Source organism: Colossoma macropomum, unplaced genomic scaffold (genome assembly GCF_904425465.1).
Source record: "Colossoma macropomum unplaced genomic scaffold, Colossoma_macropomum, whole genome shotgun sequence".
NCBI classification, from domain to species: domain Eukaryota; kingdom Metazoa; phylum Chordata; class Actinopteri; order Characiformes; family Serrasalmidae; genus Colossoma; species Colossoma macropomum.
This window is the reverse complement of record NW_023494792.1, coordinates 32,242,771-32,314,859: the sequence shown is the minus strand read 5'-3', so window position 1 is coordinate 32,314,859 and position 72,089 is coordinate 32,242,771. Positions and strand designations below refer to the sequence as shown.

The 72,089-nt window shown below is 40.3% G+C and overlaps 1 protein-coding gene and 1 non-coding gene across 2 annotated transcripts; both read right to left on the bottom strand.

Annotated features, from left to right (window-relative positions):
* Positions 1 to 12,126: 12,126 nt before the first annotated feature.
* tspan17 (tetraspanin 17) lies at positions 12,127 to 62,081 on the bottom strand. The gene is made up of 8 exons (XM_036576922.1): positions 61,545 to 62,081; positions 38,401 to 38,451; positions 28,710 to 28,856; positions 25,915 to 26,085; positions 23,733 to 23,858; positions 19,820 to 19,867; positions 14,037 to 14,153; positions 12,127 to 12,449 (listed from the first exon to the last, which is right to left on the bottom strand). The coding sequence occupies exons 1-8, from the start codon at positions 61,629 to 61,631 to the stop codon at positions 12,384 to 12,386; spliced, it is 813 nt and encodes a 270-aa protein (XP_036432815.1). The 5' UTR covers positions 61,632 to 62,081; the 3' UTR covers positions 12,127 to 12,383.
* On the bottom strand, positions 58,921 to 59,083 carry LOC118812837. Its single transcript, XR_005007580.1, has one exon. It is a non-coding gene; the product is annotated as a U1 spliceosomal RNA (small nuclear RNA).
* Positions 62,082 to 72,089: the final 10,008 nt, after the last annotated feature.

Sequence of the window (72,089 nt, the reverse complement as noted above, 5' to 3'; positions counted from 1 at the left end):
TCAGCAAGACAATGTCAAACCACATTCTGCATGTATTACAACAGAATTGCTGTCCGGATGCTAAGATACGCCAAAGATGAAACTGATAACAAAACTTCTGGTGCAATTTTGGTACACTCATATTACGTTGAATTCTATATGATTGATTTAAGAACCAATATTGTTAAACTGATGACTTAAGAAGGTGTAATTGTTAAAATAACATTGTTTTATTTTGAAATATAAGTAAATTGTAACCCTAGCATGTTTTTCAAGTGTAATATATCTGTAATTGCTAAGGACACAAAAATGGACTTTTCCATAGAATGACTCAAAAATATTTTTTAAACTATTTAACTATCTAGTAAAAACTATTTGACTAGATTTCATTGTCGTGATTAGCATATATCATGGGCACCAAAATGACTGTGCGCTTTATCCGGCTTCAGATACAAAAAGAAGCGGTGCAGAAATGAATCTTGGTCATTTAACGGTGTGGGATGCCACTCTAAAGCTACAGCGGCTCTCATATACCAGCAAGCTGGAGTGACAGGCACAGTAGGACGGCCATCAGGGACAGCAGGTTGAAGCACGGCAGGGAACTGCAGAGCACAGCAGAATGAAAGAGCTCGGAAATGCCCTGCAAAAGAGATGGACAGCAAAGAGAGAAACAGGGAGGCAAAGGCTACAGTGTAAAGGCTCAACTACAAAGCGGCCTTCAGTGGCTAAATGGCTCAAAAGGTGCAAAAGTACGCCCAGTAAATAAACCAGCAACAGCAGCCATCACTGAGTCTAAACTTTGTCCATTTTTAAAGATTACCAGGGCTGGATTAATGCACTGCATGACCATGGACTGGACTGGGAGTGGCAGTGGAGTAAACGACAGATGAATTATTTATGTTGTTTATGAGATTAATAACCGATCATCACATTGGTTTATCAGTCTACTCAGGCTTTAGCAGAGCTCAGTAACACTGAGATTAATAACTGATCATCACATTGGTTTATCAGTCTACTCAGGCTTTAGCAGAGCTCAGTAACACTGAGATTAATAACTGATCATCACATTGATTTATCAGTCTACTCAGGCTTTAGCAGGAACTTGACAGAGGTCCACTTTAGCAGTCATCTAACAGGCATGTTTCCTACATGCCATAGTTAATAAACAAGCATTTATGTTGTTTCTTTTGAAGATTGTAAGTTTTTTGTATTTAGTGGGTTAAATGTTCTAAAAGTATTCACCTAAAAAATATAAAAAGGAAATGTATTGTGAATGTTGCCTTTACAACATGTAACTTGGACTGAATATAAATACTTCATTTCTGTATTCTGGATAAGCATTCCCAATACTCGTACTCTCTTACATCCCAACCCTCGTGATGGATGGAAGCCCCCTTTGAGATTTATAGCCCCAGGCAGGGCCTACAGATAACAGTATGTCATACAGTGTCAGAAACAACATAAGCAAGTCCATTTGAGATCACTTAACATATAGACATGGTTTGAGGCATGTGTGCAATGATTTACACAATGCTGACTGGTGGCTATAGGCTTCCACTACTTAGAATCTTCATTAGCCACATTAAAAAAGAAAAGAAGCCAACGTCAGACACCAAATGTGTCCCATCTTTGGGGTGGGGGGGGATTTTTTTTGTGAAAATATTCTTTTAAACCCCTCAACGACTGAATCTGAAGAAACTTTGCTCAGTACAACTCGGCTTTACCTTTACCTCAGCCCAGTTTTGCGCCTGTAACTAGCGAACTTTAATGTGGCTTATTTTGGGCCTTCATAATGTTGATGCAGTGCGGCATGAATGGATCCGAATTATAGAAAACTTCCACAGACATAATTTTAATACAACAAAACAAGACATATTGAACAAGCACAATAAAACAGAGAGGTCGCACTACATCAATGCTGTGTGTAAACAGCAGAGTGTGACTACACAAATCTGTCATTTGCTTTTTCCCCAGATTCTGGAAAAGGTCATTACTCATCCAGGAGTTCATTTTGATATCCAGCGTTTGTCTGTGTTATTGATGTATGCAGGCTGGGTGTGCTCACATCAGTCAATCTGCATGTGATTCATCTGGAAAATAAATATATAAATAAATAAAACAAACTGTGACAGAAGCTGGAGGGACGCTTGATGGCTTGTGGGATGTGGATTTGCTGCCATCTGGTGGAGAGTTTGAGGAATCGCAGTCAACAAGTCTGGCACAGAATCCCAATCAGCTAATGATTCTTACCAAAACAATCAATGCAAATTGATATACGCTGTATATTTTTCTTCTTGTGAGCCTCATAATAACATATAAACTTATATTACCTTTAAATATGGTGGGTTGACAGCTTTTCAATCAGTCGTCTGAAGACCTCCAACAAATCAGTTATTACAGTCATGGAGGGCAAATTATTACTGCTTTGTCCCTTTTTAATCAGGAGAAAGAAAGTACTGCTGTCTTCCTCCATGTACAAAACAACTGCAGGACACATCTGACACCACTAGGAGGCTGAGGTTACAGCAGTGATGATCTACAGAGGGTTGACAAAGGAAAACCCAACATAAAGTGTCTTGGTAAGGTGTTGAGGTGTGAGAACAGCTTCAGTGCTCATTGTCACAGATTCTACACATCTCTGGATCTGGAGGGCTGGAGCACCACTCTTCCATTCTTCCTAAAGAAATTCTCTCAACTGGCATTTTGATGATGGTGGTGGTGAGGAGTATCGTCTGTCCGAAATCTCCCACAGTAGGTTGACACCTGAAGGTCACAGCATATGATTTACCTAATGTTCATACTCATTAAACCATTTAGTGACCCCTAGATGGGATCACTGCCATCCTATAAGAGACCACTTCCATGAGGCTAGAAAGGTTTCATCATATGATAAAGGTGAGCATTTAGGCCTGTACAGTTCTCTTGGCCCCATCCTGTTTCACCCCTTGGCCCTACCACTTAGCCCCTAGCTAGATAGAGGGGTAGGGCGAAGTGTTAGGGCTACATGGCCCTCCAAATGGAGATTTTTCAGAGGCTCCTCTAAACGGAGTGTTATGAACAAGCAACCAGAGAAACACAAATGTGAGTATTATCACTTTTTAAAATTACAATAACCATCGTATTACCTTGGTTTACTGTCGTTTTAACGTATTATGGCAGTTTTCTTCATGACAAGCATAAAAAAATTAGGTCCCGGTGGCTAGCTAGCTACATTTCCTGTTCCACCTTAAATGGAACCCCCATTTAAGGTGGAACAAGAAAATTCGAAGAGGAAACTAGTGAACAGTTGACTTCAGCTTCATATTACTGAAGAATGAGGGGTAGGAAATAATAAATAATTGTCCGTGGAATATGATGCACACCACCAGCCAGGTTGCTGAACTTTACCCTCCTCTGCTGTCACTGCAGACGGGCAGGGTCGCCTACAGAGCAGCGCTGGTAGCTGTTAATGAAGTAATGCTCTTTTTATTTGAGGGTCCCATTTCATAGGGGAGATTTCAACCACTACCTCGTATAACTCAGTTCCAAGATGCAAGGAGACACTCGAAAACAAGGGGAAGGGGTAAAAATAAGAAATTGGATTGGGCCTTTTACACCGTACCAAAATATCACAATGAACAGGTTTCTCCAGTGAAGTCACTTTTTAGAGATGCAAAGTTTTGTTCAGACTGTCATAACAGTCAAAATCAAAGTCTTGTACAAACAAAACCACAGCTCCAACGATCTCAGTGCTCCTGTGGATAACAGATATGTAAGCCTGCAGAGATTACTGTGTACATAAATCACAGGTTGGTTTAAACGTGAATTCACAAGAGCAGGCAAACAGCGCACTACATTTAAATCCCTGTTATCATCTTGCATGACCAAGGCGTTAATTCATGACTGTGCTCCGATATCAGAGCTGTAGCACCAAACAAGCAAGCGAGATCACTAAAGCAGGGTGCAAATCCACACAAAGCAATAAAAAAGATTCTGTGAGTATCAGTTAAAAAGGACAACTACTTGCTGTAACAGAAAAGTGCTGCAACAGTGAAAAACCTCCAAGGTCATAAATCTTTTTTATTTTAATATGAAAAAGAAGCATATTTTATAACATATTATACAGTGTAACAGACCATGTCCCACAATCAAGTCATGTTGAGAATGTCAATAAACAGATGCTTTTTAAAATTATAATAACAATTTTAAAAACAAGAGTTACGAATAAGACCTCATCTGAAAGCAGAGGCATCAATAGGATCAATTCAACAACAATTTCAATTCATACTCTTATTTATTAATCGAGAGAGAGAGAGAGAGATTGAGAGAGAGAGAGCGAGAGAGAGAGAGAGAGAGAGAGAGAGAGCGCGAGGAGAGAGAGAGAGAGAGAGATTCCCTCATAAATTTCCAAAAGGCATGACTACATTGGATTAGTACAATCACAGATAGGGAGGTAAACGCTCTAAGTTTAAGGGCTCTACTATGAAGCAGACTTCAGCTATATGGTTCAAATGAAGCTCATCTATAGCTCAATCTAAAAACTCTGAGTAGCTCAACTCACCTCGCGTCACCTTGAGTTTGAGCCCAAGTTTAGCTCATTTAGCTAACTGATTAACCCTAATGTGGCGCTGCAGTGTGCTAGTCTCGCTAATTATATCTTGGCCTACGCTGACGTATATGAATTTGAACAAAAATGGTACCAAGTTGCCATCTTCCTCAGTTTGAGTGGTCATCTGACCAAAATATCACTAAAATCTGGGCCTTGCGATAGGAAATCTGCCCGAATAAAGATAATACACTATCAAAATATGTTGTATAAAAACTGTCGCTAACACTGCTAACTTGTCAAACTGACGTCTGTATTTCTTTCTCGTGAAATGGCTTAAATGTAATGAGCTGTTATGATGAATTAATAAAGGACATAAAACACCATTCGTGTCTCTGCTGAATAATCTAACATCTGATTGCCTTTTCAATCAGAAAATGCTGCTGCTAAACACTGAACGTTGAGAGACGAGGGGAATGTAACACTCAGAAATGAGAGAGCGAGATTGCTGCACGATGAGGTAGACTCCAAAGCCTTCTATCAGGACACTTCTGAATGAATCAAAAAAAGGGGAATGTAAAAAAAGAGCAGTTCGATCAAACCAAATATGGCTAATGACCAATTAGCATCATGGCGATTAACATCGTTTGCATAATGCTAATAGGTAGCAATTAGGCTTAATTGCTCATTAGCGTCATTAGCGATGATGTTTGAACTGTCCGTGTAATAACTAACACGGGGGGAGATGTAAACAAACATTTTAAAGGCTTCCAACTTTCTCATTCAAACCGCTGGAAAGTGACAAGTGTTGCGGCAGGCGAACATTCAGGAGGACGTTTTTGAGAATCACCTCCAAAACGCTCCTGATGTGCATTTATCAGGTATTAAAAAAAGAAAAACCATCCATAATAATGTAGATCTTTTTGCAGGTCAGTGTTGTTCATACACTCTCAAAAACAAAAGGTGCAAGAAAGGGTTCTCAGGAGAGATTCCACGGAAAACTACTTGTGGTTTTCTTAAAAGAACCTTTGAATTGAGTTCTTCAAAGAATCAGTGGTTTATCTATGGCATCACGTCAAAGAACCTTTTTTGGCACCTTTTCATAAAAGCCTTTTCACACCAATTACAGTTTTAATGGAATATAAGGTTGTTCTAAAATGAAAATATATATTTTAAAGCTGTCTTCCACATCGAGTTTGAAGGTGATGGACTTACAGCTTAATTTTCTGTGTTAAAAATCAGGCTGATGGAGCTCGAGTGGCGCAACCTTCTAAGCTACCATCAGGAGATCGACAGTTCGATCCCTGATGATGCTACAGACATCCATGGCCGGGAGTCCAAGAGAGCACAATTGGCTTCGCTCTCCGGGTGGGTCGGATGGCCCGCCTTCTCCCCCATCACTCAATGTGATGCTAGTCAGTGCAGTCGTCCCTTCCTCCGAACGCATTCAGCTGTCCAATGACGCTACGTTAGCGGCAGTTCAAAAAGAACTTGCGCTTCACTGGCCTCGGAGGAAGCCCTCCTAGCGCTGGTGGTATCGTGCGATTGGGGGGAGTCCTAACCGATCAGGCTGACTAATCAGGCATGTCATGGTTGCAGTCCAAACAAATGTGCATTAGAACAGCTCTTGTGGTAGAGCAGAAAACCTTAAACGACAAACAACATTCTCAAAACCACGGAGGTCAAAGTGGCATTTTGGCCTAAAGCTAGCATTCACTATGTTATCAGTCATGTTTCGTGGATGCAGTGTTGAGCCTCATTGGTTTGACAGTTTTGCATTTCTGTCCATCAGTGTTCTCTCACTACAATACTCAGCATGCACTGCACAAATACGGCATGCAACCGTTGGGAACTCCCCCACTGGGGTGAAGAAAACCACTGATGAAGAGGCTAATAAATACAGATGTGAATGGGACTATTGTGGCACCACTATAGAAGGCGAGTGGGCTTGTTTTCAACAGATGTAGCCATGGTTACATTTTTCACTTTGGCCCAAGAGCCCCTTTAAATAAAATATATGGTAGACCGCAGCCGAAAAGTTAGGCGAACACCTTAGCGCAACATAACGGCTGCTTATACTGTAGCTGAGTTTGTTTATCCACATGCATCCTAGTCCAGTCATGCTCAGGAAGAATCGCAAACGATTGGCTTCCCTCGCTTAATAAAATGCTAGAGTCTTTATGCTTTGAGGATAAAAAAAATCTTGACACATCGAAAACAGAAGAGAAATAAAAGAAAAAAGAATTGGACTTGATGTGAAGGTTTCACCGCGTTAAAACTTACATCTGTTTCTTTTTCCATCTGAATAACCGTGTACTTGGTGTGAACAGGCATTAAGAGTGTGGACGTGCTTTAAAAATCCACAGATGTTTCCTAAAAAGGCTCACTGAGAAGCCAAAGGCTTGACGGTTTTAACATCAATAAGCCGAGGACTTTTCTGATCAAGCGGCCGAAGAGCTTCCGACCCAGAAAACACAATGCACTTCAATAAAAACCAAAAGTAAACACATTCGCATGGAACGCCTAACATCTCACACAAGCGCAGACTTATGAAACGTTTGATCTGTCACTCCTACAAAAGACAACAAAGGTGATCTTATTCACATGAACTCACTTTCCGATGAATTGTGCATGCTTTGGATGGCGAGTCACCTCCACGTCGGACGTGACTTCTTCGCAGACGGGCTGTACATTCAGGATACGCACGTTTTTCCACGAGGGAATGATAAAACGACAGAGAAAAAAGAGAAAGAGAACAAGGCCACTGCAGTATGAGAGGGAGCAGAGAAAGAAAACATGATAAAGCAGTCAACACGACTGCATAAAAAAGCAAAAATAATACAAAAGAGGAATAAACATAGCCTCTGAATAAGCATGTAATCTGTCTTTTTTGTCTGCATAAAAAGCCCCGGCCTCTTCTATAGACAGGCCGAGTGTTAGAACCACTACTGACGCTACGGTGCAAGAGTTTCCAATGTTAAAAGCTTTCAGCACAAACAAAAGCCTTTAAATCTCTATCTACATTCTCCTTCAGGAGCAGAGCGGTTTAACTCGGGGAGTGCGATCCACATTGGCTGACATTAATGCCTTATAATTGGTGATTTTGGCTGAACTGTGTGGACATTTCATGACATAAATAAGGTGAAGCACTCTGAGCTGATTCACATTATTTATGTGAATCAGAAACAGCACTCAGAGCTGAATCACATAAATAATGTGAATCAGCTCACAATGCTGTTGCTATGCTTTGCCAAAAAAGTCAGTTGGCTGAAAATATTTCACTGTGGGAAGAGCCTGTGTGTTCAGTTAGCCCGCAAAATAGCTTTGTTTGTTTGCTCTTTACCCAACGTTATCGTCTTCGGGCGTTTTGCCACTGCACGTTCAAAAACAAGAACTGGACCAAACAAGAACCAAGAAAACCTAGGAGCCACCTTAGCCCACCTGCTAGCGAGACAACTGGAATGGTCTTTGATGAGTTTCAAAGGGGCCAGTAAATATTAATAGCATTAGCTTCCTAACTACACTCCTAAAAAGATAGTTCTTCAAGGGTTATTTAGTAAACAAAACGGTTCTACATAGAACCATGAACACTTAAAGAACCATTTGCATGATTAACGGGTTCTTTGCATCATGAAAGCGTTCTTCAGATTGATGGAGAATGTGCACAGATGTGCTGTAGATGGTTCTATATATAAAAAACTTTTTTGAAAAGGGTTCTACATAGCACCCAAAAGGGTTCTTTAGATTGACGGAGAATGTGCTGTATGGTTCTGAACAGAATCGTGTTGAAAAGGGTTCTATACAGCACCCAAAAGTGTTCCTCTACTGTTACAAGCTTGACAGCGTAACAATACAAGAACCATTTTGGGAGCTATATAGAACATTTTTCAAAAAGGTTCTATATAGAACCATATAAAAAACACTGTCTATCAATCTGAGGAACCCTTTCATGATGCAAAGAACCCCTTAATCATGCAAAGGTTTCTTTGAGCATGCATGGCTCTATATAGAAACATTTTCTTTACTAAAGAACCCTTGAAGAACCACCTGTTTTAAGAGTGTAGCTTTGCAAACTTCACATCCACATACCAGTATAGTTTGGTGTCTGATGCCCTTACTGGTCCCATTCTGTTGAAACGTTTTGAAAATAGCAGCATTCTTAACCAGTCAGAAATGAACAGTGAGGCTAGCCCCACCCTCAAGTACGTCCTGTTGCTAGCGATCATGAGTGGATACCACTAATCATAAACCTGGAACCTTCTTTACTGAACTAATGGCCAAAAAAGCACAGTTCCAGTTTCTGGTTCCAAATGTTTCAGCACATTGTGCAGTGGAAAACAGCCCGTAGTTGCCTGTCTCTGTTAAGAAAGAAAGAAAAACAGATTTTTATCACTGTCATAAATCAGAATCGTTCAATAACAATTCAAGAGTGATGCACCCCCAGTTTTAACAGGTCAAACAGAAGAAGCTTCACATGCATAAGGTTCATCTCGCTCACGCAGAGTGGCGACATGCAGCCACGTTAATAAGACTCTCTACATAAACACGTTCTACGTCCACAACGTCAATCTTTTATCAGCATTACGTCCACCATGGCTCTATAGAGAAACCCTGCAAAATAATCCTGAGAATATATACACACAGGCCCTTTATCGCAGCTAGGAGGAACTCGCGACAGGACGGACACGTGCATACATACATCAAAAATGCAGGAACACCTTGCCCTCTCCTCACGCTGTTTTCAGATTTTTCACTGATACTTTCAGTTAGAAAAGAAACAACACCTGTAAAGCTTCAAGCGTCTTCCTAGTAGGTTTAAAATAAGGACTTTACAGTTTTCTTTTCAAAACCACATATTGAAATGCTTTCGGCCCAAAGGTCCAAAGTTTTAAGTACTCACATCATGATAAGGGGGCACAATGTAGCCTCTAGCATTATTCCCAATGCAGGGCTTCAAGCAGATGTTCCTTCAGGTCTTAAAGTGGAAAGTGCTAAACAGATTTCTATTTAATCTGTTAGGTTATTAAAAACATGGTCGTTTATTAAAGGCCTGCTGGAAAACTGGGTGTCCCCAAACTTTTGATGGGCAGTGCACTCCCACAGGCACACGTCGAAGAGTGTGTGTGCGCAGGGGTCCCAGTGGTCCTAAAGCTCCGAGCTTTTTTTCCCCCACTCGCTAGCGTGCAGGACTGCTGCGTGATGGCTGTTAAGTGGCCGATTCCCCTGCAGGATTTGTGTGGAGGAACAGAATTTGCCTGATTTATGCACTCAGTATGGGGACCGAGCCAAAGCCCGTGATTATTAAATGTCACAGTGAAGCCCAGTTCATACTCATCCGGCGAGATGAGATGGTTTTAGCCTGTATTTGAGGCAGTGTCATCAGTGTGAAGTCTAGTTTTTAGATGACCGTGGCTGGAGTTTTATAGCCAGAGCGCAGTGACCAGACATTCTGTGACACCAACATTCTGATGGTTTGTAACTGTCTTTAGATTGTCCAGAAAAAATACTAACTAACCTGATTCTGTTCACTATAACAGTACTCTACAAAGTGCTCCAGATTTTCCAACGTAGGCCGTAGTGCAGGGATCGGCAACACATGGCTCTTTTACTGTCCTGTTGTGGCTCCACAGCAGAATTAGATTTGTATGTAAAAATAAAATAATCCTTTTTGCAGTAAAATAAAGCTCTGCTGATCATTCTAACACAGTTTTAGCAATAAATGGTCTGACGCTGGAGTTAATGTAGCCTATATCTGCTAATTCAGCCTTTAACCCCAAAGGTTGGTGCGCAGACTGTTAGTCCCCATAGCAACGCAGACAGCAATCTCCACTATCTAGTAGCTTAATCAAACGGCAAAGAGAAAGATTTGAGACGAACATCGATAATTTGGAGACAAATGGACTTGCATTTGCATTTATAGTCAGTCCAGCTGGTTTCCTGATACGTTTAATCTGCAACGAGAAACTGTCAAACACTAAAAAGTTGTGAAAAGCTGAAGTCAGCTTTGCATTGAAATGTTTCTGTTCCACCTTAAATGGTACCTGTTACATTCTGGCCCCATTTAAGGTGGAACGGGAACATCAGAACAAGAAGCTGGTGAATGAGAAGCGACTTCAGCCTCGTGAAGAGTCAAACGTTGAGGGACATTTTACAAGAAGCTTTTCTACTTTTGAGGAAAAGTTTCCTGCTGGAGATGTGAGAAAAGCAGTAATAGCTGAGCTAAAGCTTAAAGCAGAGCAAGTAAGTCTCTGTTTCCGTTTATATTATGTCTTTTATCCTACACTAGTATAGTACATTAGCACATATTAAGACATATTTTCAGCTAAGATGATTAATCGATTCATCAATTTGCATGAAGATAAATTACTTCTCACATTCTACATGTCTGTTTTACAGCAACAGAGACTATGGCATTTCTATGCCATGGTATGTGCATTTCTTGACACACAGGATGCCTCTTTAAAGTATTTTAGAACGATCTGGTTTCATCGGATGAGTGTGAACTGGGCTTAAGGATCGGTTTTATGATCAGCTTCTTACTCCGATCTCAGGTGTGCGTGTGTTCATGTAAGCGTCTATGCATGCGTGAATGTGCATGTGTATAAGCAGGGCAGGCAGCAGTAATCATGAACATGAAGTGGCTCATGTGTCAGTGGACTCTCGGTTTAGGTTCTATGTCAGTTTCTCTGGGTTAGTGTAGCAGTCTATAAATCTTAAGAGTTAAAAGCAGCATCGTTCATATCGTAACAGGATTCGTTTAATGTTTTCTAATGAAGTTATAGCATATCACTATTATATTTCTAGCCAAACAATCAAGAAAAAAAAAAGATATTACATACAAAAACTCATGGCAGATGATAATTGAGAAAAATCTCTCCTTGCTGCAGAGGATCGGACTGCAAAAAATATATATATAATAAAAATAAATCGAGAAAAAACACAGCTGTACAAATGCACAAACTTCCTCCATTAACCCAAGTGTAGTGGTAGAACTCTCAAAAATAAATGTGTCATCGTGTCAGTTTTCAAGTACAAAGTCTCCAGCCGGACGGCTCTGTGCAACAGAAGCCCGGTCAGGGTCAACGGTCGAAGGTCCACCTGTCAGTCAACTTGACTGACAGCCAGAAGGACAGGTAAATGCTGGAAAAAAGAAATCCCCCTCCCGATGACGTGCATTGCAGTAAGGCCTGATATAGCTCCATTCTTTCTCACCCTTTGAGCTTTAAAAGTCTTGAGTGAGCTTTAATAGTCAGTCTTCTGCAGGTGCATAGGACCAGGACGGCTTTCCACAGGTTGATGGAAGGAGGATAAGTGGTCGTTTCTGAGTTTTTGAGTGTGCAGAGTGGTTAATATAGATGATATAGAGGCTCCACCTCCGCTGCCTTTTATTTCCATAGGGGAGCTCTTTGTAAGAGCTTGCATAAAACAAAAAAAAGAAAAACAACAAATGTGGTGGAGGGGAGGGAGGGAGAGAGAGAGAAGAGAGAGAGAGAGAGAGAGAGAGAGAGAGAGAGAGAGAGAGAGGGAGAGGGAGAGGGAGAGGGAGAGGGAGAGAGAGAGAGCGAGAGAGAGAGAGCGAGAGCGAGAGGGAGAGGGAGAGAGAGAGAGAGAGAGAGAGAGAGAGAGAGAGAGAGCGAGAGCGAGAGCGAGAGAGCGAGAGCGAGAGCGAGAGCGAGAGAGAGAGAGCGAGAGAGAGAGAGAGAGAGAGAGTGTGTCACTTTTTTGTAACACCAGCTTACATAAAGCTCCAGAGAACAGCTGGGAGAGGGGTCTCCACTCTGTGGGCATGTAAACAGTGCTCTTTTGCAACCAACACGACACGAGGGGTCACGAAGGTTGCCCGCAGAGGTTAACGTCACCTCTCCATGTCAGCCAAGGGTCACCAGTTGGCTTTGACCGCTTTGATGTCACTCACAAGGTTCTGGGCCAGACAGATGCCAAAGATCTGTGCAGAAAAGGAAAGTAATGCACTCAGAAATGTGTCCAACCTGCATGTATCTACACTCACTGAGTACTTTATTAGGAACACCTCCTTGAACTGACGCTCACTGTCCATTTTCTCAGCTCCACTGACCATACAGGAGCACTTTGTAGTTCTACAGTTACAGACTGTAGTCCATCCGTTTCTGCATACTCTGTTCTTCAAAGGCCAGGACCCCCACAGGACCACTAAAGAGCAGGGTGGTGGATCATTCTCAGCACTGCAGTAACACTGACGTGGTGGTGGTGTGTTAGTGAGTGTTGTGCTGGTACGAGTGGATCAGACACAGCAGTGCTGCTGGAGTTTTTAAACACTGTGTCCACTCACTGTCCACTCTATTAGACACTCCTACCTTGTCAGTCCACCTTGTAGATGTAAAGTCAGAGACGATAGCTCATCTGCTGCTGCACAGTTTGTGTTGGTCATCTTCTAGTCCTTCATCACTTCACCTTCATCCACTCAGACCAGCACAACACACACTAACACACCTCCACCACGTCAGTGTTACTGCAGTGCTGAGAATGATCCACCACCCAAATAGTACCTGCTCTGTGAGGGTTTATGGGGGTCCTGACCACTGAAGAACAGTAAAAGGGGGCTAACAAAGTATGCAGAGAAACAGATGGACTACAGTCTGTAACTGTAGAACTACAAAGTGCACCTATATAGTAAGTGGAGCTGATAAAATGAACAATGAGCGTAGAAACAAGGAGGTGGTCATAATAAACATAGACTCAATATTTCTTCTGAAGTATTAATTGGGAGTCTGTTGCTCCTTTGTGGCAGTATTAGCCTCTACTCTTCTGGTAAGGCTTACACTACATGTTGGAACATTGCTGTGAGGAGCTGATTGCATTCAGCCACAAGAGTATCAGTAAGGTCAGGTACTGATGTTGGGTGGTCAGTTCTGGATCGCACCAACTCATCCCAAAGGTACTGGACGAAGCTAAAAATGACCAGTGAACATACACGTGTCTAGGTTTTTGTTTATGTCATGATGATGATAAAATAATTGTAAATTTGGACAGAAAAAAATCTTTGGCTACTATTTCTGCTTTGGTCACCATACATGTACTTGAACGTATTTAAAAAACAAAAGCCCTAAAAGATTCTCAAAATAACTGTAAAACAATGCATCAAGCAACATATCTGTATGATTTTATGTAATAATTCTCTGTGATGTAGCTTTTAAAGGCATTAAACTCTTCAGACGTCTGGTTCCTATCACCACCACTGTGAACAATTCTGACTCTGTTAGCTTCACTAAAACAGAGCATTTCACTCTGAAGGACTTTATTTACATTTCAACAGTTTATCTATGCATTTAATTTAAAACCAACAGCAGAAATCCGCTATAAATCCTGGAAGATAGTTGACGACCATTTATATTGCTTTTTATCTTGGTGTCCATTCAGTTATCTTACCAGCAGGTGGCACTCTGAGAAACTTCCAAGGCAACAAGACGGCTTTCTACAACTTTACAAAATAACTATCATAGCACATCAGCCCAGATCTTTCATCTGAATCTGTGTTACATTCACAAACCATTACCTGTAATAGTGCAATACCAACGAAGATGCCGGCAACGACAATCAAATTCTCCTGAAGCCACTTCTCAAACTGCCCCACGCATCCTTTTGTGTGAATGAACTCCTGTTGAGCCAGTTCCTAAAAAGAAAAACACAATAAAATACACACAAATATATTACGTAAAAACAAAGGTCTGACAAGTCAGAATTCAGCCAAGCCTGAAAAAGCAGGGAAAGTGAAAGTGTGTGGGTGTTCTCTCTGCTCTTTGGCTGGACACTGAGCAGAAACAGCACGTAGGCCTCCACCTGGCCGAGTCTTGCTGGTAAATCTGTGCAAGAACAAACAGCTTCCCTGGCACAGTGAGAGCACTGAGTCCTCGCCAGCTAGACAAGATGATTACAGGTTTAACACAACCGCCAAGGGCACTCACTGTTACTGTGGCAGGGAAACGCTTTCTACTTCACTGCTCGGCATGAAGCTCCTATAGAGGCAGAAATGCTCATTTCACTGCTGCACATACAGCACATTTACACAAGCACCGATATATAGTACTGATGTATATATTCAGCTTAATACTGAGCAGAGCTGCTGATCCAGTGCCTTTACAAAAGATAACTCGTGTAAGATCAGTAGATAGTAAAGATCATTTTTAACGTTTTTTTTTTTTTCTTCATGAATGTTTTATTTGTTTTACTTAGTTTTTTTTATGTAACTTTATTTCTTCTGCTTTTTAAACATGCCTAATTTTGGAATATTTATTTTTTTCAATGTAAATATGTAACTTAAATGTAAAAATGTAATATTGTAATTTTAAATAAATAAGGAATCTATTTTTTGTAATCTTTTTACTTTTTAAATATACATATGCCTAATGTTTGAACGCAGTTTTTTTATTGTAAATTTAATTTCTTTAATTTTTACTTTATTTTTAAAGGTAAATATGACTATTGTTTTTAATGTTTATTTTTGTAAAATTCTTATTTATTTAGTTTTTTTTTTCCATGTGTAAAGTAATTTATTAATGGAATATTTTTCTTCTTCTCCTTTATTTAAAAGTTCTAAAAAGTATTTTTATTTTATTTTATTATTTTCTTTTTTTTTTACATTTTTTAATATTAACATGACATTTTTTGTTTTTTTGTCTTTATACATTTCTTTACAAATTTTTTAACTGTTTAATTTTAATGTTTACAGTTGCATTTTATACTTTTTGAGTAGTTTGAGTTTTTGAGTAGTTTGAGTAAACAAGTCCAGCTAGACAGTACATTTGTCTGATCTGGACAATAATACTGACCGATCACTATAGGTGATACAGTGCTTAGGATTCTTAACTGAGGTTAATTATTAACAGTAATTAGTATAGCTGAGGACACAGGTTCTTCAGCACTGTCTTCAGATTTATCCAGCTGCCTGAACATCTGTCTTTTTCCACATTTTTCACGGAACAAAACATAAATTTACACTATTTAAAAAACGCCAGCTGCTGTTTACACTGTGTGAACATTTCATGATGAATGGACTAATAAAAATGGTCTGAAATAAAAACTCACATTACCATACTAGTTAGGAATACTTTTTTTCTGACTTTGACAAAATGAAAAACATGGCCTTCATCTTTCCATCATTCGGTCCAAAGCCTGACACCATGATTTAGATGAAAGTAGGATTAACTGCAGAGTGCAGTGATGTTGAAAGAAGAAGAGGATAAAAACCTGCACATATTTCAGCCTCAGTCGCCCTACAGAGCTGCCGCCCAGCTCAACCTTTTGTCTCTATGCTGGTAGATGACACAAAAGACCTGCAGAGTCGACCTCTGGGCCAATAGGAAGCCAGGAGTATACGGAGGGGAGCCAGTGAAAAGAGAGGGAAGTGGCTGTTTTGACGGTGAACGTCCCTTTGGGGCCTAATTTGACTCAGGTCTCTCTTTGTTGCTCTTTTTTTCCGCTTCTGTCTCCAACTTCCTCTCCACACCCTTCCTGCACTTCAGCCACTCTGATACTGCTCTCTGCACAGCGCTGCAGAGAAAGGCTTTCTGGGAAACTACAATAAGCACTAAAATCACTGGATACAAAAGGTTCAAAGGGCTACTTCTTCTAAGATGCTTTCCAAGAACACAAAAAACCCCAGACTGAAGGTGTACATACAGTTGCATGCAAAAGTTTGAACACCCCTGGTCTTATGGCAGGTTTTGTTGATTTTCTAAGTGAAAATAAGTGAACGCACCCTCTACAGAGAACACAGATAAGTGTAGGGCACATTTTCCATTTATTTGCTGAATTTAACATATTGGGAAAAAAGAAAACATAAAATATAAAACGTGCCATATCTTTTGTACAGACCACATTTTATGTATTTTTCCCCAATATGCTAAGTTCAGCAAATTCAGCTAAATTCAGTTGCTCTACAGTAAACAGACTCAAATATGGCATTTTTCTTGTGAATTGTAGCAAATTTCAGCGCATACAGTCCATTTATTGGAATAGAGTTTATTGGAAAAATGTAAAAAATAAAAAGTGCCTTTATTTTTGCACAGGCCACATTTTATGTTTAATTTTTTTCCAATATGATAAATCCAGCAAATAAACAGTAACTGTGCATTTAAATGTGCAGAAGTGTGTTCACTGTAGAGGATGTGTAACTTACTTTCACTTAGAAAACTGACAAAACATTGAATTTGACTGGGGGTGCCCAAACTTTTGCAGTAAATATGGGAAACTGTTACAAATCAAAAATTTGATGTTTTTTTCTTTTAAATGAACATACTTAAGTACAAAACCGTTGGTTTTAAGGGTAGTACTGAGCCTGTAAAATGCTGTTTAGTCCAGACATACAATAATAAACAAAAACACGATGCTTATTTTTGCTTTACTGCTGCTTCCAAGCTTTTGTCCTGTAGTGTAACTACTTCACATAAACATCCCTACCAAAAAGGCTTTCCCAATTCACTCCCATGAAAATGAAGAAGCGGATTCTGAGCGGCTCGCCGTACGGTCCACTCCTAAAGCACACATGCACACTGTGTCCATGGTAACCGGACTGGCACGGTGCCCTTGCTGTTCCCCTGGAGTGGCAGTGTGTTACCACACCCACGCCGGGAGCGAAGAACGGGGCCTGGCGTAACCCGCTGACTCCCCAATTACAGCTCCGCGCTTTCCCCGGCTAAAACGGGACGCTAATTAGCACTGTTAAAAGCTCAAACTGTTATTAGAGGCCTGCGCGCCACCAGCTGAAACACTCAATTATTGCACTTAACCCTTCCAGGCTCTCCGAGGGTGGGGTCAACACGCTCTTTCACTCTGCATGTGTGCCTTTTTCTATATGAGCTTTTACAAAAGAAGTCCATTTTAAACATATCTCTATGCGCCGACTCCCACACACATGCTATTATCCTACAACATACTGCTGCTGTCACTTTAAAACCTCTTCCTTTTCCCCCCCAACATTTAGAAAGACAGCAGTTTTTATACTGTGTGAACATTTCATGACAAAAAGACCAACGGAAATGGTCTCAAATTACATTCATTAATAAAATTAATGTACAATAAGGTTAAAGAGTCTAGTAACACTGAATTTTTCTTTAATAAAAGTGTTTTAAATCAATGACTGTTTAAGTTTTAAAATATACCATTTACTTTTTTTAATAGAAAATAAACTGCAAAAACAGCCCAACACTTTTACACAAACCCATTGCTGCCTACAAGTCTTCCCAGAAGTTCCTATTTACGACTTCAGAGGTCGTAAGTACGACTTGTGTTGAAGTGGTTTTGGTTGGAAATAAGATAGACACACTGGACATAATGCTTTAAGTCTGCAACAAACTGAAGAGCAGAAGATGTTTCTGAGAAGATTAATGTTTTTTTTGCAGTTAGATGTATCATATAACGAGCTTACATCTGCATTTCCATGTGTAGATGGTTTTAGCCGCAGTGTCTGTGTTTACATGCAAAGATTCGTGTCAATCTGATTAAATACAGTCAGTTCATAGATTAAGACTGAGGTGTTTTTATACTCACTCTACTCAACGATCTGATGGAAAACTCTGTTTACATGCACACTATAAGTAATCTGATCCAAAACGACGCGCACTGCGCGGAGAACCACTTAGTGCAGACGTTACCATGACAACCAGCATCACGTGAGTCCAGTCAGAGTGAGATGAGCAGCAGTGAGCAGTGCTTGTGTTTTCCAATGCTTTAAAATGATGTCAGACTCAGGAAAACGTCCTTCACATGTACTAAATTATATTCCGAATGGCCTCAATCGGACTAGTCTATTCTGACTGAGGTGTTTACATGGACATATTCTATTCCGATCAAGCTATTAGTCGGATTATTAACAGATTATTAGACTGCATGTAATTGTGGTTAATGTTAATGTTGTGGCTGATTAATAACTGAAATACATTCAGTTTATCAGTGGCTATTACTGCTTTTTCCCCCACTAGTAAATACAACGTTGCAGTGGCATTCATGTGCATTCGTCTCATAAATCTGATATTTCTGACACGACTTGAAAGCAGCACAGCTATTCAGCCTACAACAGTTTAACTCCACGTATTTACACTGAAGTTATAAGGAATGTTCCCACCTGAGCTGCTTCTTGAATGAGCCACGATCAGAACAGAGCTCACTTACATTTGAGTCTTAAAGGCATAGTAACAAAAACAGCCTGTTTAGTTTTAAGAGATAAAGACAGTTTGAAATGATCCTGTAAAAACGAGTTATAACCGTGTGGTTTTATGTATCAAAAACACACGTGGATCTTTTCATTCTACAGAAACGTCCACTTTTTATCTAACCACAGGAGTCACTGGTGTTACTGATCGTCATTGGTGTTACACATAAGAAAGGGTAACACCAGTGACATTTTTAATGCTACAGAGCATCAAACCACATGTTGTCAATCATGGAATATCCACTAAAATATGTAATTTAATCCATTTGTATTCTATTTGTTCACAGTTACCTAAGAATAAAGAAGGTCACACCAGTGACTTCAGCTAAAAGCTTCATATGAAATCATGAGCTAAATGAGAAAATCTCTGATAATTGAAAAGACACAGTGGACTCACCATGTGCTTTTCTTCACAGATCCTCAGGAAATAGGTAAAAAGAAGTCAAGCGATGTCATCAGTGTGATTTTTATTTCAAAATTAGAGATTTTTTGTTGCACAGTAACACCAGTGACACTCCTGGGGAACTTTCATTATATATTTTATAAAATTTATTTGGCATTTGTTTTTCTTTATGTCATTTAAATCATATATCTCACAGTTATGTGTAGACTATTGCAGTTAAAATCTCAAAATCTGAAACTCACCCTTCACACATGACTGTGGGGATGAGCATGTCTGTGGTAGAATTCTATATAATTGATTTAAAGACCAGCATTGCTAAATTGAGGCTCAAGAAGGTGTAATTGTTAAAATAATTAAATACATTTATTTTAAATTATAAATAAATTGTAACCCTAACATGTTTTTCAAGTGTAATAAAAGCTAAGGACACAAAAATGGACGTTTCTGTAGAATGACCCATCTCAGTGAAGAAAAAAAAAAAGAAATACAAAGAAAAATGCAGAATATGAACCCTTTAATAAGTCTTTTTCCTTCACCTGCACATTTTGAAAATGTGAGGTTTTGTTATGACAACAACAGTCTTTCACTATAACAATCATAGCTGAATCTGAAGATAATGGTTTCACTGTGTTTAGGAAACACTTATGTACACTTTTAGGATTTTAGGATATTCTTCATGCCAGAGAGATTTTGTAAACTCAGAAATGATGATATGTGAAGTACTCACTCCTTGAAGCCGCACGTCATAGCCACACTGGGTGTTCAGGACGTCCCCCTGGAGAAGAGAGGGGAAAAAAAAACACTTAAACATGGTCACTTCTCACATACAATCATGTGACAGCTTTCTAAAAAGGAAGTCTTCATCAAATCTCTGAATATCTGAACATGGTCCACAAAACTATCAGAGGGTCAGATCATTTAATGTCGCTACCCAAAAAAAACAAAAAAACAAAAAACAAAACAGTTTAGCAGAGAAAGTAACAGATCAACAGTGTCTGTAAACCTGACTCATTCTTACTGAATAATAGCATCCAAAAAGAAGCACTACAAAAATAATATACTGCTGCCGTCAGATCAAAACCTTGCATCTCCAAAATGGTAACTTTACAGGAGAAGGAAAAAAAACATACTTTACTTTTAATGTAAGTCAATGGAACCAGAATCTTTTCCAGGTAATTTTGGGTAATTTCTGTTTGTCCATTCATCATGAAATTTAAACACAACGTATAGGACCACAGGTATTTTCAAATTATGTCAAAAACTGAAAAATGACAAAGAGAGATAACTGGGGGGGGGTTGTTCCGACAACAGTGATATACTTAATATATCTAAGGTTGTTCACTATGAGATTACTGTAATATTAAATCAAGCCCTTACACAGACATTCTTCGTATTAAATCAGATTATTTTACTGAACTGACAGATTATTTAGTTTCTTTCAGGAAAAAATGTTCTTTGGGGGAGAAAAAAAAAGTGATAAGGTGGGATTCTTTTCTATTTGTTTATGATTTTCAAGCTGTGTTAAATGGCTCGTATATGTACTAAAAACCTGCTTTCTTCTGAGACAACAACGAATGAACAACAACCAGCCAACAGGCGAAAAATGGACAGACAATCAGACAAACGAACGGACAAACACACAACTGGACAAGCAGATGGAAGCAAAAAGTCAGACAAAGCGTTGAACAAACGGACAAACCCATAGCTGGACAATCAGACAAACAATCAGATGAACTTCTGGATGAACAAAAAGATGATCAAACAAATAAATGGACAAAACAAAAAAGCAGAAAAAGATGAAAAAATTGACAAACTGACAGACAACTGGACATACAAACAGATAACCAAACAAACAGACTGAAAAACAAACAGACAACTGGAAGAGATGAACAAACAGCCTGACAAACGGACCAACAATCAGACGCATGAGGTTAGACTGAGAAGTACAGAGAAAGAGAGATTATGTAAAAAAGTAAAACTGAGAGTCTCCAACAACCACCATGAAACTTTTCTAGTTTTCACTTCATCCCCTCAGGTTTCCAGTCACTATACAGATAATGAAGCTGCGATAATCTGGGGAGCCCATCGTTTATTTCCAGTTAACTGCTGGTATGGTTTTCCTTTGCAAATGGTACATTTAACTACTCAAATCTCTCATTACTACATCAAAACAAACATTCATCAAGTCCCTGTCATCATTAAGAAACTCATCTGGCTACGCTGACTGCGCTCTGTTTCAACCTTGCCCACTGCTGTTTGAATCATTAACCATTAGAGGTCTAAGTAATCATCGTTCTGCCATTCATTCAATTTAATTTACCTTACATCCAAATATAACTGCACACATAGTTAATTATGTAATGAACTCCATTTCCATCTGATTTACATTCTGAATCTACAGGTTCCAGTCTGCACTTCTGAGGTCATTCTGTTTGATTCAATGTCAAACAATTACAAACGTAAAGGATGTTTTTCTTTCTGCAAAACAAAACTGTATGCACAACTTTTATTACACAACTTTTGATCAATTTCAAGTAACACTGAAATATCTCTCTACTACTTACAAACGCAAATAAGGTACTGAAAGTTTAGAGTCTCCACTTTGAATTACACAAAAATGAAGCATTTAACGCTTTACACACCATGAAGGGACACAGGAGAACATGACCACTGAGAAAAGCGCTTTCATAGCAATTCGACCAGTTACAGTCATAGGCAAAGGTTTGGGCACCCATGGTTTAAGATATGTGACACACATTCTCTACAGAGAACAGACTTCTGCACATTTTAATGCCCAATTACTGTTTATTTAACATGTAAATAGGTTAAACACAGCAAGTAAACTGAAATTGTGTACTAAGATGTGCAGAAAATGCCATGTTTAAGTTTACAGAGGACGTGTTTACTTATTTTCACTTTAAACAAAACATGATTCGCCCGGCGGTGTTCAAACTTTTCCATACAACTGTGTATTTGTTTCCACAGCAGCGCTCACTATAAACAGACTCTGGCCATTGTCTGGTATGTGTAAAAAGTGAACAGAGGAAAGCAGTCATTATGGTGGAGATGCCTGACCGAGAGTGAGAAAAACAGAGTGAAAGCTCAGGAGTTTCAGGCTGGCTGGTACTGGAACACAGAAAGACGTGAACTGGTACCAGACGATACGGGTGATACAGTGATGGGTAGAAACACTAAGGCTAATCATACACTAGAGGACTTTAAAAAGACTCTGAAAAGACTTTGAAAAGACTGACGTTTGACACCCTCCCACATCTAAAGACAACACCACAGAGGTTTTAGTCACTATGACTAGACTACGATTTTGCGAAGACTGGGGATCTTGCAGCGTCACTATTTGCAAGACTGCGACTAGATTTTTGAGATTATTTCCCATCATGCACATGGTGGAAATTTAAAAGAAGATAAACCCTTTTCGTTCCTCACTCTACAGTAGTACAAATGTACTATTAGAAATAAAGGTTCTGTGCAGGTACATTTTTGTTTATCAAGCTACAAACAATGTAAATGTTCCCTCAAAGATCGAACAGTGGTTTTAAGGTCTGATTGTGAACCTTAAGTAAGTTTTTCCAGGTAAAAAGTACAGATTTGTACATTTTCCTAACCGAATGTTTTAAAACAGAACAATAAAATAAAAGCCTGGAGACGAGACGGGGTGTGTGGAGTCAGTACACCTCACAAAATATCATTTCAGTGGATTATGGTACAGTTATGATCCCTGACTAAAGGTACTGAGATGTACCCTTGAGAGAAGCCCCCCCCAGTGACAGTTTAAAACCTTTATTTCTGAGAGTGTGGAAAGACACGCTGGCTGGGAATGCTCAGCCTAGTTCACTGTAGAATTGTATATTCTGGTGTATCATCACCCAGTATGTTTTTTTTAATTAAGCTGCAAAATGTTTTTCATATAAAGATTTACGCATCAACAAAACATGCAGCGATTCAGCATTGTTGATTGGTGTTATGAACTAAAGCATAAAAAAAACAAACAAAATAAGAAACCGCTGTACAGACAGTAAAAAAATATATATTTCTTTAATTATGCCATTCTTAAAGGTCCTCTGCACTGTTACACTCAGTGAACTGTAAATACTAAAGCATCTAGTTTATATTTTTAAGTTAATGATTGTTTTAAAATGGAGCAGATTTGCTTTTACAGAGCTTTCAGGCACTCGTATGCATTTTCTTCCTTGCGCTCGTTTGTCGTAGACGAGAAAAAGACTTAAGACGGCCATCCTGACCAACTTACACTAAACGATCGAGGTGACGCGAACTCAACGCAACTCTAGCAAGACTGTCATGATTTTATTCAGATATTGGAAATCTGTCTGTGACGGTGAAATCGCTTGAAAAGTCAGCATAAGTTAACTGTGATCTACATCATTTGCTGGACGCTTCAGACTGTTTTAAAAGAACATAAATAGTGTTTTCACTTTATCTTCTGTCTGATTAATGTTTATAACACTATGTAAGGTTCCCTGTTTACTCATCGGATAATAAATATCATCTAATATCTTGATAATGTGATGTAACTGGAATACAAAGCATGTGAAACTGAATTTTATCAGTTCAGCCCAGCACTAGCACTAATGTGAAGCTTCTTTCTGAGTGTTTTTCCTCACAGCAGGGTCTTTGATGCAGCAGGAGAAAGGCACTCCGCAGCGCTCCCGGCTGGGATTCAGCTCTGTGCAGTTGAAGTAAATGTTCTGGTTCCAGTCGTTCGGTCCATGAGCACCGCAGCACAGCCACTGAAACACAAAGAACACAGATAAATCACTATTATCACCATTACCATTGCAATCATCCTCAATCACTACGCCAGTTAGTTAAGCTTTTAGGACCGGCTTCTGTTCTGGATCTTTTGCTGTGTAGATAACACATTTAAGCAGGTTACTCTTTATTCCATGTACCTGTACTGTTATATGTTTACACCAGCAACACCTTTAAGCCCTAAAACTGCTGGCTTACTATTCAACTATGAACATTAGGAACTAATATGTAAGTTAAATATGGGTCGTTACAGCTTAAGGGCTTAATGTAGCCCCACAAAACCACCCAAGTAAATGCATACATAAACACACAGATCTAACACATCACTCAGTTGTCAGTGAAAGCAGGGTTTTGCCTAAAAATGCAAGACTTTATTTAGTAGCAAGCAGAAGCTCATGTGTTAAGGAGCTGCCAGAGCACTGGCATGACTGTGTGGCGTGATGTTGAAGTGCTAGACAGGCAGTGGGTGAAAGACAGTATTTTGGACAACAATATTATGTTACTGTAATATAACACACAATCTCCCATCTATAGAGAATATTATTATTTCACATTTTAAAAACCCCTCAAGGTTAATAAGTAATGCTCCACTGCCGAAAACCTCCTTGAGACACGGCTTGCAGATAAAAAGGGTTCGGTTTATGTTTGCCACTTGTAATGAGGACTCTACTCTAGCCTGATTGGCTGAAAGCAAGACATATTTGCGTACAACAGAAGTCTTTACAATAGGCATTCACTATACAGATCCAGCAGAGCTCTCCATTGAAACAAACAGGACAATGCGTGACGAAGTTGTAATTGGACGTAATGTAAACTGTCCATTTCCATCCATTTTATCAGAACACTACTGGCACACAATAGCCACGTTTACATACAGCCTAACAATCCAATAATTATCCGACTAATAGCTCAATCGGAATAGAATATGCCCATGTATATGCCTAGACTAGTCCGATTGAGGCCATTTGGAATGCATTTTCTATCCGATTGATCGGGTAATCCTGTAAATAATCTGTTAAATAGAAGAATAATAACCATGTAAACGCCTGTATCTGATTACATCCCAATCGGAGAGTTTAAGTACGTTCTGATCATGTGCGTTACGTCATAGTGAAAGTTTATAACGGTCAACATGGCGGAGCAGAAACTGGTCTGCAGAGGAGACGAAGTTTATGCTCTGATCTTTAAAAGACGGCGGTGGGACGGACGTCCAGGTTATGTGGCTCAGAACACGACGTCTTCCTCTCGGCCTTCTTTAATAAGGACATGTGAAGGACGTTTTCCTGAGTCTGACATCATTTTAAAGTGATTAGAAACACAAGCGCTGCTCACTGCTGCTCATCTCACTCTGACTGGACCTGATGCTCGCTGTCATGGTAACGTCTACACTAAGTGGTTCTCTATTCATGTGTGTAATTGTGTATCGGATTACTCGTAGTGTGCAGGTAAACTGAGATTTTCCATCAGATTGTTGAGTAGAGTGAGAAGATAACATGAGAACAGGCTTTAGCTAGTTAGCATTTCACTTTGCACACACAGAGAGGAGTGCTGCCGGTCTGTGGGTGGACAGCGACAATATTAGTTAACGAGAAAAGGCGTTTGGCAGTTCACAGGAGAAGGAGAGAACAGCTTACCGGAGCAGAAACAAGTTAGAAAATTTTGATCTTGAAAGAAGTTACAGAGTTTTTTGCAAAGCGTAAAGGTAGAAAAATGTCTCTGTAGGCCGGATGTATGAGTTTTGTGTATGAATTTGATTTATCTAAACCAGCTGACTGTTTTACAGCCTAATTAAACAAAAAAAACACCACTGGTTCACCTTCGTTGAGTTTTTCACAGGTAGCTACAGTTTTAGTTGCATGCCTACTCTGATTTTTACCTGTAATATCACTGTGCTCACATTCCCAGTTATACATGTTTGGTTACTACAGGCTTTATCCATTTTCTAAGCTTGCATCCAAGAACTGGAAGGTTTGTGCACTCCTTTTGTGCTGGTACCCATGATATGGTACACAGAGGGCACACGTAAAGACTCACATATTCTTGGGCAAAATCAATGAGGTTCTGCAGGTCGATGTCGTCCCGGTACGCTTTAACGTTGTTGTTGATGAAGAAGTTCAGCTGGTCCTTGATCCAGTCCTTAAACACGAAGGCCAGGATTCCAGCAGTCAGCTCCAGGAAAAAGATGAGCCCTAAAAAGACTGAGAACTGGAGAAAGAGAACGACAGCATAAATAAAACAATAACAGCATGTTTATCCGTAAAGCTGGACACGTGCAAAACAGATGGACCCTGAGAATTTTCCTGAGGGATGGGTCCATAACAGGAAAAATGCTAAAACTGCTATAAATAAATAAACTGAGCAGGAGCCAGAGAGCACTATGCAAATACAACAGTGCTGAGTAGTCCTTATTAGCTCTGTTTCACTGTTAGGACTGGCAGAGTTAAACAAAAAATATAAAATATGTTTTGTACAAGATTGTTCCAAGTAAAGAGTAACTCATTTCTGTTGGTCAGTTTATCATGAAATATTGACAAAAGCAAAATGTAACTGGAAATTTTAAAGTAAAAAAAGACATAAGAGAAAATAATCTAATCCCCATCATTCTGCACTCAATACCCCATAATGACAAAGTGAAAACCGAATTTGCACTGACATAAGTATTCAGACCCCTTACTTAGTTCTTTGTTGAAGCACCTTTGGCAGTGATTGCAGCCTCCTGTCTTCCTGGGTATGATGCCACAAAGTTTGCACACCTGGATTTGGGGATTTTCTGCCATTCTTCTCTGCAGATCCTCTCAAGCTCTGTCAGGTAGGATGGGGATCGTCGGTGGACAGCCATTTTCAGGTCTCTCCAGAGATGTTGAATTGGGTTCAAGTCAGGTCTCTGGCTGGACCACTCAAGGACATTCACACAGTTGTCCCTAAGCCACTCCTGTGTTGTCTTGGCTGTGTGCTTAGGGTCATTGTCTTGTTGGAAAGACAAATCTGAGGTCCTGAGTGCTCTGGATCAGGTTTTCATTAAGAATATCTCTGTACTTTGCTCCATTTAGCTTTCCCTCAGCCCTGACCAGTCTCCCTGTCCCAGCTGCTGAAAAACAACCACACAGTATAACGCCGCCACCACCATGCTTCACTGTAGGGATGGTATTGGGCAGGTGATAAGCAGTGCCTGGTTTCCTTCAGACATGACGATTAGATCTGAGGCCAAAAAGTTCAATCTTGGTTTCATCAGACCAGAGAATCTTGTTTCTCACAGTCTGAAAGTCCTTTAGGTGCTTTTTTGCAACCTCCAGGCAGGCTTTCATGTGTCATTTACTGGGTAGGGGCTTCTGTCTGGCCACTCTGCCATAAAGCCCAGATTTGTGGAGTGCTGCAGTGAGTGTTGTCCTTCTGGATGCTTCTCCCATCTGCACACAGGATCTTTGGAGATCAGCCAGAGTGGCTTTTGAGTTCTTGTTCACCTCTCTTACCAAGGCCCTTCTCCTCTGATTACTTAGTTTGGCGGGGCAGCCAGCACTGGTTGTTCCAAACTTCTTTCCTTTAGGAATTATGGAGGCCACTGCGCTCCTGGGAACTTTCAGTGCAGCAGAATGTTTTTCCAGATCCGTGCATCCACAAAATCCTGTCTCTGAGCTCTATGGGCAGTTCTTTCCTCCTCATGGCTTGGTTTTTGCTCTGATATGCATTGTCAGCTCTGAGACCTTATACAGACAGGTGTGTGTCTTTCCAAATCATGTCCAATCAACGGAATTTCACCACAGGTGGACTCTGATCAAGGTGTAGAAACATCTCAAAGATGATCAAGAGAAATCGGGAGGCCCCCAGAGCTAAATTTCAAGTGTCACAGCAAATTGTCTGAGTACTTATGTCCATACAAAAATTTAGTTTTTCCTTTCAAAAAAAAAAAATGCAAAAATATGTATATATTTCTAAATTTCTAAATACCTAAATAAATGTAAAATTTCTAAATATATAACATTTCTAAATATATTTATTTATTTATTACATCCATGATATATAATCATTTAAGAAATGTGTCTCCATAAGATGGGGTCTTTACAAATATAAGTCCTATTATCCTACTGTAGTTTTACATGAGGAGGTAGGGTAATTTTATTTTTACTGGCATTTCTTACTGATTTTACTCCAGCCCAAATGCGACATGTCAGTAAAGATTCCGGCACCTTTTATCTTCTAAAGAATAGAAATAAGCCAGATTATATGAATCCTAGGTGAAAACATGTTATAAATGCCCTCATATTCTGTGGAGAATGTGGACTATTTTTTTAAACATAAAGGCACTCGATAAAGTGCTCATTTGTGCTCTCTGTGGTCAAAATCAAGCCGATAGGTACTGCTGGCTCTGACCTCCCGAGCACATAAAAATGCCACTGATTCAGTGCCTTCACTTCAGACAGCAGACCAAATGGTTAAGGTAAACTGAATAATGGCTAAATTGAAATGATTTTACATGTTTTCTGCTTGTTTCTTAAGAGAAGGCAGTGTAAAGTGAGTAGCCATTTATACTGAGATTTCTTATCCCGTGTGAACTGGTCACAAACATTTGAGATGTCCTGTGGTAAACTGGCACTCCCCCACCTCTCCATGGAAAACTGATCCCGTCTGAATAACACTACAGTCTCCACACTGCATCACACTGTTCCACAACACTTAGACTTCACTGTGGGTTTGTTCTGTTCAAACGACTGATTAAACTCATCATTTCCACATGTGGAAATGAGTGAACCCTGAAATGAGTGAGCAGCGGAAAAAGGGCCAAACATCTGGAGGAAGCACAGACAGATGGGCAGTGCAGCAGGGAAACTCACGAATTTGAGCAGGAATGTGTTTTCACGGAGCGCCCCGATGCAGCCGGCGAAGCCCAGGATGAACATCACCCCTCCCACGACGATGAAGAGCCACACAGGGTCGAAACCCCCCAGGTCTGTGATGGACGAGATGTTGGACAGCACTCCCTGCAGAACAAACAGAGCACGCTGTGAGAACGGCTGCAAATCTCTGAACTCAAGACGCACTTTCGGTTCTTTGGGAAAACTTTACCAGGATTCAAATCTTTTAGTGCGATTCACAATTATTTTTTTAAAAACAATAATCATGAATACACAAATGTGACTGAAAGACTTATTTTCACAGTGAGGAAACAAAGACAAAAACAATGGAAAAACATTCTTCTTTTTAATTTTACAGTTGAAAATCTGTGTTTTAAATACACTGAATATACACGTGACTGGAATAGCTGTTTCCACAGTAGTGGAATATAAACAAGAAAAACAATCCAGCAAGCCTTTTTTGTGTCTGGAAATAGCTTGAAATTTTTATTTCAGGCAACAAAATGACCACAAACTTTACTGAACATTAGTATAATTAGACGTATAATAGATTATAACATGCCAAAACTAGTGCAGATCAGAAAGCACCTTCAGCTCATGATGCAATAATACATTTTTAGACCTCTAACTGTGAATGACAACCTCAAACTTCTCACCAAATCAGTTCCAAAAAACATCAGAATAAACACAGTGATTTTGAGATTGACTCTACAGTCCCAGGACAAAATGAAGACCAGTGCAAAATGGGCTGATATCAGTGGAAAAGAATGAATCTGGTGCAGTCCTGTAACAAATCTAGCCTGAAACAGCTCATTTTAAAAGACCCACATGATGACTTTCCGTTTCAAAACAAAAGAGTTTGATGCAGCATGTAAACATGGTTAAAGTTTCATGGTTAAACACGCCATTCACTCCTCAGACCATACAGTCCATATGTGGAAACAAAGCCACAAAAACAGCCCATTTTGAAGTCAGTGTCTTCATGATGTCCTGAAAACCAAAGTATTCCCAAATATCCACTTATTCAGCCTGCAGAGGTTTAGCTCCGCCCACTCACACTGTTATAGGTTGTAGAGTGTTTCAGCCTGGACTGCTTTCTGAATTAACCCCTTACAAATCCATGGGCCCACCAGCAGGCCCAAAGCTTCATTACACACTTCTACAACCTAAGAACAGCTCCATTAGTTTGCACTGAAGTCCCTGCAGTTAATAAATAATACACCCTGGTATGTAATACACAACACAGGGGCAGCCAATTAAAACAGAGCTCATTTACATCTATTAGTCCAAAAGGCACAGCAACAAAACAAGCATGTTTAATTCTAAGGGATAGAGAGAAGCTGGGAAACGGTCATATAAAAATGAATTATGACCACTTTTGGTATAAACATAACCCACACAAACATCATAATTGGACCTCAAGATAAAATCCAAAATGCAAGAGACATTTACAGGCCATTTAAAGCTTAGTTGTCTTTAAAACCAAAATACTGGCTCAGTATCAGCCCTTATTCAAGGTTCATGCATCAGTATCTGTAGTGGAGAAGAAAATGTGGCACTGTACCATCTTTACCAGAAACAAAAACATTTGAGCTTTGCCATCAAACCTGTACTCCAACTCCACATTAATCCTTTTTCCAGGTAGAGACTTTGGCCAATTTTCAAAAACATAAACAGTGTTTTATTTACTCAGGGAGGAGACACTCACACGCTCATTTTTGTATTAGCCTTAGACACCTCAACAAAAGTCTCAGACAAAACCAGCATTCAAAAACAATTATAGATTTAAACCAGGAGTTCCAAAAGTCCAAAATGTTCTCCTGCTTAGGACATGTTTAATAAGCAAAAGAGCACTTATCCAGCATGAATACAGTGTAATTACCATCAAGGGAGAGCTCTCTGAGGATTATATGAGAGATAATACACTTGCGTAAGCAAGAGGAGAGTCAAAGGAAAGTACATGAAAAAAAAGAGTTTGTAAAACTGGAGTTTATAAAAAAGTAAACAGTTGTATTTCCCATGTCTTTACCAATGCTGCACCGTCACAGCCTCACAGATTGTAGTTTGGAGGTCTGCTGGGTCCAATATGAAGAGGGTTTTAACATCCTCTTTCTCAGACAATGCTGCATGCATATGGTGGGGTGAAGTAAGGCCAGGGCATGAGCTAAGGGGGGTGTAAACTGATGCCATAAATAGATAGATATACATATAGATAGATAGATAGATAGATAGAACCCATCCCCTTCACCTTTCCATTGCCTAGTGTTGTTTATGTGACCGGCTGCTTTGCAACTCTGAAAGACTTTATTCATTTTAATTGTTTTACTGTTATCCTTTTATATTATTTATATATACGATTCTGTGATTGTTGGACTTTATTTCGGTTATCCATTAATTTGCAGGATTTCTCTTCATCCATGCTTTGGCCCACTCCCGCCTGCAGTGGGCTGGTTTCCCGCCCGCTCCCGTGGGCAATGCTGAAAATAAGCTTTTTCACCAAAGTTTACTTTTAAACTCATATCTCGCAGCAAACATAGGAAACCTGAATATCACTATCATTAGCCTGATCTATGAAACACGATTACGACTATTCGAACTTGACTGTGGTATTTCACCTACGGCCTCACTAATCATTAGTAATGCAATAATTAACAATTAGCAGATTAAAAAAACGTAAACAGTTTATTTAATATTAATGAACTGGTAATGACCAACAATTAGCAAATTGAAAATCAGAACCAATTTCTCAAATATTAATGAAGTAACGATTAACAATTAGCAAATCGAAAATCAGTTTATTAAATATTAATGAACTGGTAATGATTAACAATTAGCAAATCAAGAATTCCAGCCAAATCATTACTTATTCACATGGTGCTATCAGAGAGTCCTAGTGGAGTTCTCATCAATACCCGCCATTGACATGCTGTCTACATGCTTTATATGAACAGAGCTGGACCCACTCCCAGCTTATTAATAAGTCAATTAACCGCTCTGAAGTCATTAAGTCAGTTTAAATGTGAGCCAATTACATCCGGCGTTCACGCATGAGTACGCTGCAGCATGGCTGACCTTTCAGAGAGAAATTCCCTCAGTCATAAAGAAATCTCAGCAGTTCAGCCATCCATCTCGCTGAGGCGGACACTATGTTCTGAACACAGAGACGTGCCGTAACCGAGAGAGAAAAACTGCTACCACAATAAATGAATAATGAAACCCATATGGCCCCCCGTTTCCTGGTATCAGAGCAGAAAAGCCACAATGAGGGATTTAAAAAGACAACACTCGACTGCTGTCATGTTCTAAGGAGGTCAGAGTGACTGAAATATGACGAGGAAAACGTTTAAACTGGCATTCAGAAGGCAAGTGCAGGCCTTCGTTAGTGTCACTGGGACTTTATCAGCTTTACATTGCTAACAGTAAACTTTTTAATGCTGGACTTAATGTTAATATTTGAAGAATACTGTGGAGGTCTGCACTGCAAAAAGTCCAAATACAATAGTACGCAAAAGTTTAAACACCCCTGGTCAAGGAATGTGTTGATTTTCTAAGTGAAAATAAGTTAACACATCCTCAGAGAACAAACGTGGCAATTTTTAGTGCACAATTACTTTCCTTTAATATAGTTTAATAGATTGGAAAAGCACCAAATATAAACTGTGCCTTTACTTTTTTTACAGGTCACACTATGCTTGTTCTTTCCAACATGTTAAATTCACACACAAAAACATGTAATTTGACCAGGAGCACACAAACTTCTACATATGACTGTGCATTTTCTCAGAAAGATAAAAAAAAGCTTTCATGCTTTGCACTGTGAAAACATTTACTGTATCTAATCAAGAACTAAAATTATAAAGATTATAAATCTATACAAACAAAACACTTTTGGGACACAATGGGACACACGACGGCTTCAGAATTACAGCAATATCAGCAGAAAATTGTTCAAAAAATTTTATCCGCATCAGACAGGTATTTAGATTTGACTGCGCACATAGATATTAGGAGCAGGACATTTAGGTGGCGCTGGGTTACTGTGGTAAAAAAAATCTGCATTTTACTCACTACAGAACCCCATAGACATACATTACAATGCTGTAATGCTAATACAGATGGATTCTGTCCTATTTTACAGAAATAAATGTACTAACCAGGACCCCTCTTGTCCCTGGGGTGGTACCCTCAAGGGTACATCTCAGTACCTTTAGTCAGGGAACATAACTGAACCATAATCCATTTAAATGATATGTTCTAAGCTGTATTGACTCCACACACCCCGTCTCGTCTCCAGGCTTTTATTTTACTGTTCTGTTTTAAAACATTCAGTTATGAAAAGGTACAAATACAAACTTTTCACCTGGGAAAAAAATATTTAAGGTTCACAGTTGGACCTTAAAACTGCTGTTGTACCTTTGAATAAACATTTACATTGTTTGTATCTTGATGAACGAGAAATGTACCTGCTCAGAATCTTTATTTCTAACAGTGTACATGCACGGATCAGCATCTGCACCGAGAAATATGAAAAATATTAGGAATGCTACGTCCCATTTCTCTCAAGGTGCTTTAGCTGAGGCTTGATGACGTAATTAAAAATCACAACCTTTTAGAGGTAAAGAAGTCATTACACTTCTATTAAAGATTACAAGAACAGAAGAATTTGGCCTCTTTTAATGATGTGATTTGATGAATCATGCTTTACATGACCAGAGACATGAACTAAAAAGCCAAAAATGTTAGCTTTTCAGTTGTGTGAACTCCCAGACGGCTATCAGTTCTCAAAAATCATTTTTCTTTCAAAACTGAAACAGCAGAAATGTGGTCTTAGGTAATACAATATTGCGATTGTAGTGCCAGGGCAGCACTTTAATCAGAATTCTTGGCCGTTTTGTCGGTTTCTGTCAATTAGCGCTAATATCTCTTTGGCGGCTGCTCTTATTGTTATAACACTCTATTCTCGTGCTAAAGGTTAAAGAGCCCATAACCTACATTTTTCATTTCTTTTCTTTTGCTCCTTGAGACCCACTTATGATGTTTGTGTGGTTTTATATATTTAACACAGTCATAATTCATTTTTTTGCATGACCATCACACTCTAGAAGTTAACCAGGCTGTTTTTGTTCCTGTGCTTTTACGTCTAAATCATGTCAACGTGCTCTGTTTTAAGTAGCTGTCCTGTGTTGTGCCTCAGTCAAAAGCAGTCTGGGCTAAAACACTCCTTATAACTTCAGCACGAATGGGCGGGGCTAAACTGCTGTAAGTTGAATAGGTGGGCATATGCTAATGAGTCGGTTTCTTATGACATTACAGGAACAATGAATTCAAAACAGGCTGTTTTTACAGCCCAGTTTCCATATATGGACTGTATTGTCTGCAGAGTGAATGGTACATTTTAAAACATCTATACATCAAATTCATTTATTACAAAAAAGCAAGAAAAATCCAGTTCTCCATGTCGCAGGTTAGATGCATTTAATTTTTATGCCTGTTTATTTTTCCCCATGATTGTGTTTCGTGTTTACATTTAGCAGTTCAGACTGTATTGCTGTATTAAAAGTAAACAAATGGCGACTCTAAGCTTGTTAGTCTGAGTAAAGACTGACATATATGAACGTGAAACCACTTGAACCTCGGATGTGAATGATTTTTCACGTCAGTGACTCATTGCATCATAAATAGTCACTAATTAAGCTCCGGCTGCAGCTGTCTAAGGTTTGGTCCTATTGTCAGGAGGCCATGACCTCAAATCCAGGTGATGTCACAGCCATTAAAGACAAACAAACAAACAAAAAAAACATTATTGGTGGAACTACTGCAGGTACCGATATACCAGTGGTGGGTCAATAAGGCCCATATTATGCGCCAGGCTACACCTCACACTTGGGTTACATGGGTGACGGATGTGCTGTTTCACATCACTATATGACATTCCACAATGCGCTCCTGGTAGGAGCTTCATGGTAGCTTTTGTCCAACTGCATCTCAAAGTTGGCATCGAACTACAAGCTATTGCATCATGTCATGCTGCACAAACAAGCTCCCAATTTCTGGCACTGCTAGACTACCAGTGTCAGCAGCTTCCAAAAACCTAATAACACGACTGAAACTCATTCAAATTCAAGTTCTCGAAGGAAGCACGATGAAATGTTACTCATTGTTGGGTCAGGTTTTGGATATTAAAGCACTCCTGAACAACATCTTCATTAGGGGATATAAACCCACAGCATATTGGAGTTGAAATTAAACAATGAGTCCAAAGTGGAGACTTTCATCTCTCATTTGAGGGTATTTACATCCAAATCAGGCCACTGGCGTAAAAATTACAACCATTTTCTTACATAGGGTCCCAGTTCGAGGCGCTCAGTCGTAACAGGACAAAGTTATAGAATTATAAATGCTCATTTTTGTGCTTGGTTACAAATCCTTTGCAGTCTGGAACCCGCAGACATCACCAGACACTGGGTTTCTTCCCTGGTGATGCTCTGCCAGGCCTTTCCTGCAGCTACTGCTAGTTCTTTGGGGTGTTTTACCTTCAGTTTCACCTTGGGTACGTGAAATGCATGCCCGAGTGGACGACTGACTGACTCGGCCATTACAGAACATTTCACTTCTTTGTCCTAAAAAAACGCTTTGGGCTGCTTTCGCAGTACACTTTAGGTTATTGTTCATTGTGGAGCGCAAGCATTTGGCTGAATCTAAGTAGATAATATAGGCCTATACCAGAGGTGTGGACTCAAGTCATATGACTTGGACTCCAGTCAGACTCGAGTCACGAATTTGATGACTTTCGACTCAAGAAAATCGAGAAAGACTTGCAACTCGACTTTGACTTCAACACCAGTGACTCGGACTCTGACTCAGACTTGATTGTCAAGACTCGGAAAGACTCGACACTCAAAGTGGACGAAACGTAGAGAGTCTGACTGTGGACAGGACTCTACACAGTACAGAGAATGCGAATAAATTTGTTTCCGGCCATAAATTGAACAAACAGCAACGTTGTCGAATGTTACTGTGCTTATTGGCTTACTTTTTTTTCGGAAGACCAGTTCGCCTCCATAAGCTGGAAACAAGCGACGCTTCAACAGCATCAATGCGCCGTCGCTCAGCACTTAAAGCTCTCTCTATTTGACTGATTTGAATTCTTTTCATTTGTAGTGGCACTATTCTTTGTGTATACAGCATGCCTGTCGTGGTTATCTGTGTACCATGGATTCTATATTTTAGTTGGAAGTGTGAATAAATAAATAAATAAATAAATAAATAAAAAGAATAATAATAAATGAATAAAAACCATACACTGCTGACATCATTAAAGGCTATAGTACTGTTACCATTATTCAGTGTTATAGCCTTAAATTAGCTGAAGAATGCAGACTGACTTGTTCAGAACTCAAAGATCAGGACTATTGACTCAGGACTCGACTTGAGACTTGCCTTTACTGACTCTGGACTTGAATCGAGACTCGACTATCTTGACTTGGGACTTGAGACTTATTTGTTACTTGCAACTTTGTGACTTGTTCCCAGCTCTGGCCTACACTTTTAAGAATTGGGTCAAATCATCAATAAATACTAGGTAACCAGCTCCCTAGCAGTGATGCATGCTCACGCCATAACTTTACCTCCAGATAAATGCTTGGATCACAAGCAGCTCCTTTGTTCTCCACACTCATCTCTTACAGTCGCTCTGGTAAAAGTTAATCTTTGCCTCATCTGTCCATGCGATGGTGTTCCAGAGCTGTACAGGCCTTTTTAGATGCCTTTTGGCAAATCTGGTCTTCCTGTTTTTAAGACATACCAATGGTTTACATCTTGCGGTAAACCCTCTGTATTTACTCTGGTGAAGTCTTCTCTTTATTGTTGACACTGACACAGATCACCCACCTCCTGGAGGGGGTACTTGTTCTGGCCGACTGTTGTGAAAGGGTTTTACCTCACCAGGGAGGTTCTTCCGTCATCCACCACAGTTGTTTTCCATGGTCTACTCTGCCTTTTTATGGGTTCAGAGCTCAGCAGGGAGTTTTTTCTTTTAAGAATGTATCAAATAGCTAATTCGGTCACACCTAATGTTTTTGCTCTCTCTCTTTAATGGGTTTGTTTGGATTTATTTAGCCAAATGACGGCTTGCTTCTCCGGCAGAGAAACTCCTTGGACTTTACATTGAGAGTTAACAGCAAGTGATTCCAAAAGGAAATGTCACACTTGAAATTCCCTTGGATCTTTGATCTGCTTGCTTGTAAATCAGATAATGGGGGAATACCACACACCTGGCCACGGAACAGCTGATCAGCCACCTGCACAATTCCATTTGAGTCCTAAAAATCGAGGGTTTGTTTGAAAATGGTTGTAGTTTCTACACGTTTCACCCTAGTCGGATGTAAACGCTCTCAAATTAATCCTGAAAGTTTGCAGTTTGAGCTCAGAGTCACTATTTCATCAGCTCCAGGACGCTGTGGTAAACACCTACAATAACAACTCACTCGACATCTAAATATTTACAGACATAACTGTACCTTGTGCTTCTTCTCACGGGCTATTTTATCAGAAAAAACTCTCAGGTCCACTATGTGGTGCAGACTGTGGCTCATCTGTTGATGCAATTCATCAGACGCCCTCTACACCATTCATCATCGGTCAGTTTCTGACCACAGGACTTCTGTTGACTGCTTTGTCACAATGATGGAGCATGAATGGACACGCCATCACTTCTCAACCATTATATTGAACGACCAACAGAACAAATCGTTCACAAGCTTTACGTCGGCCCAGTAAAACAAAAGGAAAACACATGTATGGTGGTCATCTATCTGTAAATGCACGTCAAAACATAAAAGGACAGATTCAAGAAGACAGTTTAATGCATTTAATTAACCCCATATAGATGTTTAGAGTACCTCCCAGAGATGGACAGTAACTAATTACTCTTTTTACTCAGTTGCATGTGCAATTTTTATGGGATGATACCTTTATTCCAACTTAAGTACAACCCCATCTCCAATAAAGTTGGGACGCTGTGCAAAATGTAAATAAAAACAAAATGCAGTGATGTGCAAATCATTTAAACCCTATATTTCATTGAAAATAGTACAAAGACAACATGTCAAATGCTGAAACTGAGAAATTGTATTGTTTATTGAAAAATTTATGCCCATTTTGAATTTGATGCCAACAACACATTCCAATAAAGTTGGGACGGGGGCAACAAAAAGCTGGTAAATTTGTGTAATGCTAAAAAACCACCTGGTGGTTGATTGGCAACAGGCCAGTAACATGATTGGGTATAAAAGGACATCCCAGAGAGGCTGAGTCTTTCAGAAGTAAAGATGAGGAGGGGTTCAACACTCTAAAAGACTGTGCGGGAAAATAGTTCAACAATTCAAGAATAACGTTTCTCAACATAAAATAGCAAAGAACTTTTGCTTTTCATCATCTACGGTACAGAATATCATTAAAAGATTCAGAGAATCTGGAGAAATTAAATCCGCCATCAGGAAAAGGTGATTGTTTTTTTTCGTTCATTCACTTCAGTCAATTTTCTGAAGCGTAGCCTGCAGTGTGAAGAAGGGACACTGTTGCTAAAGTAACAACCCAAATAAGAAGATGAGGAATCTGAAGCATGTCATGAATCATTCTGTCAGTCTGTGTCTTTGTGTTGTCTACTTGCCTTTTCAGCCCATGCCCAGAGTCCAATGCCCAGGAACGCCGCTCCCAGCAACTGAAACACAACACAAACCCACACCGTCAGATCACAGCACTTACACCATTCACTCTCGTCGAAAAAAATGATTCACAGGGAGGCAATGATATGCAGTTATGTGTGTAAATATTCTTATTCTTATTCTTCTTATTATAAACAATAAAACTATAATATTATATAACATGAAAACAACATTCATCACTTCACAATACCTCAATAATAATTAAATATCGCTATACTGCCCACCTCGAAGCTTGGCCATGAGCTGCCTGCTTTGACCGGAAAGGGGACATTTGACTAATATGTAAAAGTGACCAACCAGAAACCGTTCTTTTCACATGATGTACAGAGCAAGGCGATATAAAAAGCAATGCTTTTACAGACCACCATGAAACAAATGCAGGATTCAGCATTAACTGTCTGAATACCTGGAGCTCGTAAACTGCTAATTCTGCATACACGCTCACACAATACATGCTCACGCTATAACACTTCATACAAGCAGTGTTGAAAACCACACAGTTGGGCAAGCTGCCATTTTGACGTGTTTTGGGGACACCCAACCCAGTCAACTGCACACCTTATACTGTCTTCATTCACTTTCAATTCCAAACACGCCCTTGCCATGGGAAAAACAGTTTAACACGGCTGTGTTCAGTCAAGCCAATCGTGCTGCTTCTCGGTAACTGTTTGTAGAGTGAGCAGTTGTTCAAAATGCCAGCAAAACCTTTATTTATGCATATAATTTCTGTGGATCAATTTTGAGCCATCCACACTGGAGATGTTCTGTAGTTGGTATGTTACCCTAACAAAGCAGGCAAAACCAAAACACTGCCATTTACAGAAATCAGTCTGTAGATTTTAAAAAGATTTTAATATTTCTCTGTCATCTCGGGTGTATGAACGAAAAAGGCCACTTGCTTATCAGGAGTGCTAAATCACACATGTACAGGATGTAAACAGACGTTTTAATTAATATTAGCAAAAATGAGTTCAGGGCAGTCTTTACTCTCTCAGGACGGTAAACTTTCAGTCCACTTGGCCAGCTGGTTGGGGAAAAGGTGGCATGTCTAATGGCAATGCAGGACTATATGACATCAAGGCTTTAAATAAAACTCCAGAATAACTTTTTAGAAGGCAAGATCATAAACTTCACAAATCCATCGAGTACATCTCGCTCAGAAATGTAAATTATCGTCATTTTGATAAAGAAGGAACTGTTTGATGCTGATGCTAGCCAGTAACGTTGTTTCCCATCATGCAAATTTGGTATAGTTATGTTAATTCTGAAAGCACTTTTGGAAATCTTTAATTGAAACCAGGCAAAGCATGTCTCCTCATGAGTCACGAGTCATATGAATCACAGACAGAGGAACAGAGAAACCTGCTGGCTGTTTCACATCACTGTGAGATATTCCCCACACCTCAGCCTTACGACTCTGTGAGGAAGTACATTTGGAGTATGTACAGTGTGTGAGTTCAGTACAGGCAAAAAGAATGAAAGCAAATAGAGGCATTCAGGCTTAAAACTAGGATTCAATATATTATTTGTTGTGTTAGATAATATTCTATATTACATAAGGATGCATCGATACCACTTTTTCCATTCCAGTACTGATACCTGGACCTCAATTATCCGCTGATATCGATACTGTGTCTAACCTAAATACTGATATTTGTAAATCCTGATATTTATATACTTTTAAAATATTTTACTCAAATCATTAAAGAACAATGTAGTAAACTGTAAATGGTTTAAGTGCATAAAGTTTATTATGTCATTTTACAAGTGCTCAGTATGAACCTCCTCCAGCTGTACGGACAACATCAACGCCATAGTCAAACTCATCCCATACTCGACTGAGCATGTCGGGTGTCGCTGCACTCACGGCTCTTTCAGTGCGATTTCGGAGATCATCCAGTGTTGTGGAACCAACGCCGAACGCTCTGAGCTGTTGGAGGTTCACTGCTGACGAAAATCACGTTGTACAGTTATGCCGGATTCACTCTTTTTGAAGTGGAGAATGCAGAACGCTTTCTGCTCAGGGGTCTCCATCTCCTCTCAGACTGAAGGGAGCCATCTTCTAGCGACAGTCAGAAACTCTATGACCCCCCTCTTTCAATTGGTATGTGATTGGTTCCTAGGCGCCTCACGATTGTAAAAAATATAGTGCTTTGAAATCATATGAATCTTTCTGAATCACCCAGTATTTTTCCTTTTTTTTTCTTGAATAAAACCATTTTATGCGCTTAAGAAAACCTATTTTGTAGGCTAACAGTGGCTTGTTACTCCAGAATGTCTTTTCATTTTTATAACCTTACAAAACATGACAAGTTTCGGGGGCTCCAGAGAGACGCAACCGTCTAAGCATCGACCCTATCATCAGTCCAAAAGAGCACAATTGGCCTCGCTCTCTCTGGGAGGGTAGAATGGCCCCCATCTCCCCCCATCACCCAGCGCGATGCTAGCCAGCGCAGGCGTCTGTTAGCTGACGCAACAGAACTGGCGGTTGGCGCTTTCCTCCAAGCGCGTTCAACCGTCCAATTAAGTTGTGTTAGTGGCAGTTGGAAAAGATGTGGTGGCGCTTCGCAGGTCTCAGAGGAACTCTGTGCTGGCTTTCTCCCTCCTAGCGCTGGTGGTATTGTGTGATTGGAGGAGTGTTATTCCTCCTAACTAGTGGGAGGAATTGGATACGTCTAAACCGGGGAGAAAACTGAGAAAAAAAACCCCACAAGTTTCACTACCGTGGCTTCTCTCAAGCTTCGCAACAGGATTGCGGAGGTGCTGCCCACCCTCTCCCCTCCCTCTTTAGTTCTAGGGAGCCAATGCCCCAACGCCCCTCCGCTGTTGGTGCTTATAGCGCAAGATGGGTGATCACTTAAAGAGACTAATGTTGGTGTGTATGCTGCGCTTATTTGTGGCGTACTGAAGAAACTAACACCTCAGAAAAAATCCCAGTTGGTAAATCCCTCATCACCCACTGCCTTCCCACGAAATACTGGTTTCGCACACTGCTGATGGGTCTGCTTCAGTTAAGATACATACAGAGGCACATTCAGTAGTGCACACACGTCAGAAAATGCTTTATGGTATCGTTATTGGCGATACCAAAACTGTGTTTTAGTATCAGAATCAGCGCTTACATGAATAATAATAATAATCATTTTTATTTATATAGCACTTTTCATGCCAGTGGCAGCTCAAAGTGCTTTACAGACAGGTGACACAAAACAGTTATAAAAGAAGTTATAAGTATTGATTTAGAATCAGAAGAAAAAAAAACATTAAAAGATAAACACCACGAGACGTAGAGTTTTAATTAAATTCTATTTTAATGAGATACGTTTTTAGATTCTTCTTAAAAGTGAGCACTGAGCTTGACTGTCTAATAAAAGGTGGATTGAGTTCCACGGTTTAGAAGCAGAATAACAGTGTTGTGGAACCAACGGCGAACGCTCTGAGCTGTTGGAGGTTCACTGCCAACGAAAATCACATCACACAGTTATGACGGATTCACTCTTATTGAAGTGGAGAACGCAAAATGCTTTCTGCTCAGGGGTCTCCATCTCCTCTCAGACTGAAGGGAGCCAGTGATGTGATCTCTCTGTTTTTGTTTTTGTTAGGATGCGCGCTGCTGCGTTTCAAATCAAATCAAATCACGTTTATTGTCACATCACATTTACACAGGTGGAAAGTGAGTGAAAATCTTAGGTGCGTAGCCCCCCTATAGAATAGAATATAGAATATATATATAGGAAAAAAGAACTATATATATATATATATATATATATATATATATATATATATATATATATATATATATATATATATACACACACACACACACACACACACACCGACTCTGAATATACACATATACACAATATACACTAGTATTGCACTATTCCAATGTACAGTTGTACAGTAATAAGTTATGAAATAAAACTATGAAATGTGCTGTTGTACACATTTCCGTATGTGCAGTGAGTCTGAGGTAGATAATAAATGAGATGCAGGTACTCAGGGACAGAACACTGATATAGAAATCTTCCAGATTATACAAGATACGGATAGAAGATGTACAAGATGTCAGTCTGTGTGTGTAAGTACAGATTTGCTAGACTGAAGGTGCAGAGTATCAGAGTGAGTCTAATGAGATGTGGATGAGGTGTAGATTGTCCATTGAGATGACGACTCAACGGCGCAGTGACAGGCCTATAGACAGATACACCAGCACTACTGGCTGTTCAGCAGCCTGATGGCCCGGGGGAAGAAACTGTCTCGGAACCGGCTGGTTCTGGACTTTAGGCTTCTGTATCTCCTCCTGCTCGGCAGCTGTGAGAACAGACAGTGGCTTGGGTGGGTGGAGTCCTTTAGAATCCTCCTGGTCTTCCTCAGGCAGCGGCTGGTGTATAAATCCAAAAGGTTTGGGAGCTGGATCCCGGTGATGTGCTGGGCTGTCCGCACCACCCTCCGCAGAGCTTTCCGCTCAATGGCAGTGCAGCTTCCATACCAGGAGGTGATGGAGCCTGTTAGAACGCTCTCCACAGTACATGTGTCTAACGTTCTGAGGATGCGGGGGAATAACTTTGTACGAGTTGTAAGGGATGTACTGTTTTCTTAGGACGTCCAGTAAGAAGATCATTACAGTGATCAACTCTGCTTGTAACAAATGCATGAAGAAGTTTCTCTGCGTCACTCTGAGATAGAAAAGGCTGAACTTTAGGGATATTTCTCAAATGATAAAAAGCTATTTTAGTGATTGTGTTTACATGCAGGATAAAACAGAGCTCAGAGTCTAAGATCACACCCAGGTTTCGTATTTCAGGTTCGGTTTATGAAGCTAATAAACCAAGTTTCTCATAAATCATTTTTCTCTGAGTTTCTGTACCAACGGTCAGTATTTCAGTTTTTTCATGATTTAATTGTAGAAAATTTTCCACTGAGAAACATCTGACACACAGCTGGTCAGTCTGTCTACAGAGTCTTGATCTTCAGAAGGAATAGAAATGTATAGCGGGGTGTCGTCAGCATAGCTATGAAAGTTTATATTGTGCTATTATATTCCTAATGACATCACAGGTAGCATATACAAAGAGAAAAGCAAAGGCCCCAAGACTGAACCCTGAGGAACTCCACAGGAAATGCCAAATCTTTTTTGATGAACGATTTCCAAGTGAAACCGAACTGCCTGTAGCCTAAACATGATTTAAACCATTCTAAAACTGTGCCCGAGAGGCTGACACAGCATTCAAGACGCTGACACTACACTGCATCCCTCAGCCTCATCAATTTGACAGAATTAGTAGTTTGTGTCCTTTTTTAATTTTTCTCCATCAGTGTTCTCTCACTACAGCACCCAGCATGCATTATCCACTCGAACATAATAAACCGCCTCAGGGGAAAATACAAAATGCAGTAAAAAATGCAGGATTTTCATGCAGATTTTCATGTTTATTTCCACCAAGCTTTGTGTTGATTCCCTGCGTTGATCTGCAGTCTGTGTGTGGCGGAGCAGCGTGAGCAGAATGTGAGCGCAGTGAGGTGAAGGTCAGAGGTCAGGTATCAGCAGCTTTAATCCTATAATCCTATTCCCCTCCAGCTATGACTAATCCCAGCGGATTACAGCGGGACACCGCTCACTCACACCCTGCTACCTGCTCTGCACAGCCAACGCACTCCTCCACCACATCACTCTCTTCGAGCCTTATCAGAGCCCTCTATCTCTCTCAGTACCTCTCAGTCCCTCTCAGTCCCTCTCAGTCTCTCCTGCCTCTCCTGCCTCTCCTTTTCTGACTCGTACTCTTGTAGGAACAGTTCAGTAAAACAGCGATGTGCACTGTTTTCAAAATTGACAAAAGTACAAGCAAAATTCAGGCTTCAGGCTTGTTTTCATTAAATTGCCCAAATCATGAAAATCTGCATTGTAGCCTTATTTATTTATTTATTTATTTATTTATTTCAGGGGTCATTTACATATAACAGTCTTAAGGCTGCAGTAAAAAAAAATCCTGTTTAATTCTAAGGAATAAAGAGAGGTTTATTTGGTATATAAACCTGCCCAAGCATCATAGGTGGGGGTAAAAAAAAAAAGAAAATAAGAGAAATGGAAGATAAGGGCCCTTTAGACCCTTTTCACAATGCTAATTTCAGACTGTTTTGGAGCCGCCCCTCGGTTCACCTCTAAATTACAATATTTTTGATTTAATTTTAATCATATTTTGGATAAAACTAGCTAATTTGATTATATTCATTAAAATATCTGATAAGTCAATTTCCATCCCACCAGAGGAAAGGCCACTAGAGAGGTCTGTCACAATTACCACATAATCGCCTAATCGCACTTATTAGAAACAATCACAATTATTTGAGATGATTGCAGTTATTAAAGCTGACTGCAGTATTTTTGGTAGATTTCACACAACTGTTTCATGCTGCGACAAGCAGAATGTGAATTGGGTATGTTGGGCTGAGGCAAATAAATGTGAAAAAGCTTTCATTTAGACGCATCATGGGTCTTCTGAAAACAAGAAACTTGGTGCTCCAGCACTTCTAGGGGGTAGTGCTAGTAATACTGGTTTATTTGTTAGCTGTATAACAAATAAAATTAATTTCTATGATTTTAACATGTATGCTAGCGGAATGGGTGTTTATTTGCTTATTTTTTCATCATCATCATCTTTAACCGCTTAGTCCAAAGAGGGTCATGGTAGCAGTTGGGAGAAAAGAGAATCCCAGACGACCCTGTCCCCTCCTGCAACTTCCTCCAGCTCATTCCGTGGGGACCCCGAGCTGTTCCCAGGCCAACTTGGAGATATAATCCCTCCAGCAGGTCCTAGGACGGCCCCAGGGTCTCGTCCCAGTAGGCCGTGTCTAGTAAACCCCCACCATGAGGCGTCCAGGGGGCTTTTTGATCAGATGCCTGAACCACGTCAACTGGCTCCTCTCAACGCGGAGGAGCAGGGTCTCTACTCTGAGCTCTGAGCTCCAGATTGTATTCATGATCTCATTCTCTTGGTTATTACCCAAAGCTCATGACTATAGGTGGCCGGTAAACAGAGAGCTTTGCTTTGTGGCTCATTTCTCTTCACCACTACAGTCTGGCTGCCGCCTGTCCCAGCCGGCGGCCCATCATACGATCCCTCTTCCCATCAATCGTGAACAAGAACCTGAGACACTTAAACTCCTCCACCTGCGGCAGATCCTTTCCCCTTAGCTGGAGTGGGCATGCCCTCCTTTTCCGGGCTTATTTTGTCACTCTCAAAAAAACCTCCGCTTTGCCCCGAGCTGGCATATGAATCTATGTAACTGTAGACAACAATGTGCACCATTCTGACAGCACAACCAGTGTTATCCAGTACATACACAATGCTAGGAATCGAGATACCGACCAATTTGGCCACTTCAGGCTTTGCTAGTTGCACACGATCAACACGAAGAGACAATAAAAATATTTACTCACCAATATTTACAAGAAAATTAACAGTCAGCTAACGTTTCATGCCTCCTTGTGTTCGGCCTGACAGAACGTGATACGCTTTTGTCCATTTGTACAGACACCAGTGTGTCACACAGGGCCAGAAACCACATAAGCAAGTCTATTAGAGCTTACTGAACACTGTGGATGTCTCAGCGGATGTCTTCAGTCTTTGAGCATCAGCCAATACTGAGCCAATCTGATCTGTGCGTTTTCATAAGTAAGACAGCCACATCATTTGGGATAGGCAGGCCAGTCCTCTGAACAGTACTGCAGTAAAATGACTTCATTTGTATTATGTGCATGATGTGACCACCTGGACAGACACGCTTCTTTGGCATACGTCCGCTTTGTGGTCATTTTATAAGTGTTTTAATATCGACTGAATAAAACTGAACTGATGTCCCATATAATTTGGCTATCAGCGGTGAAACAGTGAAATCTAGTGCTACATAGTCTGAATTATATATTTTGTAACTTCTGGACTGCTTATATGAAATAACAATTTTCTGTGCTGTGTATATGCGAATTTCATATTGCTCCAACATGCACACAGTAGCCCACTATGCACTCAGTAAGTAATGTTCCAACGCTGGTTTAAATCCAGAAGCTGCATGGACGGTAAAGCAGACCATCTCTGCAGTACTTTCGTTTTTAATTGGCTTGCGAGTGAAAAGAGCGGCGGGAGCATAATTCTTACACACGTCTCCTGCCAAGCTGCTTGTGGTAAGCAGTGGAAAAAAAATAAAATAAGACTCAAAGCGCGACAGCCACTCACTTACATTTTATGTGCCCAGGCTTACAGCAGTCCTAACACCAGCACTGTAGATTTACAAGTTTTCATTTCCTTCTTTAAAACAGATCCACACTGTACACAGCTGCAGGTCGTAAACAATGTCTGCTTATGGCACCTCTATGACAGTGGCATAAATACAATACAGTACAACAAACAAACATTAAAATATGCCTAGATTGGCTACTTGGGATCAGACTGGGACATCGCTGCACAGTGCAATCCCATTTCACCCCTTGCCCCAAGGCCTCAGCCCTATCCCTCCGTTTTGGTATGGTGTCCTGATTGTTGTTGAGATAGAGGGGTAGGACGAAGTGTTGGGGCTACATGGCCCTCCACACGGGGGTTTTTCAGAGTAACTCCCCAAACACAGTATTATGAGAAAAAAGGAAAAACCAGCAAGATGGCTGAGCAAGAGACCAAAGAAACCCACTAATGTGAGAATTTTCTCTGTTAAAAATTACGATAACCACTGTATTATCTTGGTTTAATGTTGTTTCAATGTATTATGGTCCTTTTCTTCATAACAAGCTTAAAAATCACTAGTTTGCTGATGCCTCAGTAGCTAGCTAGCTAAATTTCCCGTTCCAGCAATTGTGACGCCTGAGGTGCCACAATGTAACTGCTGCTCCATTTAAGATGGACCGGAAAAATTCGGAAGAAAAGCTGGCGAATAGCCAACTTCAGCTTGTCACTGAAGAATATGGGGTGGATGATGATGAATAATCGAGTTCGTTTACATGCACTTAATAATCCGATTACTGCAGAAAATCTGATTGACAGTAATCCAATTAACACGTTTATATGCACTTGAGTAATCAGACAATGGGGAAAAACCGGGTTTACATGAGTCCGACAGTAATCAGATTTCTACTTTGCAACCAGCTGCAGAAGAAAACGTGGCGTAAACGTAACATAAAATATAATATTGCGCCACTTTGCCTGAAAATCTGAAAATACATTTTCTAGAAGATGAAGAATATTTAAATCCTATTTGAAATCCTCCATTTCGTGCTTGGTTTCAGCGCCCTTCCCAAAGTGTTTTGCTGCACCTCGCAGCAACGCTGCTTGCTTATATCAGGAGCAGTCTCTCAGGTCTCTCAGGTCTCTCAGTTCTCGTGAATGAGCAGACTGAGAAATCCAAAAGAAATCAGAGTAAGAGTTCACATGCACTGAGAAATCTGATTACTGAGCTAAAATCCAGCTCTCTTTATCAGATTTCTTAATCAGATTTCTAGATCGTAGTATGGTGTTTACATAACCATTTGAATAATCGCATAACTGCAGAAATCTGATTATGATCGGATTATTGAGTGCATGAAAACGCACTCATTGTCACATCCCTCCTATTTTAAGGCATATGATTCCCTAAACGTAACTAAAGCCCAGCAGTGAGGAGCTGAACTTTACCCTCCTCTGCTGTCACTGCAGACTGGCAGGGTCGCCTACAGAGCAGCGCGAGTAGCTGTTAATGAAATAATGATCTTTAATTTGAGGGTCCCATTTCATAGGGAAAGATTTCAACCACTACCCCCTTTAACTCAGTTCCAAGGGGCAAGGAGACACTCGAAAACAAAGGGGTACGGGTGAAAATGAGAATGGTATTGGGCCTAAAAATGCCTTGGCTGATCTAAGGTAACTTTCTCATTCACTCGCTCACTTCCCTCTTTCATTCACTCTCACACCCATCCACCCCCTCCTTGCTTTCTGTGTACTCTCACATCCCCCTCTTTTATTCCCTCCTGGCAGTAAAGCATGGGTTGTGAAGGACAGAACGGGAGGGCGGGGGGATGCAGCGTATTTTTGTTCTACAGTGGGAAACACAGTGGAATAAATGATAAATGATCTGATGATCTGCTAATCTCACCAAAGAGATAATCAAGCCTAGCCTCGCTCAGTGAGCTCCGAGACAAGGAGACAAACTCCCCCCGTAATTCACCACAAACATTACAAAAACAACACAAAACAAAAAACAGACCAGTAAGCAGTTGGTGAGATGATGTATTAGGTAACACTCTTCTCACCACCAGCTGTTACTTACATAACAGGGGCTTTCGACTTACGCCAGGTTTCCAAGCATTGTTTTTTCTACCACCAATCTCTTTACAGACCCTTTAAGCTGCTTTCAAAAAACTGATCACGCCAATAAATGTTCTTGAAATAACCACAATGAAGCTTCGTTCATTGTTAGGCCAGCCTTGGATTAATCATGTGCTGATATTAAAGCCTAAAGCTGCACTACATCAGATTTTTTGGTTATTAGAATGAAAGAAGTGGCATTTCTGAGTGTCACCCTGTAAGTTTTTCAGATCATGTCATATGACTCATGACGTATTAACCTCACAGACAGCCTCACAAAGAAGAATCGGTGCAATGTTTAGGTGTCCAAGGCAAAATCAGCACAATACTGATGAAGAGATGATGATAATAGCTGTGTCTCAATTCAGGCACCGCGTCCTTCAGAGGCTGCTTTTGACAGCCGACTGCGTCACAGCGGCGCGACTAGGCCATCCCGTTTCCAAGGCTCCTTCATACGCGGCCGAGAAATGTGTCCTTTTCCATGGCAACGAAGGATCCAACAGGTGGATCCTTCACGAGCCAACATATCCCGAGGTTGTGCCCGCGAGGATTCGAGAGCATTGTGGCATCAACAGAGGAGCGAACGGCGGCTGAGGAGACACTTTTAAGTGTAAGTATTGGGTTTAAACTGAGTTGAATAGCAAACGACACAAATGTTAAAAAAAGCCAATCTCATCAGTAGCCGGCCATGAAGCATCTCCAGCTCTAATAAATTAAAAAATAAAAAAATAAAACGTTTCTTTCTCCATTTCTAAAGCGTTTCATGATGCAACAGTCAGGGCGGGAACAGCGGTGCTGTGACGCAAACAGAAAATCCGCCGTAGAGCAGACCGTCTCATTTCAGTTCAGCCTTCACGAGTCTAAGCAGACTCAAAGGACTCGCCTTCGTGGACCGCGTCCTTCGAAGGATCCAGCCCTGAACTGGGAAACACTGAATAACACTGAATAACACGTGTATAAGACGACACGTCCTTCACCAAGTTTTGACTGAGTTCTCTTTGAATTCTCTTTCAAGGCACTCGCAATTATCAGATTCAACCACATGGGGAACGAGTCTGAAGCACAGCCCACGTTACAAAATACTCTTCCGCATGTTGCGTGCAATTACACATGTCTACCAGAGAGGTCTCCAAACCTACAAAAACATGCATAGTGTAGCTTTAATATCACAATAATTACCTAACCCTTTATCCCAGAGCTCTAGGGCCGAAAGACAATTCATTTTTATATCAAAATCGCAATCTGTAAGAGTGCAATTTCCAAACTGCAAGAGCTGAAATTTTTATTACAGTCTATGTTAGCAACAATACTGTCAACTGGGGAAATAACAACCTAATAACAGAGAGCTTGTAAACCATCTGCCAATGAGTTTTACCAATCAGGAGCAAGCAAAGATATTATACCATCACTATACAGAACACTACACTACCATAGAGGATCATTACTTTCCTACATTAGAAAATCAAGAGCACTTTAGAACACTATTACAAAGAACCCAAATAACCTCTAATCACCATTCCCTTCATTGGAGCACTATTCAGAACTATTCACTGTTATAGAGAACAGAAATATAATTACCATCAATTACCTTTCCCTACGTTACAGTAGTTGCTCATCACTCTGACATTCTGCTGCTTATGATGCAATGCATTATGGGTATCCTGTGCCAGCTAGGACACATTTTTAGTACTCTAATTGCTGCACTGCACTGTGGGATCGTAAAAATGCACTTTATATTCCACACTAGGTCATATTTGCGAACATGTCCAGAATGATGTTTGGAATGATTTGATTACAACGGTTAGTAAACAACAAGATTTGTGCATCTGCAGCGTTCGTGACGCCTCGGCCAAAAGCTTTAGCCTCCAGCGCTGCCTTCAACATAAACGAGGCTGTCAGCAGGCTATGCAAATGTTCTCGAGCTCAGTTAAGTGAAGACAGGTGTGGATCCGGCCTCCCTCCAGGACCCGCACTCTGCATCACCGCGTACAGAAATACAAGTGCAAATTCACACCATGCGCGATGAGACGAATGTGTGCCGTGCTGCTCACTTGAGTTTCAGGGAGCTTATCAACAACAAAAACTGTGGTGACTACTTTTTCATCTCTGCTTTCACGCTCCTACCCACAGCCAGGGGCTGAACGGTATTGGAGGAAAACTCACAATGAGTTTACAATCGCACTAATGTGGTGGCAGAGTACACAACACAACACTAAATATTGCAATATTGGGGGGAAAAGTAACTCCAGCCATTCTCAATGCGAGCTAATCACCATTCTAGCAATGGAAAGTGTGTTTAGAGAGGAATTCAAGGCAGTAGATGAATATTTTGATCAGGGCTGCACAATGAAAAACACCATATTGCAATTATTATATTGTGATCAGTACATTAAAAGAGCACTACTGAACCCTTGATGTGATGGGGTTAACGACTAACCAAAATTATCCAGCTGACGCTGGCTATTTAAAACTCAACTGCCAAACAAGTACACTGCATTCACATGTCTGCGGCTCACAGATGACTGAACTCCGGATATACTATTGTTTTCAATTGTGCCCCGAGAGAAAATTCCTCCTTGTCAGCTCAGGGCTGGGCAATGAGACGTTCTGTGATATTACATTTTTTTGTGTCCTTCTGCCTTTTATTTCCTCTGCCTTTTAGTTCCTCATCGGTACACATACCTAGATGGCACGTTGTCTGTTGTTCTCTATCTGAGGAGATACGTCTGCGCGTATCTCAAGATCTGTTTGTGGACAAATTCACTTATATTGAGACACATTTCTTTTGTTATAATCCTCAGACACAGTTTAATCTAGGCTGCACAGACGGCCCTCTGTATCTTTTATTTCTTTAATAACTGATCGTGATAATTAGCCGTCTGGACCAGCAGGAAAGTATTCAGTCTGCACCTGACGTTAAAAACCGAGTTTAGCGTGAGAAACATGATCAGACACACATCAGCAAATCCATCAATGAGTGAATCACTTCTAATTTTAATATACTTAAACATAAAATAAACCCCCAAAACACAGTAAGAAGGACGGAGCTGAAGTCGGCTTCCTATTCGCCAGCATCTTGTTTGAGTTTTCCCGTTCCACCTTAAATGGTGCAGCAGTCACTTTCTGGTGCCTGAAGCTGCACCATTTAAGGTGGAACGGGAAAATTCAAACAAGATGCTGGCGAATAAGAATCTGACTTCAGCTTTGCGTAAGACGGTGCTCACATTAATCTATTATAAATATCTACATGGATTAAGGAATGCTGTAACTTACCCAGCTACAAAGCTTTAACCATCACTGTAAATAAATAACTACTACATAAAGTTAAGACCCCCTGAATAGACTATTAAATGAAATAATATAATAATAATAAATAATATAAAACCAGAGGAAAAACAGTCACATCAACAGGTTCTCTGTGCTTCACCAACCACACGACCACATCTACACATAAACATCACACTAACATGAGTGTGGATCACTGCGTTCCCTCCGTTATATAATCCTATCACACTGTCTGAGAGCAATACTCTTGAAATAGTATAATTCTGACAGTATCTTTCTTAAACTGCTGCTCTGTAATGGTACTGAATTCAGTCCAGCAGCGATGTTGACCACCCCAAAATGGCGGCGCACTCTGGCAAACTCGCCACAAAAGTAATGATAATAATTCAGTATCCTGCGTGTCATACAGTCTCTCTTTCATGTGTTTGTTTACAGTCAGTGGGGTAGAAAGGTTAAAAGGTTTGTGTTTACACATTGGTCAATTGAACTTTTCCTCCAATATGCTTATTCAGTGCTGTTATATAAAGAGGTCAACACAGCCAGGGCAGTAGTGCCATTGGTCGAGGACCCAAACTTGCTGATCGCAGTAAATTCCATTGGAATGAATATAATTCTGCTCATGAAATTTCACTGGCAAACGCTGGTGTGACTGGGCCTTTACTGGACTGGTTCTCATTATTTACAGACTCTCTGTAAGTTAAAATAAGGTAACACATCCTGTACAGACTTAACAAACTTAAATATTGCTTTTATTTGCAAATTTTAGTTGAATTCCTTGGAAATTAAAACAAAAATAAACAAATATGAATTTTGTACATGCTAGAATTTTTTCCCCCCAATATGTTGTATTCAGCAAATAAACAGTAATCATGCATTGTAAAGCATGTAATTTGACACAAACTTTGGTATTCGACTGTAAAATTGACCATAATAACAGTAACAGATCACTGTTCATTGTTCTACACTAGAAACTTCCCTGATATAATCAAAAAAGCATATCGTGATGGAATCGATTACAATAATGCAAACACATCGTCATACTGCCCACCGCTAAACACTGCAGCCCCACCACAGCGGTGTGAATTCACAGTCGGAGCGCCAGATCAGCTCTGCTCGTCAACACATCAGCACAAAGATCCTCATGTGGGCGCTTTAATAATTGATCGAGCTGTTAGAAAATGACTCAAGGCTTTCGAATCGCGTGTTTTAGCGAGAATGAGTCAGAGTGGGGTTTGTGAGTGAGAGCGTGAGCGCAGAACATGCTGGGAAATGGCATGAACACAGAGTCCCTCCCCGAGCAACAGAGAAAGAGGGGAAACAGACATGTGGCTCCCATCTGCCATCTGAACCTGGCGGATATGACTAGCGAAAAACACACACGTTACTTACTTTCTCTCGTAGCCTCATGAATATGCACGTGCACGCACACAAACTTTTATCTGACCGCTCGTTCTCTTTCTCATACACGTGCGTCCGCACTCAGTCCTTTATCCCATCAGGGAAACTGTTTGGGGCAATAATCGTGCACAACAATAGCTGAATTGAGCTCCTTGAGGGGAAGAGGGCAGCAGGTCACTCTTCATTCTCTACTCTGTAGGAGGGACCTTCACTCACACACACACACACAACAGCAACCACACAGAATATGAATACAGGCTTGAATATGGTAATGGAAACCACAAGAGTAGGACTAAACAAAATGGATTATATGGCCAAAAGTATGTGGACACCTGCCCATCACACCTATATGAGCTTGTTGGACATTCCATTCCAAAAACATGGGCACTAAGGCTCAATCCCATTTCACCCCTTGCCTATACAACTTAGCCCGTAGCCCTCTGTTTTGCGATCACGTCTAGGGTTAGGGTGTCCCAATTTTTGTTGAGATAGAGGGGTAAGGAAAAAATCGCTAACAGCAAGCCACTGTCTCGGTAGCTGGCTAGCTAATTTTCCCATTCCACCTTAAATAGACCAGCAGTTCTGATGCCTGAAGCACCACAATGTAGCTGCTGCACCATTTAAGGTGGAACGGGAAAATTCGAACAAGAAGCTGGTGAACAGCTGACTTCAGCTTCGTATCACCAAAGAATTAGTGGTGGGTGATGATCAATAATTGTCTTAAACCCCCTCTGTGAAAGGATATGATGCCCTAAATGTAACTAAAGCCCAGCAGTGATGTTGCTGAGCTTTTTTCTTCTCTGCAATCACTGAAGTCGGGCCGGGTCGCCTACCGAGCAGCGCTAGTAGCCTGTTAATGAAATAATGTTCTTTTTTAATTTATTTGAGGGTTGTCCCATTTCGTACAGCAATATTTCAACCACTACCCCTTGTAACTCAGTTCCAAGGGGTTAGGGCGACACTGAAAAACAAGTGGTAGGGGTAAAAAGAAGAAATGGGATTGGGCCTAATACTGAGTTTTGCAGCTATAACAGCCTCCACTCTTCTATGTAGGCTTCCCACAAGATTTTGGAGTGTGTCTGTGGGAATCTGTGCCCATTCAGACAGAAGAGCATTTGTGAGGTCAAGCACTGATGTTGGATTCGTGAGCCTGGCTCACAGTTCATCCCAAAGGTGTTCAGTGAGGTTGAGGTCAGGGCTCTGTGCAGACCACTGGAGTTCCTCCACACCAAACTCGTTAAACGTCTTTATAGAGCTCACTTTGTGCACAGGGGCTCAGTCATGCTGGAACAGGAAAAAGTCTTCTATAAACCGCTGACTCAAAGCTGGAAGCATATAATTGTCTAAAATGTCTGTGTGCTGTATTAACATTAACCTTTACTGGAACTAAGCAGCGCAAACCCTGAAAAACAGCCCCAGGCAATTATCCCTCCTCCACCAAACTTTACTTGTTGGCACAAAGCATTCCGGTAAGTCGCACTCCTCTGCCAAAACCAGATTCATCCACCAGACTGGCAGATGGTGAAGCGTGATTCATCACTCTAAAGAACATGTTTCCACTGCTCCAGAGTCCAGTGGCGGCATGCTCTGGCCAAGCATGGCTGCGGCATCACGAGGGACTGAAACTGCAATCTCCTGACAACAGGCCTCACGCTCTATTAAAGGCCTCACAGCTGATCTTGTTCTAGTAAAGTACTTTAGATTCTTTGGATGCCAATCACAAAATTGTTTGCTGTGTTCTGTGGGCATCTTAAACCAATCACAGCGCAGGTAATCCAACAAACGTACAATCTAACAATGTTTTAAGTCAAAACAACGCAGAATTCAGGATTTCACACCAGCATTAGAAATAAGTCTGAAAACATGGATCATGCGCTCCGAGTCCAAAGGAGCACCAGTATTGGATACTACTGAGGAAAAAGCTAAGCAGGTGGAACTTCTAACTCAGAGTGCCTCTGAAATAAACACGTTACTCTGTATTTTATTTGACCAAATATTAATGTGCTAATGCAATTTGTCTGAAAAAAAGAGACATTTCTAAAAATTAAACACTATTTATTATAATATTATATGTTTTTAGGTTTTTAACAGTTCTTGCAAAATATCTGCAAGTTGAATCTGAACCATCCAGCAAATTAGATCTTTTGAAGTGAACTAGTTTTGTTATATATTAATACAGCTGAAACTACTGCTGCGTGACACCAATATTGGAATATTTTACTTTAAACTCGTGAGTGTTTCCTTTGGGGGCTCCGGGGGCTCAAACAGTCCAACTAAGAAGCACAGAAACAGTAACAAACTGATTAAGAAGACAATGTAAGGAAATATCTGGCCTTCTTTTGTATCAACAGGACCTGTTTGGGTATTTCAGTTACTCAGTTAAGCTTGGCTGACATTACAAGATTTTTCAGACCAATTTTAAGCCTCACTGGCCCCTTTTGACACACAATCTGAAGGGATTTTCCAGGTGGGGAGCTCGACTGGAAGCCAATGACGATGCATTAGTCTTCTGATCAAACTCCAGAGTGATCGGAGGCCCTGCGATATTTTCAAACGTTTGATTTTTAAAACGTTCGCGAGTCCTGCAGACTGTGGAGACAGAGGAGCTGCCGGCCGAGTTCATAAAAATAACCTTCTCTACAATCTAAAGTCACACAGTAAAACATTTCTCCAGCTCTGACTGTGATATCTGCATTTCAACGTCATATTCATCCCCAGTTTGCGTTTCGCTACACTTCTTTGTGAGTACATAAAAGCACAAACAGGTCCAGACCAGTTTAACTTTCCGTGCATCATGTGATAACAGGGGTGGGAGCTCTAAGATTCTGAATGCTTTTCATAGCGTATACTCCTTATGTTTGCTGCATCCTCTTTCGTCCGTATCTTTGGGTCGGCGTTGCCACAATCAACGACAATAATAAATCTTACTGGATATCTGCTTCTTTGTCATTAGTTTATCAGTTAGCTCCCTCACAGAGAGCTATTACATGAAACAGTGCTGAATACCCTGTTTGAAGTCTGAGGCATTGTTTTACAATATTGTTGAGCTAAGAGTTTGGACTGAAATGTATTTTTAACACTATTTATGGCTGAGCGGTGCATGCAGGGTGTTGTGTAGCTAAATAGTTAAAAAATAAAAAAGAAAAAAAGATTTTCCACTATTTTACCATCATCTACATCACATATAAACACTCAGAAGATTCGTGTTGGTTCACTGGTGGTTTTGGAGAGTAAATAAAATGGCTATATTAGTGTTGTAGACATTGTGATGTCTGGTTCCTATCACCACGACTGTAAAGGAACCTGAGTCTGTAAGTTTCTCTACAATGAACCATTTCACACCAAACCACCCTGTTTTCACAAGGGTTTGTTTACATCTCAGCCATTTCACTACGCAAAACTTTTGAAAAGTCTAGGCAATTTTCCTTATGTATACGTTTTGAAACACAAGAACCACTAGAGAATGTCAGCGACTCCTGCATGGCTCTGAACACACTCAGCCAGGAGCAGCCAAGAGTGCCATTAGCCTCCACTGTTAAAAAAATCCAAAGGACGATTGATTTTCAAGTTGTGGTGCTCAACCTGAAAGTCTTGACCCAAAAGCTCGGAAAAAAGTTTGCTGCACTCCAAGATTAAGTTTCAGCAAAACACAGCAGGCTTTTCTTCAACATGAGAACAAGAGACTTGGAAGTGCAGGATCCACGATATACTCAGAAAAGCATATCACTGTTACTGGAAGGAAACACTGTATCTCCAAAATGGCGACTTTACAGGAGAAGGAAAAAACCTACTTTACTTTTAATGTAAGTCAATGGAACCAGAATTTTTCTCAAGTCTTTTTTGGCCATTTCTTTTGGTCCATTCATCATGAAATTTACACATAGTGTAAAGAGCAACAGGGATTTTCAAATTATGTCAAAAACTGAAAAAAGACAAAAATGGAGATACAAGGTTTTCTTCGGAGCAGCGATACTGTGGCTTAATGTGATGTGATTCAATCACGATAACGATAAATACGGTCACACTGCGCAACCGTAACAAAAGGCTAATTTAGGCAAAATTTTTCGGTCTGTGTGCTGAATTCTGGTTTTGGTTTTGCCCAAGAAGTTCCACTCACTAGTTCCAGATACTGTGTGACACACAACACACACATCCATAAAAACAGATAAAAGAACACACGAAATCCAGGCTACTGCTTTCAGCTACACGGCTTACATTTGGAGATATCAGAAGATCAGAACGAAGCCAGCTGGCCTCATCTGGCCTCCCTGTATAGGATCTTTACACAAAGTCTTCATTTTCCTTTAACAATGGAACGCTCAGTATAACATTATGCAAGGTTAACATTTGCTGGCAGGCAGCATTAATGAGCGGTGGGGGTGGTAATCAGCGCCACGCCTTCCAGAGGGGGTTACTCACCAAGCCCACACAACAGATACCATTCATCACCCAACAACAAGAGACAACACCACAAGCTAGCTGGAATTTATGAGAAAACGAGGCTCTTCCAGGACACGGAGGATTTCCAAGATACTGACTTTCACTCCCTTAGACTGACTCAGATTGTATAAACACTGAGTAAATCATGACTCCTGTAATCCAATAAGACGCCAATCCTTGTGGTCTACGCTGCAAACAGTCTCCTAACCCATCACATCTACCCTGCTCATCTAAAGTTTGGGGACATCTAGCTCTGCAAAAGGCCTTTAGAACATATCAACACCGTTCCTTTGTCAATAACAAAGTATAATGGGAACAGTTCAACGTTTAACCCAAGCGTAGTCGATCAGCCAAGACGCGTTTGGTGTCTGAAGTTTGCTTCTTTAGTTCTGCACTGGAGGCACGAGGCTAATGTAGCTGAAAAGCAATGGAAGTCTAATCTTTTGGGGTGACAGTAGTCAGGCTTCTGTCCAGCTGTCGAATTAAATACAAGCGAAAAACTGAAATGATGAAATTTTGGCCACCGAAAACGATCAAAATGGGCTCTTTCGGTTTTCGCTTGAAAGAAAAAAAAGGCAGAAAATTTGGGATGAAAAACAAACACATATATGGCCTTGGCTGCTTTTTTAGCATTAACTACTTTAAAGAAATTCTTTCACAAAAATCACATAAATAACACTGAGCAACTCAACATCTTTAGTTTTGACAGGTGTTACTGTAAAGGTGTTAGATCCTCCTCAGGTTTACGGCTGTTTCCTCTCTAAAAGACGAACACTAAAGTGACTGGAGTGCTGAAGAACTTGTGCGTTCCACGTCCACATGTTTTACACAGCGAGCACATTTGCCCAGAGCGGAGGGCAGCCCTATCCACAGCACCCGGGGAGCAGTTGGGGGTTAGGTGTCTTGCTCAAGGCCATTTCAATCACGTACTGTTGGCTCAGGGGATCGAACCGGCAACCTTCCGATCACAAGGGCTGGTTCCCTAACCTCCAGCCCACAACTACCCCCAAAAATCAGGGGAGAGCGCAAACGCAGCCCCCACAACCAGAAATCATGCAGTTGAGATTCACGCATTTGGGGAATTCGTAAGGGTCAGCACAACCGGAGTAAAATGGCCGAGCCTCGCCCTGGGTGAACCACCTTGGTGATCATGGTGTCGCCCCTGCCAGGTTAGTATGTTTGACCTGTAATATTACTGAACGAACAAACAGATTAAATCTAGTTCTCTCAGTTCTCTTTTTTCATCACAGCAATTACTGCCTCGGAAGCATCGTCAACATAAAGTTAATTCAAAGGGCACAAATGAAACAGCAAATTATTTACTCAAAAGAAACCTTTCTTTTGGTTTTCGTCTGAGCGTGAACTGAAAAGTCGCAAAAATTAGGCAGAGCTGCCAACAGCAGTCTGAATATTAAGTTTGCTACTAAACCAGATTGGTTTTATTATGATTTTTGATAAGCAAAACTTCAGATTATATGCGTGTATTTTGTCTTATCTATTTAAGTGACAGCAAGACATTCAAATTTCCAAAGAAGACAAGGTGTCCCCAAACTTGTTTTCGGGCAGCGTTTTTACAGCAACACTGCTGCTTCAGCAAATAAGCACATGCTAAATGTATTTGCTGTATCTGGCAGTTCCGTTAGTGAAAGCACAACTTCCCGTCGGCCGATGCGCATCTGGAAAATCAGTTTTCCGCAGCTAGGTCTCTGTACGGAGCCGACGCTGATGGTGGAAAGAGCTTGGGATCGAGCGCATCAGGGCAGAGCAATACAATAATATGGATTATGATAATATGGATTATCTGAAGGGGCTTCTCGCAGTAAAGCTCCGCAGTGCTTCTGAACTCAGCCTGGATAATCCAGTTTGGAGCAGACGCGACTAATTTCTCAGCGGAGCTGCCAGGGTTGAAAATAGCAGAGGTTAAGGTTAATCTGGACCCACCACTTCACAGCAGACAGGAACTTTCCAATCCCTTTACAAGCGACTCGGGATCCTTATTTACTTACTGCGTCCAGGAACCAAAACACTTCACCACACTTAGTGCACTGGACTATCAGTTATCAGTGGATTATTTCAGAGCAAGCCCAGTTTTGATGTATATAAAGCCAAAGAACACTGTTCTATATAGAACCATGAACACTCAAAGAACCCTTTGCATGATGAAATGGTTCTCTGCATCATGCAAGGTTTTCAGATTGATGGAGAATGTGCTGCAGATGGTTCTATACGGAATCTTTTAGTAAAGGGTCCTATATAGCACCAAAAAGGGTTCTTCTGTTGTTACAAGCTTGACGTCATACGAATAGAAGGACCCTTTTTGGTGCTACGTAGAACCCTCTTTAAAAGGATCTATATAAAACCATCTACAACACATTCTCCATCGTTCTGAAGAACGTTTTCACAATGCAAAGTGCAATTTAATCACAAAAAGGGTTCTTTGAGTGTTCATGGTTCTACATAGAACCATTTTCTTTACTAAAAAAACCCTCGAAATGCTAGCATTTTTTAAAGCGTGTAGAACCATCTATAGCATATTCTCCATTGATCTGAAGAACGCTTTCATGATGCAAAGAACAATCTAATCATGAAAAGGGTTCTTTGAGTGTTCATGGTTGTATACAGAAACACTTTCTTTATTAAAGAACCCTTGAAGAACCGTTTCTAAAGGGTGTAGGAGTGTAGGGAAGGCCAGCATGACAATTATCAGTCTGAAACATCTGTCAAGTCTAAACGTCTGTCAAGTCTGAAACATCTGTCGAGTCTAAACATCTGTCCGACACCGATATTTTGTTTTTAAGCCAATATTTGCCGACATGTTTCTGGTATCACTATAGAGGCACTCCTAGTACTTTTTGATAATATTGTTTAAAATGTGGCGCTGCTGGTTCTTTTTTGTCTATTCCAACTCATTAAACTTTGAAAAACAACACATTCTGATGCAGATCATGTACTGTATGTCTTACAGTATCACCATACTGTATTTCTGCCAAGAAAGATATGAAACTATGTATCCAGTGATTTGTATTAAGCATTTCACACACAGCTGTAGGGGTCAGCCAAAATATTACAATACCTCAAGCCAGTATTTACGACGATATTCAGTTTTTTCTCAGATTTAATATGTTGAAATCAGACAAAATAGAACCTGTAGAGCCACATATAAATAATCCTATAATGATAATAATAATAACCCAACAACTACGATGACTTTTATTCAATGTTTTACAAACTGCACTGCGCTGCATCCAATTAAACAGGCCTAATTAAGCTCACTGTAATAAAACATGTAGTTAGTGTTAGTTTAAATACTGACTGTATCCACGATTGCTTAGAAAACTGTGACAGAATTGATCACGATAATGATAAAATATCCTCATATTGCCCATCACTACTGGACCTAATCCAGCTAAACATGACTAATGATGCTCTTATTTAGTGAAACAAGTAGTTGGTCAGTGATTTTAAATACTAATACACACACACACACACACATATACACACACATATATTTATATGTACAATGTACTCGACATGCTCAGCAAAGCATACTGTGATGTTATTTAGCACCATAAAGATAAATACTGTTACATGGCCCAGCTGTACGTTATTCAGAAGCAAAAAAAACACAAGACACTTACCCAAAATATGATGTTGAATCCGAATAAAAAGTATTTGACACAGCAGCTCACTTCAGCTCCTTTGAACTGGTGGTGTTTCCTGCTCATCCTTCCTGGGCAACACAACTAAACTAACTCACTAACCTGCTTAACTAACTAAACTTACTTCGAGGCTGTTTTCGTTCAAGGTTACCGGAGCCAAGCCTATCGAATAACCGCAAACGGACGACAGAGGCAATGAAATAAGTACTATAAGGGCAGATATCTTCAGGATAGCTGGGTCAGAAGTACATAATAAGCCCTTGTTAATGGAGCTGCTGGAGTTAGCCAGCCCAGCTAACAACAACAGCAGCAGCAGCAGCAGCAGCAGTTAAGCGTTATTATCTTTTAAACACACACAGACCACTTTAAGCACGAATACAGTCCAGAAAAAGGAGACTGGCCGTGTGGGAATCGCTGATTAAATCACCCAGGACGGGTGACATCTGCCTCTCTGATATTTCAACCTTGTTAGAGAGGAAAAAAACACACAGTCCACATCCATTAAAGCAGCGAAGACTGAAGCAGTGAAGGGACCCTAAAACATGGCAGCGGGACCGAGCTTCAAAATAAAAGTCCCCCAGGCAAGACCTTTTTTTCGAAGACTGTCTTTTAAGCCTACCCCTACGGAGCCCCGCTGGTGACATCCTGTATAAATAAAAATAATGCGTGGCCACGACTTAGTAAGCCATGGGAATGAGATGATTAAGTCGTGGCCACGACTTAGTAAAGCGCGGGAACGAGATCATGGCTTACTAAGTCGTGGCCACGACTTAATCATCTCATTCCCATGCCTTACTAAGTCGTGGCCACACATTAGGATCTCGTTCCCACGCATTAATATTCACCGCTATTTAAAAGTGGCACTGCTTTCGCACAAGACATGGGTTCTATTTTCCAGCTGTATTTGGCCACAGCTACTTTGCACATAAGTTGTTGGAAGAAAACCTCACATCTCCAAAATGGTAACTTTACAGGAGAAGGAAAAAACATGCTTTACTTTTAATGTAAGTCAATGGAACCAGACCTTTTTTGGGTCGTTTATTTTAGTCCATTCATCATGAAGCTTAGAAACAATATAAAGGGTAACAGTTTTTTCAAATTATGTCAAAAACTGAAAAATGTGAAAAAAAGGAGATACGAGGTTTCCCTCCGACAACAGCACTAAGCAGAGTTTTCTCTAACAGCTCACTAGCTACTCAGCTCAAATCCGACAGGCCCTTTAACAACGATGATGAGTAGAGCGTGTACAGCTTACTCAAGTGTTCGAGTTTGAAGCAAGAACGGCCTTATCTCAGTTTCAGTGGTTTGTCCACTGACCATGAGCAGAGGAAAAATGAGTCTAAGGATAAATTTCGTCATACGGAGGAAAAGAACCTCTGTGTCAGCATTTCAAGCTGCTGACTAACGTTAGCGTGCAGTTCAGCTTTAAAGTTGCTGCTACAGCCGCTTTCAGAGAAACAGTTTTCATCCCTCAAAAGCTGTCGGCATCTGAGAAAGCGAGTGCTCAGTGTGTAGCTGTTCGTTCAAGGAATTTTTCCACTAAGCATTTATATCCTTTATTAAGTTTGGACTCCCGCATTGTTGTATGTTTGGTGCACTCCAATCAATTCTGGACACATCCTCGAATTCTAATCTTGCCAACTATGACAAAGATAAAGTGACACACCTTTCTGTGGTGAGCTGAAGTGATACAAACGGCAGTGTTTCTGAGGTTAGTAACTGTCTGTAAGGCAATAGTTTTACCCAGCATTTTCACTGTTTCTTGTGAAAAGGGCTTACTCGTACACTGTGTCCCAATTCAGGGGCTGCATCCTTCAAGGGCCACAGTCTATGAAGGTGTGTGTCTTCGAAGGCTGTGTAGACCCACGAAACCTGAAGTGAAATGAGACGGTTTATTCTACTGCGGATTTCCTGTTGGCGTCACAGCAGCACTGTTCCCGTCCTTACCGGTGCACCACGAAATGTCGCTCATGTCAAGTTATTTTAAAGTTCTTTAAAGACGGAGCCACAAACTTTGATTTTATTTTATTTATTTATTTTTTTTATTTATTAGAGCTGGAAATGCTTCTCTCTGTCTGCTCTTTGCTCCCTAAAACAAAATGAAATGTTAGTATAAGTTTTGCTTCAGACCACATTTTTTATTTTTTTTTTTACATTTGTATCGTTAGCTATTCGAGTTTAAACCCAATACATGTATGTAAAGTGGATCCTCAGCCGCCGTTCCCTCTTCTGCTGACGCCACCGTGTTCTCGAATCTCTGGCGGCACACAATGAACCTCGGGACATGTTGGCTGGCAAAGGATCCACCCGTTGGATTTCTAAATGGGACAGTCTAGTCGCACCGCTGTGACACAATCGGCCTTCAATTGCCCCAGCCCACTCACACTGAAGTTATAAAGGGTGTTTCAGTCTCAACTGTTTTTTGAACAAGGCAAGCCAATGAGAACAGAATTAATCTAATTAATCTAATTAACAGAAACTAATCTATTAATCTAATCTCATATGCAAGAGTCTGAACACATTCCAGTCGACTTATATGTTTGAATGTTAATGTCCTTTTTTTTGCATAGTTTAATTTCCAAATAAAAAAGAAAGCGTAAAATATAAAATGATCCACAATGTATCATAACAGTAGTTTACAGTGTGCAGATGTCTGTAGAGGATGTGTGAACTTATTTTCACTTAGAAAGTCAAGAAACCAGGGTCAAATGACCAGGGTCAGCGTATCTAATAAAATGGGCAGTGAGTAGATGTAGGTGCACCTTGTAGAGAGTAACCTGACAACTGTGTATTAAACGATGTGAATGTTCAGTTCAAATCTTCATTTTAAAGCTGTGGTAGGACCTGCTTTTGTTAAATGTCGTTGCAATACCACAACAACTACTAATAATAATAAAAATAACAATAATTTCTATTTAGTACAAACAGTCGCAGAGCTGATTATCAGTGAGCTATTAATAGTACAGAGGTGTGGCACCTGATTTCTTATGTAATTATGACATGTCACAAATATGCGTACGTTGACGAGCATAAAAACAAGATCCGAGCACTCAGATGCTTTGCATGGGCGTCTCCTTTGAAACTCCATGTTTTGCATGTTTACATTCCTGCTGTTGTTTTGTTTTGGAAGACTGGTTATCTGTGGGCAGTCAGTGATCTCTGGCCTGTTTCTGGTGAAATAAGATGGTATCAGTCAAATCTGCTGTTATAAAGACTTCTACATGTTTCAGTTTGTCAAGGCAGAAGAAAACAGATAAAAAAAAAAACAATACAAAGAAACCAAAAGCCATGGCCAGATATACCATACCATACCATACCATACCTGGGTGACTGCCCAGTGACACCAAAGGTTGCTCCAAAAACACACACAGTTTTGAAATTATGCATTATGCATTTTGAACTATAACTTTAAATATATTCACATATCAAAGCCATCAGTCTGATAATCCAGCCAGAGAAATCCAAAAAGCATCATCATTCTGTAAATTTGGGGGACAGTGGAGTCTGTGTGGGTGAAATATAGACAGGATCATTTTCAGACATTTTAAGGTGGTCTTCGCAGGAGAGCAGATGAACTCTTAGTGGCATAACTGACCAATCTTGACGAGGTCCTAGCCGAGGAGTCAGCTCTAGTTCAGTTTGGATGTATAGTGAATAATCTATAGAATGAGTCTTCAGCAAAATCAAGACCTTTTCAGCATTAATTTTTTCTTTATCTTAATCTGATGGTCAAACCTTATTTTCTGTTTGCTATCCGGTGTCGACCAAAGGAGGACGGGTTCCCCTTTTGAGTCTTGGTTCCTTCTTTTTGCTGTTAGGGAGTTTTTCCTTGCCACTGTCACCACTGGCGAGGCTCATGGGGGCTCGGACCCTGATTTTTCTGCAAAGCTGCTTTGTGAAAACACCTGTTATAAAAGGCTATATAAATAAAAGTTGACTTCAACTCTTGTCCTGCCAATAGGTTCTGGTGTATTGTAGCCAGACATGCCATTAGCTGAGCACACCTTTAGAGTAGATCAGAAACTCTACTGTAGTCAAATTCAGAGTAGCTTAGCTTTGCGGTTATTCTAGGCCTGTTCCAAAAAGCCCATAAGCCCTGAAGTCCTCCTCTGTCCATATCTGGTGACGTCAACCACATGTGGGTGTAGAGATCAGGAGACCTTGAGGCCTGTAGGTTTAAAACCAGACCTGATTTGCAGTATTTGCGGTGCCTGGTGAAACTATGTTATTGGTCAGACTTTTTTTCCATTATGTACGATTTTTCAGTTAAAACTTAAAGAAGTAGCACTACTGAGTTGCCCTGTAAAGCAGAGGACACCAACCCTCCTCCTGGAGATGTACACGGACATCTAACTGCATACTGCCCACTAATAAAGAACATCTGAAGAAGTTAATTAGCTGGAGCAGGTGTGGCAGATTGTGGTTGGAAATAAGGTAGACAGATCTCCAGGACCAGGGTTGCTGACCACTGCTGTGAAGCCTGAAATGATCATTTAAAAGTCAGAGGTGTCGGGTCGGATTTTGCTGGAGTTCCTCGAATCACACTAATGCGAGGAGGTCAGGCTCGATGCTTGGATCTCAAATGCAAAATCAACATTATACTGATGAAGATACACTATATGGCCAAAAGTTTGTGGACACCTCTCCTAGTTATTGAGTTAGGCCACACCTATTGATAACAAGTCTATAAAATCAAGCACATAGCCATGCAGTCTCCATTGACAAACAGTGAAAGGGGCCAAGCTCAAACGTGGCACTGTCATAGGATGCCACCTTTGCCACAAGTCAGTTGGTGAACTAGGTCTGCCCCAGCCAACTGTAAGTGTTATTATTGTGAAATGGAAGCGACTAGGCCACCAAGTGCTGAAACGCATAGCGTATAAAAATCACTCATCTTCTCTTGCATCATTCATTACAGAGGTCTAAACTGCCTCTGGAAGCAACATCAGCACAAGAACTGTGCATCGGGAGCTTCATGAAATGGGTTTCGAAGGCCGAGCAGCTGCATAAAAGCCTAAGACCACATTATTTTTATGCAATGCCAAGCGTTGGCTGGAGTGGTGTAAAGCACACCGCCACTGGACTCTGGAGCAGTGGAAACATTCTCTGGTGTGCTAAATCACGGTTCCCTGTCTGGCAGTCTGATGGACAAATCTGGGTTTGGCAGATGTCAGGAGAACTCAACAATAACACAGTAATAGTGGGTAATTCACATACTTTCAAAAGACACGTCCTTCATCGAGTTTTGCAATTACACATTTCCACCAGAGAGGTTTCCAAAGCCCTGAAAACTTAGATTACAGGGCTTTATTTGCTTCTACACGGGCTCAGTTCTTATTACAATCACACTAAATCAATAAACGGACACTTTTTAGCTCACATCTGCATGCCAGCTTTTCTGGCATGTTGGTCAAACATGTGTAAAACAAAATTCCTCCACTCTGACTGGAGTTCTGGATAAGAGGTTGCTGCTGAGGTTACTCCTACACTATGGCAAGACAGAGGGCCCACTTTTAACGGCTAAAAGAATGAGCATTGTGGCTCTACAGCCTCGCTGACCTCTCATGCGCAAATGAGGACCACAGCACAGCGACAACTGCACCAATTAGGGCTTCCCACTTCACTGCACTGCACTTCATAGTAGCCCTGATTGTACTGAAGGTGCTAAACTCCACCATAATCAGCACATGTAATAGCACCCAGCCTGCTGTATGTGAAGTGTTTTTTTCTTTTTCAGGCCGACTTGCTTTTTTTAGGTCTGAATAATTTTGCCTTCCTTATCCAATCCAACAGCTGATGCACTGGACCTGCTTTCAAATGTATAAAACATGTTTATGAGTGCAAATCTCTTTACTATAATCTGGGGCTGTAGTCAAGACCAAAAGAGCCGAGTCCGAGTCAAGACCGAGACCTAATGAAGATTTTTTCAGAATATAAAAATAAAAAGGGTGAAAAAGTGAAATTTGTTTGTACATTCATTATCATACATCATACATGACATACATTCATAAATAATATTTTATTTTAAATGTTGTAAAATATAACAATAAACAATATACAGCCTAAAAAAGGTCCCCTTTCTCCTTTTTTGTATTCTGAAAAAATCTTAACCCTTGTGTTGTGTTGATGTGTTTGTTACTCAGTGGTCTGGTGGACCCACTGCATTACTGTTTTGTAAATCAATACAGTCATAACAATTTATGTAAAAATACCAGATGTTTAAAATATCACAAGTGTCCAGTGTAGGGTTCTCCTTTAGCAGCTGTAGCCAATCAGCAGCCTGTCCATGTTGTCCACCCTCACACACACACACACATACAAACACACACACACACACACACATACACATACACACACAGACACACACGCACTAACAGCAGGCCATGTAGGAGGAGAACAGAGTGAAGGACACAGCACCTCCTCACTTTTATTCCCGAGGGTTCAGCCAACACCACATATTTAATATAAATGTGTTGGGGGTGAACAGAGTGAAGACACTGAAAATGTGTTATTTTATATGTTCTTGACAGAAAATGAGCAAAGGCCAAGAAATCTGAGGTTGAAATAATAATAAATCACATCTATTTGTATTGAGGTAAACATTGAAAATGGGTCCCACAGACCTGAACAACACACATGGGTTAATGGTTTCTATGATTTTTTCAGCAGGCAGGACTTCTATTCTACTTTTTTATTTTAAATAATGACAGATAGTTCAGTCTCTAATGAGCTCAGATGGAGGTGCTGCACTCAGCTGTTCTCGAGAACAATTTCTGAGACAAAAATCGAGTCTGAATGATGTTGAGACTGAGACAAGAAAACACTGCAATAATGTCTCACTGAGAAAAACATTCCATAATAAAGTGAGCAGGCAATGTCAGAGGAACTACCAGTTTCATCCAACAGAGGGCAGTATAGGCCAAGCATTAGTTTTACATCACCACCAAGTCAACAACACCAGGCCAACGTTCACCAGGACAAACAGCGTCAGTTTAACTCTGACAGATTATTTTACACCACATTTCACTCTGTTTGTCCAAAATCCCCAGTGTTAAAGTGACAGTCTGCTAAAACATCCCATCTGCTTAGCCCCACCCCCCTACCCCCGTACTCCAAAATGTGGCCCTGAGCCAGGACATGTTCAGTGTCTGAAGTTTGCTTCTTGGAGCTACTATTAGCTAATGTAGCTAACAGGTGACAGAAGCGTGTGCTTTATCCATTTCAGACAGAAATACCAGCCACAGCAGGCCTGAACTTGGTCCTTTACTTCTGTCTTAACGAAACAGTTACTATAGCAACAGATGTTGACCAGCCTACTCTTCATTTATCTTTACAACCAAGTATGGCTGCCGTGTTGTGAGCTCCCTTCACTTCTTTCAGTTTTTTGTTAATTGTGTGTTTGTCTGTTACTACTTTTGCACTAAATGCTGCCAGCACCTTCATGTAAATACTGCAATAGTGCAACAGTGTATATTACACTGGTGTATATTAATGTGTATATTTTGGATATGTGTGTATATTTAGAGTCTAATTATGCATATATATTTTTTTCTACAAGGGGGCTACGCACCTAAGATTTTCACTCACCTTCACACCTGTGTAAATGTGATGTTACAATAAAGGTGACTTGATTTTGATTTGACAACACTGACTTTAAATAATGTGCAGTACATTAATTATTTTAGGGCTGCACCAATGATTTAGGGATCATTTTAGAGGTTTTCTCCTGGTACTGATTCTGATGCCTGAACTGATCCAATACCATTGCTCTGTCAAGGAACGGGTGTTTTGAAGAAGCAAAGTTTCTAATTATAAATATATACAGTAAAGGCTGATTTACCATAATAAATCAATCAATCAATCAATCAATCAATAAATAAATAAATAAATAAATAAATAAGCATTACTTGTATAGCACCTTTCATACATATGATGCAGCTCAAAGTGCTTTACAGATCAAAAAGTTAATTAAAAAAGTACAGAAAAAAATTAAATCACATTAACAACCATAAAGGTAATATAATAATAATAATAATAATAATAATAATAATAATAATAATAATAATACAAGAAATGTCAGCAATAATATCATGAAAAAAACAAGAAAATAATAAAATTAATAATATTAATAATATTAAAAGTCAATAACAACTAGATCCTTAGCTGCTTATTAACATGATTTAATGATGTTGCTTTTCTTATCTTAGATAGAGTCTCATTTGTGTGTGCCTGAAAACAAAGATCTGCCTCACCTCATCCTCTCTGGTTGGTTTTTGGTGCATTAAGCAGGCCTGCAGCGCTGAGTCTAAAAGGATGATCGAGATATATGAGTCATGAAGTATGATGGTGCTGATTTTCTTTTTATTTACGGCTACAAGCTTCTGTTATAGCTGTTATAGCTGAAATTCTAACAGTTGTGTGATATAATAATTCTAGTTAATGAAATACACATTAGAAGTGGGTGACGTCAGCTCAAATGTATGTCATGATACTTTCTACCTCTTAGGCAATAATAATGGCCTATGAGGTAGATTAGACCATTAGACCAAAAGAAAATTAATATCCTTATTACTATTGTTGTTGTTTTTTTCTTCCTTATTCGTTTATTGTCACCTCCACCCACCGGCCAGATTTCCTGCTGCTACACTATGACAGTAAGCTGAGAGGAAGAAGACCAACACATGCTTCCTTCGAGACATCTTTTCAGACTGCTGCTAGTGCAGCATCATTAGACAGCTCAACACGCTTGGAGGAGTACACTAACTGCCAATTCTGCTACATCTGCTAACAGACACTCACACTGGCTGGTATCATGCTGAGTGGCAGAGAGGGTGGAGGACCATCCAACCCACCCAGACAAAGCAATTATGCTCTTTTGGACTCCCATGAACAGATGACTGTGGCATCGTCACAATCTCTTGATGATAGGGCCATCGGTTGATAATGCACTGTATACTGAGGGCTAATCACTCAGTAGCTAATGAATAAACAGTCTTTATAGGATTTTATCAATGAAATTTTCTAGATGCTTTATGAAAGTGCACTTTCTAACCACATTAACACAATATACCATTCACATCTGGCTGATATCCCATTATAATAAGATTAGTATTAGTGCTGGTACAGGACCTGTATATATGCCATTCTATGAATTAGTTCAAACTGCAGTCCTACAGTAAAGACCTATTTAAAAACAAATACGGGTGATCTGTTAAAACTCACAGCATTCACCGAGATAGCAAAAAGGTAAATATATACAAAATCATCATTAGGGTACTTTCAAAACCCAAACCCCGAAACTTACACTTCTGAAAATAATACTTTCATTTTTTTGTGGGATTTTTTTCCATTTTTTATGCTCTTTTTGCTTTCTTTTAAGGTGAAGTGAAAAGATTTAGATTTTTCATGAGTTTAATTTTTAAATAAAAATTTTATTTTAAAAATGGTGTCTTACATTTTCACATCACTACTGAAACACAAGGAGTTTTAACATGTAGGCGGGGCTTTATTTTAGCCACACCCCTGCATTTTAGAGCAGGAAGTGAGTCTGCATCACTGTCCCTCATGGCCGCATGGTGAGCAGTTAGATCCCATTGTTTTGAAGTAAATGTGTCCCAAAGTCTGAAAATCAGTGTGGAACGTTAAGAACTGTCACTAATGAAACACATATTTTCTGCAGTTAAGGCTTTTTTTTGTTTTAATAAAAACATTATGATTCTTTCACTGCCAAAACAGTCACTGCTGAAAGGTTTGGTAGAGTTTCAGTTGTCTCACGATTGATTTGTTAGTGACAAACTGGAACGTCCAGTCATTTGTTTAAAGGAAATAAACATAATTAAACTATTGGGTCACTCAAAGCAAAATACTGGTAGTCTAAAGTCCAAGTCTGTTAACCCCTTAAATGGCCCAAAGTTTTATGACACACTTCTATAACCTAAGAGTAGCATGACCAGTTTGCACTGAAGTCCCTGTAGTTACTAAATAATAAGCCTTAGTGTGTCATAATCCTGGGATTTTAAAGGGGTTAAAAGTCAGAGAAGAGTTTTGAACTACTGAACCAGTTCAGTAGGATGATCTGTGCATCGCTGCTTTATTTCATTATATATCATCATATATCATCATCATCTTCATCCGTTCCAGTCCTGGGAACAGACCGCCCTGCACAGTTTTCATCAACCCGACACACCTGATCCAACTCTTCAGCCAATTATCAGGCCCTTCATGAGCTGGATCAGGTGAGCTGGAGCAGGCTGTGCAGAACAGGGTGTTCCCAGGCCTGGAGTTCAGAACCAATGAGCCAGAGCGCTGCGTTTTTTTCAGTTTCTCCTGTCTGGACACACCTGATTCACCGCTGGGTCAGCTGTGAGGGGCTCATTCAGGCCAGAGAAAAGAGCAGATCTCTGCATCACAGGAGTGAACAGTGACACAGATTGTATAATGGACATTTAAGTAGAAGAAGTTTGGATGCTTTCTCATATTGTTACAGCAACATCATCTGCAAATGCTGACCAGCTCTCTGACAGA

Bases quoted from the DNA above. Each gene is read 5' to 3' on its own strand.
- tspan17 (XM_036576922.1), bottom strand. From the start codon at position 61,631: ATGAGCAGGAAACACCACCAGTTCAAAGGAGCTGAAGTGAGCTGCTGT. The intron at 28,857-38,400 runs GCAAGTAGACAA...TTTGTTCTGCAG, and splicing joins TCTGGGCATGGGCTGAAAAG to GGAGTGCTGTCCAACATCTC. The intron at 12,450-14,036 runs GTAATGGTTTGT...TTTTCTGCACAG, and splicing joins TTGGTATTGCACTATTACAG to ATCTTTGGCATCTGTCTGGC.